Genomic DNA, 64,386 nt, shown 5'->3' with positions numbered 1-64,386 from the left:
TCTCTCAGATATTCGTTCCCACACTAGGAGCTCTCCTAATTAGGACCACAAAAGTGGTATTATGATACTTGCAGATCTCGGTGTTGTGGAAGGTTCAAACAATTTTTGCAAGGGAGCTCTGAAAATGGTGCCTCCGACACCATGGAGCTTGTCCCCCTGCCCACAAGCCCAAGGGCAGTACTGGAGGGCGTGTTCCAGAGGTGATTGGTGAGGCAGAAGGTGCTGTGACCCCATCTGCCTCAGGCCAGTTTGCCAGACAGGCTGCATACCGTGGCTCCAGCAGTTCCCAGTTGCTTTCCTGCTTCTGCAGAACAGAGTCCAAGCCAGGAAGAGATGGACAATGGGAAAACCACCTGCCTGGCCCAGGCTGCCATGTCTCCCACGCCAGAGCTGCACTGTGGCCGTCCAGAGCAGCAGCTGCCAGGGGGAGAGAGGCCTGGAGGATCTCTCTTGCCTCGGTAGCAGCACGAGGCATCACTGAAGAAGTGGGATGATGCTTAGATCGTTGCAGGGTAGGTGAGGGTCCTTCCTTAGGAAAGGCCAGGGCTTTAGCTGTCCCCGCTGTTCCTTCCTGCTTTTAGCCCGGCTGTGCAGGCAGCACTTTTCCAGCTGCGCTATGTGTACAGCTGAAAGGTGGAGATGCCTTGTGCCCAGGCAGGGAGTGCCTGCTGCAGACCTCTGGCCCTGCTCCCTTTGGGTGAAGGGAGGCAGCCAGGATACCCAGTGGGCCTTAACCAGAATCTTTCTGGTTCACAGAACACCACTCGGCATCTCATTTACTCTGGGACCTCAGCCCACGTTCCTCAGACTCACCCAAGCCCCTGTCTGGCCTCCAAGGTACTCGCCCTGCCACCTTGAGGCTAGTTCTTGTGTCTTCTAGGAACCCACTGCTCCATCCCCATTCCGTGCGGGACGCCAGCACTCCTCTGTGGGTGCTGCCCATAGCGTGAGTGTCTGTGCGAAGCCCTAGGGCACTTCTGGTCCCTGCAATTGGAAGCACATGTAGTTTCCATGCATGCGGCGCTGTGTGGTTTGTAGCAGCTGGAGCTGGTTGCCTGCCCGAAGCTGTGCAGTTGCGCCCTGCGGGGCCAGGGAGGCGAACAGGGGAGCTGTGTGTGGGGAGACTGTGGCCAGGGAACACAGAGGAAAGGGCTGGGTATGGTGGCTGCAGGGCAGCCATTAGGGGTTGGGGGCCAGGGGACACAGGACCCAGTGCAGCAGAGAAGGTTTAGAGGGATCAGCCCAGCATCCTCTCACACACAGCCAAGCCCTGTCACCCCCAGCCTCATTGATGGGAAGAGCTTTCCGCTGTGCCACAGGAAGGCTCCTGAACCATGCGGAGATAGCTGCCTGTCAGGGCTGGGAGTCACCTGTCCTACTTTCGAGGATGGTGCTGAAGCATGGGACTGCCCAGCTGGAGGTGGCCCTGGGTGCTGTCCCTTCCCAGGACCCTGTGAGGAAACAAAGACTCAGGATGTGCAGGGAGGCACGTGGGGCCCTGACAGCACCAGAATGAGCAGCTGCAGGGCAGAGCGCAGTCCCTCCACGCAAGCCACATCTGGCTGTTCCAAGTAGGCTGCACTGCGCTCCCAGCCACGCAGCCCCTTGCTGCTTCCTTGTCCTGCACCCAGGCATGCAGCCCTTCCCGTGTCCCAACACTCACCCTGTCCTACCACACCTTCCCATTCCTGGTTCCCTGCTACCCCAGAGCCGGCCAGCCACCCCAGCCTGTGTGGCACCGACCCAGCAGCTACAGCTGCAGCCTGGAGGGACTCACCGCTGCTCAGCCTTGACGCACATTGGCTGGGGGCCTGGGGTGCTTGGCAGTGTGTGCTGCCAGAGAGCTGCAGCCCACCCAGCTGTCCAGCTGGTTACAGCTTTGGGCAGGACTGTGAGTGGGATGAGATTTGCAGGAGATTATTTCCTGGATGTGTCTGGCCAGCAAAGATTAGGTTGCCCTGACAGAGCTAATTACTCTAACAAGCATCTGCTGCTAGTCTGACTAGCTGCTCTGCAGCAGGCAGGGGACAAGAGAGCCTGAGCATCCAGTGAAGCTGCCAAGGTGTCCTGGGTGGAGCTCTACTCACCCCGGGTATGCTTGTGTGCTGTTCCTGCAGATGGAGGCAAGTGTGCCCTCTCCTCTCTACAGTCAGGATTATCTGAGGTCAGACGATGCCAGGGGAGAACTGTAGCATTAAGGTCCTTCCTACTGGCCAAAGACCCCCTTAGTCTCAGCCGCAGAGGAGCGAGCATTCCCAGCATGTGCTGGCATTGCTGTTGCTACCAGTCAGGGAGCTGGAAGGCATTAGGTTATGTGATAAAGTAGCACAGAGAAACAGTGTCAGGCAGAGGAACCCCAATAACCCAGTCAGAGTAGGGGACACCCCTCCCCAGCTCTGCCCAGGCTCATGATCAATCCCATGGTCTGAGGGTGGCACCCATCAGAATGAGTGAATGGGAGCTGCTCTCCCAGTCATGCCACAGACTGAAGAGGCACTGCCTGGGAGTATTAGACACTTTATGAGAGGCAAAATGCAGATCATTTTAGGATTGTGCCAGACTTATGGGATGTTTAGCAGAGGAACAAAAAGGTGAGGAAAGAGAGGGATCAAGGTGGTTTGGGGAGGAATAAAAAATGGAAGAATAGGGAAAAAGGGATAAAAGTGGCTGGTCACATGTAAATGGATGGATGGTCAGTACATTTGTCTGGACATGTCCTGCATCTGATGACTGTACAGCCTGTCCTGTCGTCTTCTTAAACTCAATTTCTAACTGTTTTCCTGGGTCTGGGGGACTCTATTCTGTGTGCATGTGTGTGCGTCAGATGTGTGTGGAGTCAGATCACAGGTCACAGGGCCAGTGTGTCCATGGTGCCAGCAACTGGAGTGACTATAGGTGCGTGAGTGAGTGTGCCATTGCTAGCAAATAGCAATCCATACTAGGCAGTGAGTAGGTGAAGTGGCCTGGGAGGGAGGGGAATGAGAATGTGTGTATGTGTGTACATGACGGGACCACAGGGGAGAAGGCTCCCACAGGGATCTGAGGAGTCCTAGCCAACGGCCAGAGAGACCATAGGGTCTGGAGATCGACTTGAGAACCACTTGTGTGTCTCTGCGTGTCTGTGTGTTAAGCAACAGAAGGTGAGGAGATCCAAAGGCAAGTGACTGGGTAGACTCATTTTCTAAGCCCACTTACCTCAGGGAGCCACAGTGTGTGCATCTCTGCGTGTGTTGGTGTCTGTAATGGGGGGGTCTGTAGCAGCTGGAGTGGGGCTGTGGTCTCAGGGACTTGTACGTCTAGGTGTCAGCAACTGGGGAGACTGGGAATCCGGGGACACCTATTGGGCAGACTATGTGTCTAAGCCCAGCTACTGGAGAGCTCCACATTGTACATGTATATTCCCACTAACACACCTTCATCAGCCAGTGAGGGGAGCAGGATAAGGCTGTTGGTGCTGTTTGTGTCTGCCCGTGTTGCTCTATATGGCCAGCTGTGCGCACACATGTAGACATGTCTTGTACACCTGTGTTTGTGTGTGTGCCTGTTGGGAAGACCAGGAAGACATGCTCAACCTCACTACTGCTTAGACCTGGGGCCATGGCACTGCGGCAGCCTCACCTGCTGGATTCGGCAGCCTTTCGTAGAAGGAACTTGCATGATGTAGTCATGCACCTGAGTGCTGGTGGCCTAGCCAGGGCAACAGCCAAGCCAGGGCCGCGTGTGCAGCGATGCCGGGACATGCACAACCACACCATATACCACTGGAGAAGTCAGGGGCACCCAGGCCAGGCCCACAGTGCTGTGCTCAGGCTGAAATACCTGCACCTCATGTGCTGGCCTGACCTATTGCTAAGGAGGCAGGCAGCTGTGGCCAGGCAGCAGGGCTGCCTGGAGCTGGCGGTATCTGCCCCAGGGACCAAAAGTGGCCACAGACAGCCCACATGCCCCAGCTAGTCCCAGCTCTCCCCTCCAAGGAGCTGCCCAGAGCCAAGTACAGGGTACAGGTCCTACCCAAGTGCTTGTGGCCCACGGCATGGTGCCGGCAGCCAAACCACATGCTGAGCCCTGCCATGCCTCAGGTCTGTCTCCTGCCTGCCAGCCCTGCTGGTGCTTCTCCCCAGCACCCAGTGGGGCCATGGTGCCAGCACGATGCGAGCTCAGAGCAGCAGTGATGATGTCCATCTCTGTACAAACAAGTGTGGTTTATTAAGGCATTTCTTTGAGAAGTTGGCACTTGGGTCCAGGCTGTGCTGGAACGGCCCAGTGTGCAGGCCAATGAGCAGCGCCCAATACATGCAGCTCAGCGAGACACGATACAAAAGGTACAAACAAAGTAGAAAACAGGAATTGTAGTACAATGTGTAAAAATAAATAACTGGAGGCTTGGCTCCTAGCTGGGCTCAGCAGCCCATAGCTGTGTCCCTCCAGACCGAAGTGGGGCTGCTGTGTGTCTGACCCTTCTACGTGGCGTGCAGGGGGGTGACCTGTCTGTGTCCCATCCCAAACATGCAGGGGGGAGCAGGGCTGCTTGGCCACTCCAGCCTGCATGGGGCTCAGGGAGCATATAGCACCCTTGGCATGCTCCCCAGAGTGCCTGTGAGCAGGACAGCCTGGCCAGGAGAGAAGGGATGAGGGGTGCCCGCCCCAAGAGCCTCCATGGGCTGTCCCTGTGCTGAGTGAGGCAGAACCCATCCTACCTGCCCAGAGCTGCCTTGGGTCCTCTGTGGTTCCCAGGCAGTGCAGGCATGACCCTGCAGCCCCCTTGGTGCCACCATCGCTGCTGCAAATCCCTGCACTGTGCCGCTGCCCTGTGCCCAGGACAGCTCCTAGGGCTGCTGGCACCAGGGACCCACTCATATGTGCATCATGGGGACCAGGGTGCAACACTGTGCCCGCAGCGTGGGGACACCCACAGTGCAGGCTGGGCCGGGACCTCTGGCACAAAGGCGGAGGTTTACGGCTGAGACAATGATAGAGATGGGGCTGCAGACACAGATGGTTCTTAGTGGGAAATGGGGAGGGAGTGGGCAAAAGTGATGGGTTTTGGCTGCTGTGATAAAACATTTGGGGCTGGGGTTGCAGCCATGGTGCTGACATGCTTTGGGCTGAGGCTATAGAGTGGGTCTAGAAAAAGCGTGATAGGAAGGAAATTCCCCCAAACCCCTTTCTCAGATGGCTGGGTGTCCTCCCTGACACCACAAACACGCTCGCGCCCGGGCTGACCGTGTATTTGCGGCTGCTGTGGTGCTCCACATGCCCCGTTCCCGGCCCTCGCTCTGCACCCGTGTCTGGGTGTGGGTCACACCGACGGTGAGCATCCAGGGCCCAGTGCTGCAGCAGCAGGCCCTAGGACTGCACTCCCAGGGCACAGGGCCACACGACGCATGCCTGCTTCACTGTGACCAGCCATGGGCTGTGGGGCGAGCACTGGGTGGGGGCTGACCCCAGCGTGAGCATGACACCAGTTGTGAGGCCAGCTGTGTGAGTGGTGCTGGAGTGAGGGTGGGGACCAGCCCCATTGAAGTGTGGCTCTATCCCATGCTTACAGTGTGGCATGAACGAGTGGTGCAGAGCAGCCCCTGCACAGAGGGCGGAGGGCTGGGGGGGGGGTGGGGGGGCGGTTCTGGCACCTACCCACATTTTGGAGGTGCCCCTGGTAGCCCACACTGTCCTGGTGAGCACACCACACTGCAGGGCCCTGGGGGAGGCCAGCTGCCCGGTGTCCCACCCTGTGGCTGTAAGGTAACATGCTGGCTGCCACCATGCCAGCTTCAGGCCATGTGGCTTTTTGGGGTACCCCCTCCCACCGGCTCCCCTGCAGCTGCAGGATGGCCGCCAGGCCTGGGGCAGATGGAGCGGGAGGAGGTCCCTGGCTTCTGTCGCTGAGCGGCCACATCGCTGCCTTTCCTGGGGCCAGGCTGTCTCGGGGTCAGCTCTGCTGCAGCTCTCACGCTGCTGCTCCTGCCAGCCCCGCTGCACAGCCTGCTTGGTGCCTGGGCAGTGTCTGTGTCCGGTGCCCCAGCCAGCCCACAGCCCAGAGAGGTACCTGGCCCTGGGAGCAGCTTCTCCAGGAACGGGGCTCCCATGCTGAGCAGGGCACCTGCCTCCCAGCCCAGGCCCTGAGGAACAGGGCTCTCCAGCAGCTCTGGGAAGGAGATCCCTTAACAGGGTCACATGCAGTGGTGGGAGGTGGAAGGGCTCAAGACACCCCAAAGGATCTCCTTTCCCCCCCACCAGCCATGGATAGGCAATCAGAAAGCAGGCACTGCCTTCTCCTCCCACCCCATCTTGGCCTGGGTTGGGTGTCTCCTTGCTATCAGGAAGCAGGTTCAGCCATCCCAGTCCCTGCAGGCAGCATGGGCAGACTGGCAGGCTGCTGTGGCTGTGCCTGCTGAGCAGTGCATCCCTGCCCTCGGAGCATTCCTCCCCAGCCCTGCGAGCTCCTGCGGGGAAGCGGCCAGCGGGCATGGCTCAGTGTCCTGCTGTACCCCGGCTGCTGCGTGACTCGGGTTGAGTGGTCGGGGGGAAGGGCGGGGTCTGGGGTCTGCGGTCTGCAGTACCCCCGCCCAGCAGGGCAGGGAGCACCCATTTGCTCCCAGCCTCTCTCAGAGCACAGAGTACCGTGAAGCACCATCCTGCCACGTGCTGATCTGAGACACCATGAGCAGTACAAGGAACCATCGCCCTGGGGTGCTGGCACTAGGATCAGCAGTCCGCAGGGCATCAAAACTAGCACTGAATCTGCCAGACCACAGTGAGTGACAGGAGCCAGCAGCCCCAAAGGACACAGGAACTCACAGCCCATGGGGGCCCTGGGCCAGGCAAGGTGCTGGGAGAGCAGGATTAGCACCCATGCAGAGCAGCCCTGGGCTTGGCCCTGCTCCTGACCCCACGGCTGCGGGGTGGGGTGGAGGAGTCTACGGGCCCAGGTCTAAATCCTGAGCTCGGCCTCCTCGGGGGGCTCCAGCGAGTGCTCGGCACTGATGGTGGAGGCAGAAGGCCCCTGTGAGATGCCAAAGGGCGAGACCACGGGGGAGCGGGCGGCCAGCGGGGACAGCGAGGGGGAGAAGCTGGGCGACATGGCAGAGGATGAGATGGAGCCCTCGTGGCTGATGGGCGAGCGGCGCAGGGAGGACGGGTGCGGGAAGGTCCTGCCAGCCAGCGGCTTGGGAGGCACAGACTTGGCACCCGGGTGGGCCACTGAGGTGATGAGGGGTGGGGGGTCGATGCGAGGCTTGGGCTCTGCCTTGGGCTTGGTTGGGAAGGGCTTGCGCAGGGAGCTCTCATCCTTGAGGCGGGCAATTTCTGTGAAGACGCTGGCCAGTGGCTGGAACTGGGGGCACCAGTTCAGCAGGTAATCCCAGTTGTAGCTGCCGCGGAGCTCCTCGTCACTGGCCACAATGGCGGTGAGTGAGCCCTCCACGGAGGGCTTGCCATCCTCCGGGAAGGCATAGTCCTGGGGCTGGGAGGAGACGCTGAGGCCACAGCGCACGCCGAGGAAGGCGCTGCCTCCCCCATCCTCACGGTACAGCTGTGGGGGCGGCCCTGGCAGCAGCAGCCCGGAGCCCTTCTTGCTCTTGAACCACTGGGCACTCTCCAGGGCGGCTGGCTCACAGGAGATGTCGGAGAGCTGGTCGGCATCTTGCTGGATGCCGGAGTCAGGGCCGCGGGCGGAGATGTGCTCCTGCATAGAGGCCGTGATGCTGGCCACGCGCGGGTACTCATTGATCATCCGGATCTCATCGTCCTCAGCGGCTTCGGCGGAGCCTCGGCCGCTGGAGTGCGAGGGGTCCAGCGAGCCGCCCCTCGTGTAAGGCCCTGCCGACTCACCCCCATACCCCGGCAGGGCCTGGTGGTAAATGTGCTCACCGCCGGGAAGCGCTGGCTCCTCACGGCCGAGCTTCTGCAGGGAGCCACTCTGCACGTGGCCCAGCGGCCCATCCCCCTCTGGCTTATCACGGCCCCGGCGGTGACGAGAGCGGACCAGTGCCAGCACAATGGCCACGGCGGCCAGCACCACCACAACCCCCAGCGAGGCAGCCACAGCCACCAGCAGCAGGTTGAGGTCCGGAGCCAGGCCAAAGGAGGTGTGCGTGACGTCGATGGTGACCTGCGCAGAGGCTGCGCGGGAGGCAGGCAGCGGGCTGCGTGCCTGCACCTCCAGGTTCATCTCGCGTGGCTCCCTTTTGGCGCGCCCGGCCCCGGCCTGGGGCTGGCTGTCCACACGCAGGTAGATGGTGCCTGTGGTTTGGTTGATGGCAAAGTATGGTGAGGGCTTTGCTAGGGAGTACAGTACGACGCCGTCAGCCCCCTCATCCTCATCTGTTGCCAGCACCCGCCCGATGCTTTGCCCTTTGCGGGCACCTTCAGGGACCTCGAAGTTGAAGGAGGGGCTCAGGAAAATGGGATCATATTCGTCCTCCCCTGTCACCAGCACCCGCACGGTCACCGTGGCAGAGGCATTGCCAGCATCAGTGGCCCTGACTAGGAGCTGGAAGGCTTTGGTTCGTTCATAGTCAAAGGTAAGTCGGGAGCGCAGCTCCCCAGAGCTGCTGTTGATGGCAAAGGCATCCCGGCCCTCTGCCATGCCGGGCTCCCCCACTGGCTGCTCCAGCACTGTGTACCGCAGTTCTCCGAAAACACCAGTGTCTGCATCGACGGCACGCAGCGTGGTGACCAGTGTGCCAGGAGGCAGGTTCTCCCGCATGCTGGCACTCAGCACCTCAACTGGGAAGTATGGCTTGTTATCGTTGACATCCTTCACCTCTATGGCTACAGGTACCAGTGCAAAGTGCCCACCCGGCACGTCTGTGGCCTGTACCACAAGTGCGTGCAGTGCCTGGGCCTCCCGGTCCAGGGGCCGTGCCAGGCACAGGGCCCCTGTGCTCTCGTGAAGCTGGAAGAGCCCATGCTGGTCACCTGAGCTGATGCTGTAGTGAACGTGGCCGCGGGGCCCTGAGTCAGCATCATGGGCCACCACGCGCAGCAGCTCTGTGCCAGGGGGTGCGCTCTCGCTCACTGCTGTGCGGTACTCGGCTCGGGTGAACACAGGTGGGTTGTCATTGACATCCTGCACGGTGACGAGCACAGGCACTGTGGCACTGCGCTGCGGCAGGCCCCGGTCCGAGGCTGCTACAGTGAGGTTGTAGACCGGGATGGCCTCAAAGTCTAAGGGCTCCACAAGCACCAAGACACCCTGTGTGCGGAGGTGCCCCCCTGCCCAGGCCACCCGGCTCTCCACCTGAAAGGCATTACCACCATTGCCACTGACGATGGTGTAGTCGAAGCCAGCATTCTCCCGGGAGAGGTCGGCATCACCTGCCTCTAGTGTCAGCACAGTGGTTCCTGGGCGCAGGTCCTCAGGGACACTGGCATTGTAGCGTGGCACCTGGAAGCTGGGGCTGTGGTCATTCACATCCAGCACCTGGAGCTGCACTGTGGTCCAGGATGAGAGGCTGGGAGAGCCATGGTCACGGGCCTCTACCACCAGGTCCAGGGTGGGCTGGCTGGCATTGAATTCCACCCGCCGGATAGTGAAGAGAGTCCCTGTGAGGGCACAAAGCCACAGTCAGCACGGGGGCCAACAGGGAGACGGGAAGGGTGTTAGGGTTATTGGCTGGAGGAACAGGTGTCCAGTACATGGCAGTGGAAGTGCTCGATGGCCACACCACCATGTCTGCCTCACTGGCCACCCCAGACAGTGACCTGGTGAGGGGCTGAGCCTGGGCCAGCATGGGGGCACCTCCCTCTGCAAGCACTGTCAGAGCAACCCACAAGATGGGCCCCACACAGCAGCCAGCCCCACGCACCATTGCTGGGGTCAATAGCGATGTCAGGGCTGGGCACAGCCAGGTGAAAGGTGACATCCCCGTTGCTCCCCGAGTCTGGGTCGGTTGCGCTCACGGTGAGAATGATGCTGCCTGCAGGCGTGTGCTCCGGCAACGTCACCTGGAAGAAGAGGAAGCCCCAGTCAGCGCCAGGTCCCCCATGCGGGCGCCTGTTCCCCCTTGCCTGGAGCCAGCCAGAAGTGCTGGGAGAAGGTCTGGGGCTGGCCAGGGCAGCAATACCCAAGGTGACTGAGCTCATCACTAGCCAGGGCCTTCCCCACCTCTGCACCAGGGCCATGGCTGTCACACTGAGGGGGCCTGTCCCATGTGCACAGCGCCTATCCTTGTTAGTGTGACTCCCAACCAGCTTCAGCATCCAGTTCCTGATCCTTTTCTCTACTTTGCTCCACTATTCTGAAGAACTCTTTAATAGCTGACATTTGCTCCACCAAAGGTATTTTACACAAATCAAAACAGCTATCGTCTTTTTGGTGCGCCAAACAGCATGTGCAAACAGACAGTTCCATTGGTCTGTGCCCTTGCAACCTTCAAGCATTTCTGTGGATTCCCAGCTTCTTGCATCTCTGCTCCAGAGATGCAGTACGTTGCACGAGTCAGCTTTCATCCAGCTGTGATCTGCCTATGGGGCCCCAGGCCATGTCTCGCCAGAAACACCTGTCCATCTCCCACCACTTCTGGCCTTCCCACTGTTCCCACCTATTCCAGCAAGTACCGTCTGCATGCAGTTGTGCAGGCCCACAGCTCCTGATCCCAATGCTACGTGCCTGGTTTCAGCCTCCTGTCCACACCCCAGTGACAGCTCAAGGGGATCTCTGTGCCTTGCAAGGCCAGGTGAGCCAGGCAGGAGCAGCAGAGGGGCTCGTGCAGCATCCTGCCCACACTGCCTGGCACACCTGTGTGCACGGTACCTGATAGAAGCCCTGGCTGAAAGTCGGTGCGTTGTCATTCACATCCTCCACAATGACGGTGAGGTTGGCCTCAGTCTCATGGCGGGTGTCAGAGGCACGCAGGGTGAGGGTGTAGTGGCTGCGCTGTTCATAGTCCAGTGGCCCTGTCAGGGCAATGCGTCCCCCATACCGCAGCACACTGAACGTGCCCACGGCATCACCATCCAGCGTGAGCGTGTAGGAGAGCGTGGGTCCTGAGTCCACATCATTCCCGGTCAGCTGGGCTATCTGGGTGCCCAGCAGCGTGTCTGTGGAGAGGCGATGCATGAGCAAGCAGCCCCATCTCCTTGGAGAAGACCTGGCTCACATGGTAGGAAATCAGCTCAGTCCAGAGCCTGAGCACTGGGAACAAGGGGGAGATGCTAGGGGTGAAGGCGAAGGCCTTGGGAGCTAGGCAGGGCAGGTCAAGTCTGGCACAGGCACAGGGCACACAGGCCAAGGACAGAGAGCAGGCAGGGCAGGTGTGTGCAGCCAGAGCCCCCACCGTGCGGGCAGAGGCCAGGGTTGGGTTGGGAATTCAGCTGGTTCCCCCAGGACACAGCTGCAGCATAGGGGCTGTACAAGCCCCAGCCCCAGGCTGTCACAGATGGGGCAGTGCCAAAGAGCTCAGGGGGAGCTCAGCCAGTGGGTCAGCACAAGCCAGCCCTTGGCAAGGGAATGGACAGGCCTCTCTGGGGGCTTCTCCCTGACCCACAGGTGTCCATCGCGCCTCAACTCTTGCCATTGGTGACGCGTTACCTCATGGGGCTGAGCTGCACTTACTCTCTGGGACCCGCACCTCCCAAGGAAACGGGATGGTGGGGCTATTGTCATTGATGTCCATCACCACAACGGTCAGCGTGGCAGAGCCCACAAGAGGCGGCGTCCCTCTGTCCATTGCTGTTACCACCAAACTGTGGGCAAGCACAAGGGCACAGCACAAGGTTCACAGACATGTGGCCATATGTGGGAGGTAGCAATGCATGCATGCACAGCATCTGGAACATGTCGGGGGGGGGACCGCATGTGTGCACAGGGTTGGAGTGTGTACATGTGGTAGAGGAACTGTGCACAGCATCTGGAGTGTCTGGGGCAATGGATATGTACAGAGCATCTGGAGTGCATGTGTGGGGCAGTGGATGTGTGTACATCGAGAGTATGGTGGGGCAGGGCAGCAGATGGATGCACATCTGAGGTGTGTGTTTGGAGGGCAGTGGGTTTGTGTCCAGCACCTGGAACATATGAGCAGGCAGTGAATGTGGGCACAAGTGTGGAGCATGTGGTGGGCAGTGTATTCATGCACAGCCCCGGCATGGGCACATGGGACGAAAGATGCATGCATGGTTGGAGGCTTTTGCCAGGGGAGGTAGTGGATGCACCCATAGCATTTTCAGTATGTGCAAGGGGCAGGTCTCTGGAACGTGTGTGGGAGATGATGCCAGCAAAGCATGTTGTGGAGTGCAGGGACACAAGCATTTGGAGCATATCTGGGTGCTGGGGAATGCATGGAGCCTCTTTGTGGAATGGTGATGGGTATGTGAATGGAATGAATGCCCTAGGCCTCCCTATGCCTGGGAAGAGGGGAGAGAGACATGTAGCCATTGGAGCATGCATATGGGGGAGAGAACATAGCCTGGGTGGGGTGGCAGAAGTTGTTCCTTGCATCTGAACCATGCACGTGAAAAGGGTAGGGGAAGACTTGAATTCACCGTGTGTAGTGTTTGCCGTTATCATATATATGTGTGCCTAGACTGGATGGACAAAGTCTAGAGTGTGTGCACATGGTGAGGGGCCCAGAGGACCTGGGCTGAATGCAGGAGGACTTGCAAGAGGGTTCAGGGCAGTGCATAGCACTGGGAGCGTGTGTGGCAGGGCAGAAGGGTGCAATGAATGGGAGTGGGAAGGGACTGAGCATATGTGGTCTGGATTAAGCAGGCAGGAAAGGGAATGGATGCAGCCACTGAAGAGTCCACTGCTCCCCTCACAATCTTCTCAGATTTGCAGAGACTGGGCTGAACAGAGCATTGGCTCATCTCATGGCCATCTGTCATGCCTTTGATACCGCTTGCTCCCCATGTTAACACTAAGCCTAAGTTCCTGCTGTTTGGCAAAAACATTTTACAGACAGGGCTGAGACTGCTTTGGGTGGCACCAAGTAGCAGGCTTGGGGATACTGCTCCACAGCTATGCCCCCCTCATATCTGTGGCACAAGTTTGTCTGTCTCCACTCACCGGGTCTGGGACCAGATCTCCCTGTCCAGGATGGCAGCCGTAGTGATAGTGCCAGTCTGAGGATCGATGTGGTACAAGCCTGTCATTGGCAGGGACTGGTTGATGGCATAAGTCACCTGCCCATTCGCTCCCTGATCCAGATCATCTGCCAGGACCTGCAAAGCCACATGAGAGGTTCAGCAGTGCAGTTGTGGAGCCCTGCAAACCACAGCCATCCAAGGCTAGGCCTATCTGTAGGTGCCAGCCCCAGGCCCATGGCACAGCCCCCCACCCCTCACCCCAGCGGAGAGGCAGGCTGGCGGCCCAGATGTCTCTGTTTGTGTCCCCAGTGATACCTGGATGACTGGTGAGTCATAGCTTTGTGACTCCCAGATGAATGCCACGTAGTTCTGCAGCTGGAAGCGTGGCAAGTTGTCATTCACATCTTGCAGGTTAAGGTTTATGGCCATAAAGCCAAAGGAAGCTGCTGTCTCTGCCTGGACCACAAGGCGCAGACGGGGGCTGGCCTCGAAATCCAGGCTGCTGGAGTCCTGAACTGAGATGGCACCTGGGAGCAGGGAAACAGCAGGAGGGAGTGGGTGAAGAGGGGGTGAGGGACACACCAGTACATCCATCCCTAATCTTTTCTTTTGTTCCCTTGCACTCAGTCCATCCCGCTGCTCATCCATCCATTCTCAAACAGACAAAACAAACACACTGAGCACTTCGGAATCCTCTCCAAACTGACAGCCTTCTCATCAGTCCCTGTGAGCTGCCCTGGGTGATAAATCCTGCACCTTGCTCATGCATTCTCATCAAGCATGCAATAGTCCTCCCACTATGGAGACACCATCTGAGGTATGACCAGTTTAAAAAAACCCTGCTCCATGTCAAGCCCCATTCTGCTACAGAAGCTCATCAAGCTCCAAGCCAAAGTCACCTAACTGCAGCTATTAGTCTAGGTCAAATCCTCACAAAGACACTGTAGGAGCTGCCAGCAGTTCTCCTGCTAGGGGTCTGAGGACACACATCCATTCTTATCCTCCTGAGCCACTGTGTACCTGGACTTTCGTAATGACAAGGTATTGCTGTCCCGCCCAAGAAGGTGGAGGACATCTAAAAGGATATACTAAAATGACGGGCAGCATTCCTACACACATGCATTCAAATGTAATGAGGAGGAACTGTGCTCCTGTGGCTGAATTCTTGCCTTGGGGAGTCCTGCAGAGCCTCACTCTTTCTGCAGCCTGTTTGAGCATCTACATGCAACCACCAGGTGAACCGGTCAGGCGATAGGGATGCAGTATCAGGCATCTAGAACAGCTATGTGGCCTTGGACAAGCTTAGCTCCTGCATAAGAGCTCTGCTGCCAGCTTTGCATGATCACATGAGTTCCAATGCACACAGCTGAAACCAGGCCATACATCCAGGAATGGAAAGCACATATTACAGCTACCAGCATAGCAGCCTTGTTTGGAGAATGGCTGTGTCCTCACCTCCTGCAACCAAAAGGCTGGGAGCTGGCTGTGCTCCCTTGCCCCTCTGGCACAATTTGGCTGCCAGAGCAGGCCCTGCCTCCAGGGCTGGCTTGGCCCAGAGAAAATACAAGGAAAGCAGTCAGCAGCAGTCCGCTTTCTGAAGGGTTGTTCCTGCCTGGGACAGAAGCAGCAGAGCCTGAGGTGCCACAGTATGGGGCTGAGGATGCTCCTGTGACATTCCCCTGCTCTGACAGCAGGCATTTTAGTATGCTCTCCAATGCAAAACTCCCACACAGCTCCTGTGGACATCACCTCTGGTCCTCCCTGGAGAGGAGGTAAGCCTGGGGATGGCTGAAGACAGTCATGGACTGGTGCCCATGCACTGGCCCATTGTCACAGCAGAGCTGAAGGACAGGGGCCCAGTGTAACACTGCTTGGCAACTGGCACAGGACAGGAGAGCAGCACTATGCCAGCCCCCCTTGGCCTCCCTCACTGTGGTGCTCCAGCACCCTGTACCCAGATGCAGCATGCAGCCCCTTGCCCTGGGAGAAAGCAGGGCAGTGCCTCAGAGACAGACAAACGGGACTCAAGGATGGACATGTTTTAAGGGAAAAATCCTGTATTCTGGGCACTTTGCCCGAGGGAAATGTTTCTTCATTGAGATGAAGTGGTATTGCCACAGCAACCGAGGTGCAACCAGGACATGTCCAGCGTGTTCTGAGAACCACTGGCACACAAGGCTTGAGCAGAGACAACATGAAGGGCTGTGAACGGACAGGGATCACAGGGCTGGGGGGGGGGGGGAGGAGGATGTGATTCTGTGACCCCATCAGGCCTTGCAGCAGCACAGCATGGCAGCTTGCCATGCAGACCAGTGTCACAGCCACACATGGTGTAGCAGAGCCCTGCTTATACTACCCAGGGCAGCAGGGAGAGGGCACCTCTCTGCATGACTGTCCTCACGGGTCTCAGCACCCCACACTGGGGAGCACGGTCCCTGTGTGCAGGGTCTGGCTGCAGACCTGGGTGGAAAAGCAAGGGGGAGGAGAAGGGCTCTGTGAGGTCTGTTCCAGCTGTGCTGTCGGCACAGGGTTTCAACTGTGAGCTGCTGCAGTGGTGCAGTCCTGCACCAGGTCTGCTCAGGGGCGGACCAGTGAGCAGATCCGAGCAGTTGCTGTTCTTGCACCGCCTGGCTCTGAACTGGCCAGATGGGACAAAGCACAGCTCTGGCAGCCCCATGGACAGCCTGGGAGTCACTTGCGATTGCTTTCACCCCTAGGCTAGAATGCCAGCCATGTAAGCTTTGGCTGAGAGACCTGGGTACACATAGGCGCATGGTGACTGCTGGCTCAGAAACCTGGGTGCTGGCTTAGGGACCAGACAGAATTGGCCAGGGTGCCACCCTGTCAGCACCTCCTTGACAGACGTAGCAGCTTTGGCCTAGCTCCATAGATATGAAATGCTCACTTCGGAATGGCAGCTTCAGACAGACACGCTCCTATGGCAGTGTGCAAAGGCTGCCCCTTCACAGGCAGCAGTCCCTGGGACTGAAAGCATGCAGGGGAGCCCTGGGCACAGCGGCTCTCCACAGTCAAAGACCTCTGTGAGCCTGACTGGAGTTTTAGTACACCTGCCCGTTGACTCTGAGTTTCAGGAGCTGCAGAGTACCAACTCCTGAGCTCAGTTTGGGGTTGGGGGTTACTCTTATTGGGTGCTGGCATGCACCAGGTGACAGAGGAATTGCGGTCAGGCTGTGCACATGGCTTCATTGCAAGGTGGCATCAGACCCTCTGGGACAGCCAGGGTGCAGGCAGTCCTGCAGGGGCAGCTCAGCGTGGTGCTGGCTGGCTGCCATGATGCAAAGCTGCAGCAGGAAACCAGCAGCTGCAGCTCAGGTTCCTCAGGACTCAGTGGGGCCATGCCCCAGTGGTGGTTGGGACCCCCTTCATGAGATACAGCGTGCTGGTCTGGCCTCTCCACAGTGCTCTCAGTGCCCACGCTGTGGAAGCAGCAGCACAGTACAGTGAGTGGCTTGCAGTGACACCAGGGTGCTGAGGGGCCCGTATGGCAGCTGAGGGGATGTGTGGTGACAGTGGCTGCCATGGGCACTGTGATTTCAGGTGGGTACTTGTGCACGGCTGAGCATTTCCCGCCATGCCCATGGGCGACTTCCAGTGGCCAGTACCTGACATGGTGCTAACAGATTGCACGCTGTGCCATACCATGGGTGGCTCACAAGGACCTGCACAGTGGCCATGGGCTGCAGCGGGCACAAGCACAATGTCAGAAGGATCTCTGTCAGCCTGGAATCCTGTCCCAGATCTAACCATCTAGCAGGCACAAGAGAACAGGGTTTTAACAAGAAGCTCCAGCTTGATGTCTGGGCTCCAACGACTGACTTTCTCATATCATAGAATCATAGAATAGTTTGGGTTGGAAAGGACCTTTAAAGGTCATCTAGTCCAACCGCCCCCTGCAACGAGCAGGCACATCTTCAACTAGATCAGGTTGCTCAGAGCCCTGTCCAACCTGACCTTGAATGTTTCCAGGGATGGGGCACCTACAACCTCTCTGGACAATCTGTTCCAGTATTTCACCACCCTCATTGTAAAAAATTTCTTCCTTATATCTAGTCTAAATCTACCCTTTTTTAGTTTAAAACCATTATCCCTTGTTCTATCACCAGAGGGTCTGCTAAAAAGTTTGTCCCCATCTTTCTTATAAGGCCCCTTTAGGTACTGAAAGGCCACAATAAGGTCTTCTCTTCTCCAGGCTGAACAACCCCAACTCTCTCAGCCTTTCCTCATAGGAGAGGTGTTCCAAGCCTCTGATCATTTTTGTGGCCCTCCTCTGGACCCGCTCCAACAGATCCATGTCTTTCCTGTGCTGAGGACTCCAGAGCTGGATGCAGTGCTCCAGGTGGGGTCTCACCAGAAAGGAGTAGAGGGGCAGAATCACCTCCCTTGACCTGCTGGCCACGCTTCTTTTGATGAAGCCCAGGGTACGGTTGGCTTTCTGGGCTGTGAGCGCACATTGCCAGCTCATGTCCAGCTTTTCATCCACCAGTACCCCTAAGTCCTTCTCCGCAGGGCTGTTCTCAATCCCTTCATCCCCCAGCTTGTATTGATACTGGGGGTTGTGATATCCCAGTCTCTTCCAAACTACAGGGCAAGCACCACCCTCACAGCAAGGCACCCCTCACCCTACCCTCACCCAGGCTTTCCCTGATGCCAAGGGATGTGCGGCCCTTCAAAAGCTGCCCTTTGAAGCATGTGGTGAAAACAATGCCAGCTTGCCCAGTGTCACTGGGCAGCACCTTGCAACCTGCTTTGCTGCTCTGCATGGGTTATCAGCCACCCACAAGCACCACTGATGTGTTCAGCACCTGCTGACGGCTCAGGGAACAGTCTGGTGCAGAGGGAGGGCTCCCTTGGAATGCCCATTGGACAGTGAGTGGTTCCCCGTTTATTGTCACCTTTGGGACTGCACAGAGACAGCCATGAATCCGCAGCAGTGCTGCAGTCACAGCAGCTTCATGCACACCAGAGAATAAAGTGAGGCAGTCCAGGTGCTTGACTCTGAGGCCCCAACATAGGACGAGTCATTTGGCTGAACTTGCCATCTAAGGCAGGGGCTGCACCCAGATTGCATCTTAGTGATGGTCCTGGCCTCTGCTAACTCCTGAACTGGGCCTAGGAATTTTTGGGGAAAGGTCCAGTTAGGAGGGACTAAAATTGTGCTCGGAGCTGTGCTAACAACCTCTGGACAATGACAAGTTAGTGTCCATGTCCAAATACTAACACTATTTAATTTACTGGTATGGAGGTGTGGACTGTGTTCCTGTGCCTTTGGGGGGGCTCTGAGCCTTGTGATAGCTGAGCAGGTATTGACAGAGCACAGGTGGCCTGTACCTGAACTGGGCTGGATAAGGAAAGCGTTCTTCTCGTTGCCGCTGATGATGCTGTATGTGATGCGCCCAGAAGAGCCCCCTGTGTGCATAGCTTGGATGCTTGCCACGGCTGTGCCTGGAAGAGAGTGAAACAGTGTGAAGGGGCAGCAGAGTCTCGGGGCAGGTGGCAGAGAGGGTCAGGGTGCTGTGTGGGCAGCACATGCTGTACCACAGGAACACAGCTCTGCCTGAGGAGACTGCTGTCAGAGGAAGAGAGATCTAATGGTAACTTTGGCTGGGAGCCAGGATTCGTGGGGGCTGTCCATGACCCCTTTATGGTCTCACTGTGACCCCTGGAGACCTTCCAGGAGAAGCTGGGCATCTGTGATGCCTACAGTGATCTGAACACCCTGAGGCAAACCCACAGGGATTACCACCCTGAACAGTCTGGGCAGCAGTCAGACCCTGAAGTCCCTTGGGTCTACCCAAAGCATAATGGGGCTTCCCAAGACCCTGCAGTGCTCCCAGGTTTGAGTTACCCGCAGTTTTGCCAGCCCAGCACCCACCTCCCCTCCTGTCCTGTCCCATTTCATCCCAGCACTTGCTAGTCACTCTGCCCAGCTGATACCTGGGGCAGCATTTTCTGGCAGGGCCACATCACTGGTGCTCCGGGGAAAGCGCAGCCCCCGGTAGGGCTCTTCCTGCAAATGGATCACCACCACACCGGTAGAGGAGAGTGCCGGTTGCCCCAGGTCTGTGGCCAGGATGAAGAGTGTCCGCTGGCGCTGGCTGAGCGAGCCCAGGGACTGCAGCAGTTGGATATCCCCTGTGTAGGAGTTGATTGCGAAGGCAGAGTTGGGGGTGGCAAGGCGATACAGGATGGAAGCATTGGCACCTGCATCCCTGTCCTCTGCCCTCATGGTGGCCACAACCTGCTTGAGTGGTGTGTGGCGGGACAAGTTGACAGTGAGTGGGCTGTGCAAGAAGGCAGGGGCATGGTCATTGACATCTCTCACGGTGACCGTGACACGCACAGCTGCACTCTTGGGCTCCCATGGTGCTGAGTCCACAGCCTTGGCCAAGAAGCTGTAACTGGGGTGGCGTTCCCGGTCCAGCGCCTGGGCACTTCTGATGCGCCCACTCTGCGGCTCGACCTGGAACATGCCAAGTGACTCATTGCCCAGGTAGTAAGAGACCTGCCCATTGGTGCCCTCGTCAGGGTCTTCAGCCACCAGCTGCAGCACCAGGGCACCGACAGGCAAGTCCTCTGGCACCTCCACCACATAGGTGGCCTGAGCAAAACCAGGTGCGTTGTCATTTAGGTCCAACACCCGCACGTGGACTGACATGGTGGCACTGCGCGGGGGGGTACCATGGTCTTGCACCACCACTGTGAGGCTGTAGGAAGCAACTTGCTCCCGGTCAAGGGCACGTGCAGTGGAGAGGACACCGGAGACTGGGTCTAGGCTGAAATCCTGCCGAGGGTCTCCATCTGGAAAAGAAGAGAGGGAATAACAAGACGCATGACTATAACTGGTACAAGGAAGGACCTGCCCTATGCTGCCCAGAGAGGACAGCATGAAGTCCATCCCAGTGTGGCCTGGCAGGGAAGGTAGAGTGAACTGTTCTCTGTAAGGCCCTGGTAGGGTTGAACCTCCTTGGTTCAGCTCTGTGTGTGTGTGTGTGTGCGCGTAAGAACTGGCTCCAACAGCTTACAGGCCACTGCTGCTGCCACAGCAGCGTGCATGGCATGATAACAGCAAAGAGATCTCACTTAGCAACCTGTAAATTCAACAGGTCAGAGCAGCCAAGAGAGGTATGGAACTAGTCCAGGCCTGGGGAACCAGACAAGAGCCTGGGGAATGAGGAAGTGCAGCCTGCCCAGATCTCAGGGTGCTCTTTACTGGGGGCAGAGAAACTAGAGGGCTGAGAAGTGGCAGCAGCTACCTGTGGTTTGGAGCAGGAGAGCACTGGAGTGGAACAGGAACTGCCACAGGTGATGCTTCCCAGACCCACGGCAACTTGGGGTGAACAGCCCTTACCTACTGTCAAGAAAGAAGCTACAGAGCTCCCTATGTGTCTCACCTGTCACAAGGTATTCCAAGCGCCCATTCTCGCCTCCATCAGGATCGGTGGCCCGCAGGGTGTAGAGTGCCACGCGGCTTTGGTTCTCAGGGACCTCCACAGAGCAGGACTCACTCTCTAGGTGTGGTGTGTGGTCATTCTCATCCCCTACTGTTATCCGCACAGTTGCCTTGGAGAGATTGGGGGGCAGGCCACCATCCCGTGCATAGACTGCAGGAATACAGCAAGAGCACTGCAGGCTACCCTGCTGACTGGGAGCTACTATCAAGGCTGTCATATGCAAATGCCCAAACGATCGCAGGGGCAGCCAGGCATGGGATCACTAGCATTCCTGCATGCTCCAACCACCCAACAACCCTGCATGCCCCACAAACCCCCATCACTTTCCATGGCCTGCCCTCCCTGCAATACTGCCCTACCTCAGCAGTGGGGAGCACCCATCTGCCTCCCCTGTGCTCCCTACCCTCATGCCTGCTGCACCCCTCTCATGCACCAGCACAGTCCTACCCATCAGCACGTGTTGCTCCTGCTCCTCACGGTCCAGGCCATGTGTGGTGACAATAAGCCCCGTCTGTGGGTGGATGGAGAACGGCCCCCCAGAGAGACCCCCATAGGAGACCTGCCCATTGGCACCTGCAGGGAGGAACATGGTTTGAGGGCAGCCCAGCAGCAACCCCAGGAGCCTCTCATTTGGCTCACAGCCCTGTACGTCCCTCCTCCCAGGCTTCCCACCCAGGGGTCACACAGGCTGTGGGAGTGGATGATCTCACTCCCCGCAAGTAAAGCTGGGGCAGAGTTGTGTGGTGGAGGGAGGTCCCAACCCAGCCCAGCTTGTGGAAGGGAAGACGGTCCAAGGAATCTCCAAGGAACAAAGGCCATTGTCTTGGGGAGCACAGGGAATCACAGTCCCTGTTCTCATTCTCGGCTTCTCCCAGGATTCAACCCATCTCTCATCTCCAGGCCAGTGATGATCCTTCCCTCCACGATCAGCCAGGCTCTCCAAACCAGGTGGGAGGGAGCAGAATTCTGGGTGCTGCATCTCCAGAAGGGCCCCTGACCAAACTGTGCAGTTCACTCTTGCCCTGCATCCTCACCCAGGTCCCGGTCCGTGGCCAGCACCTGCAGCACAGGGCTGCCAGCTGGCAAGTTCTCCATGATGTGTGCTTCATACTCAGGTTTCTCAAAAGTGGGAGCCTCATCATTGACATCCAGCACCAGCACGGACAGTAGCTGTGTGGCGGAGCGGCGTGGGAAACCGTGATCCATAGCCACCACAGTCAGGTTGTGCTGCACCACCTCCTCCCGGTTCAGGGCCCGCACAATGGAGAGTGCGCCTGCAGACACAGGGAGAGGGGCAACCTGGGACCACATAGCACCAGGGCCGACTGTTCCCAGGACAGAGCTATTGCAAGGCTGCAGGCACTGGGGTGATCTAGGGACAGCCAGGTCTCAAGAGAGACAGCAGTATCATACCAAGCAGGTGCTATGCTCAGGGCTCTCCGCATCCCCCAAGTCTCCCTTCTCCGGGTTCCCCAGCCCACGCCCTCCTCCTGTGCACCATGCTACATCCCCATGTATCCCTGCACCCTCCTCAGCCCTCACATTCCCAGTGTCCCTGCCCCTCACCCTGCATCCTCCTGGGCCCTCACCAGTGCTGGGGTTAAGGTGGAAGCGGCCGTCACTGTTGCCTGCTCGCAACGAGTAGCTCACACGCCCGTTCTCTCCCAAATCGTTGTCCTGGGCCACCACATGCAACGCCACGAACCCCGTTGGCTGGTCCTCCATGACACTGACGGCAGCAGGTGAGAGGAACACAGGCGTATTGTCGTTCTCATCAGTCACAAACACACGGGCTGTGACAGCCGCCGAGCGGCGCTGGCTGACGTTGCGGGCCTGGTCCGTGGCCTCCACTACCAAGAGGAAGGAGGCAGCAGCCTCACGGTCAAGGCCCTGGCGAAGGGTCAGCAGCCCCGAGCGGCTGTCAAGCTGGAAGGGAGCCCCGGGGGGCTCCTGGTGCAGCAGGGCGTAGCGCACCTGGCTATTGGGACCCACACCATCCCCGTCCAGTGCCTGGAAGGTGAAGATGGACGAGCCAGCCTGGGCATTCTCAGGCACCACGATGGTGATGGGGTCTTCAGGGAAGGTGGGCGCCTGGTCATTGCAGTCCTGCACATGGATCTGTACCAGCACCAGTCGGCTGGAGGGATAGCCATGCTGCGTGTCCTCAGCACTCACCTGAAGCACGTGCCGTGCCCCAGCTTCATAGTCCAACTCCCGGGCAGCGTAAATCTCCCCTGTCACACTGTCAACCACAAAGGTGCCATCCCCACCACCTCCTACCACTGTGTAGGTCATCTGTCCTCGCGCAGGGGCATCTGGGGGTGCCACTGAGCCGATCACAGACCCCGGCTTGACCCCCTCGAGAGGGTGCAGGGTCAGCACAGTGGCATCAGGCCGTGGCAGCACCCGGGAAGATGGCAGTACCTGTGAGGAGAGGCAACAGTGAGGGGCATGCGCCAGAAGATTCTAGTGGGGAGCCAGTGGAGAGGGGGACGTGGGGCCTGCAGATAGCATGTGTCAGGAGGCAAGGTCTCAGCTCTTGTGGCCTAACAAATGAATAGCAACCTGAAAAACATACCAAGAATAAGCATGGGTTTGACAGGGTGAAAGACAAGCTTCACCTGGGGAGCTAGGGTAGGTCAGGACAGACAGAGCTGCTGAATGGGCAGAGAAGGCTCAGGGGGAACCTTAACAAAGTATAGCAATACCTGAAGGGAGGGTGCAAAGATGACGGAGCCAGGCTGTTCCCAGTGGTGCCCAGTGCCAGGACCAGAGGCAATGTGCACAAGCTGAAACACAGGAGGTTCCCTCCGAACATCAGGAAACACTTTTCACTGTGAGGGTGACTGAGCACTGGCACAGATTGCCCAGAGAGGTGGTGGAGTCTCCATCCTTGGAGATAGTCAAAAGCCACCTGGACATGGTCCTGGGCAACTGACTTTAGGTGGCCCTGCTTGAGCAGGGTGGTTGGATAAGTTGACCTCCAGAGGTGCCTTCCCGCCTCAACCATTCTGTGAGTCTGTGACTCTGTGATTGTGTTACATACTGCAAAGGCAACAGACACCAGCAGAAACAATTCTGCAAAACATACGAAGAGTGGGCAAGAAGAGAGGTACCACTCATCCAGATGAGAGGTACAGAGAAGAAAGATAACCCAGTATGACCCAAAGATAAATAAACACTATCACTACTTTTATGAAAGATACTGAAGTTAATTTGGGGATGAGGTGCACCTGTGGATGGGAGAGAGGATGCATAAAAAGCAATAGTGTTATCTGAAGGGACAACCTGTTGAAGAACTCAGTGCACTCATGTCAAGGAGCTGGGGAAAAAGAGAATACAGCAAAACTGTCAGCCCAGAGGGGTATCAAAACTAGTGACTCTCAAGCAAATAGCTACATTATGAAGCTGCAAACATGCACTTCAGGGACAACCAGCCTGGCCTCAACACTTTGAAGGCTGTAGAACAACTTTAATGGCAAGAACAGTTACAGACATGCCAGCATTGTGGAATGGCTAAAGGCAGATGTGCCAGGCTAACACAGTGCTTCTCTCCTCAAGGTCAAAGGAAACACAGAGTATCTACCTTGCCTGGGTTTTAGCTGGGCTCTGATGCAGTAGCACATGGGAGATCACTCATTAAACTGGGGAAAGGCACAGTATGAGTATGGCTGTGTGACAGAAAGGACTACAAGATTGACTGGCTCAAGGAGATTGATTAGCAGGCCTTTGCTTTGCAGAGATGGCTCTTGGTGCTGACATTTACTTTTGATAGGTGCAAGGGCAAAAGCAAGCTCAGTACGTTATGAACTTGCTGACAATGTTAGAGGGCACTGCCAGCACAGAGAAGCAGCAGAACATCAAACAAGGAGAGTCAAATGGCCTTGGAAACTGCAAGAACAGGGACAGGAAGATGTGAAATGGTGTACTGTGGAAGTGCCTTGACCGGGGGGAAACCGGAGTCTCTGCTGTAAAAGGAAGCTCATGACTAACAACAGAGAAAGGACTTGGCTGTCTAGGCCAATACACCAGGCAGTGAGTGCCAAAGTGAAGAGGTGAAGAAGACCCTGCGTATCAGGAACACTGTTTTCAGTAGATGCTGAGAAGAATTAATGCCTCTGTGCAGGGGACCTCTAAGGTCTTCTCTGCAACAGCATATCTAGGACAGGGTTAGCTGTCCAAGTCTGGAAAAGACAGAACAGCTTACTATTAATGCTGTTGACCACTTGACAAATGAGAACATGCACACTGGCAGATAGACCCATCCCTTCCCATCCCAGGTTCTCCACACAGATTTTGGGGCTGGATCAACAGCTGAGCAAGGGCAGAGAGTGCCCTCAGATGAAGGCAGTGGAGGGTGAGAAGGTGGGGACGAAGGCTGCCAAGAAGCTGGATGGTGTCCTCCAAGAGGCAAGTGAGGGGTAGATGGTGCAGGGACAAGAGGAGCTGGGGTGCTGGATACCTGTATGCGAATGATGGCTGACGTACTGCGAGGCACTGTGCCCCGGTCACTGGCTGTCACAGTGAAGATGTACTCAGCACGATCTGCTCGGCGTAGAACTGTGGCAGTCCGCAACTCTCCAGTAGCCATGTGCAGTGTGAAACGCTCTGCCCAGGCTCCTGCAGAAAGAAGGTGAAATGCTGCAGGGAGAGGCAGAGAGGAGGGAGGGCAGGGGGCAGGTTGGGATAGAGGAGGGAGCATGGTGTGGCAAGGCTTGGGCAGTGGGTGCCCATCTGCCCACAAGGGTGATGGCTGCAAGGCAGAGAGCAGCATCAATTAGTCAGTTCTGCAGCTCATACCTATCAGTGAGTAGATGATGGTCCCATTTTCACCCTCGTCGGGGTCCTTGGCCTGCAGGGAGGCGACTAGAAGTCCCGATGGCTTCTCTTCCAGCACCTGCAGCACAGCCCAGGGAGCAGCTGAATGGCAGAGGGCACCCTTCAGACTACCCCCACAAACCCCCAAGCATGGCACAGGATCTGCACCTTCCTACACCAGCCCTGCATCTCATCCAAGGCACAGACTCCCTGGCAAGACCCACAGGCTGTGCCTGAGGCTGGACAACATGAAGAAGTTCGCAGCAAAGCTGGTAAAGGGAGTTTCTGCCCTGCCAGTCCTCCTCCCACTCTGCCCTGTTTAACCAGCTTAGCAGCATTGGGGCATGCTGTAGCAGTGAGCTGCAAGGGTGATGGGAGGACACTATTTCACCCATGGTACATTCAAAGCCTCCACAGCTAGGAAAATCCAGGGCTCCATGGCAGTCCTGGTTCTCTCTGCCCCCAAACAACCCCTCCAGCTGCAAATGCAAAGGTGTGAGCACTGACAGGCTCAGAGGCCAGTCACCCTGCCAATGGAAGGTGATTTCCTCAGTTCCCACCAGCCAGACCAGGGATGTTTGCGATCTCTGGAAATGCAGCTGGCAGTTCTTCCTGGGCTCGGACACCTGGACTCTTAGGGCTTTTCCCTTCTCTCCTTTGTTCCTAGTTAGCACTGCTGACTACCTGTCTGTAGGCACTTAAGACCACCATTTTATGCCAGTGCATCACAGTACCATCAAGACATTAATTATGCATGTGCTCAGCTAACCCCACATTCTGAGGTGAGTTACCATCTTCCTGACAGAGACCACATGTAACAGCATTGCATGCAAGCACCTTTCCTGGGTAGTTATGGAAATGGACGCATCCCCATTACTGCCCCTCACCACCTGTCAGTTTTTGGGAGTATCCTCAGCAAACAACCCATGCCTGCTGACAGACCTGTCTCTCCTCCAGCACAGACTCCTTGCATCTACCCACACCTCACTAGAAGAGCAGGTTCCCACTTGGCACAGACTCTGTGGTCCCTTCCACACCAGAACACCTCAGATTCACATCCTGTCAGCACATCCCACAGCACAAATCATCCTCACAGATCCAGCTGTGCTAGCTGATCTCTGTGTTGTACCACTTTGATGCATTTATGAAAAAGACAAGTAGAATCTGAGCAAGAATCCAAGGAAAGAGGCTGCAAGCTCCTGAGAGGAGGCAAGTGTTAATGCTGTTGCACAAGCTTCTGGCACCACGCTGGTGGTGCTTGGAAGTGGAGACCAGAGGAGCTGGACTTGTTTAGCCAGGCCAAGCAGTGATGTGACTACACTCTGTAAACACTGGGGAGAGGGGAGGGAAATTCCAAGGAGAGAGAAGAGCTATTTAAGCAAAAACACAATATTGGCACAAGAACAAATGAGTATAAAGTGGTCAGAAATTAGTTTAGGCTGGAAATTAAGAGATGGTTTCTAACTACCAGATCAAGGAATCTGGAACAGCATGTCACAGCAGTGATGGAGGCAGAAGACCTTCTAAATATATCTTGGCTGTTTATGAAAAGGAGCGTCTGCGTGGACACCTCTGAGTGGGGCCATGCTTAGGAGGCCCCTTCCAACCCCTCCTCTGTAACAGGCTGGGGCAGGGCCTGCCCCCCATGTTGTCCCTAATTGCCCTCAACCAGGATACAAATGGCTCTGGCTTCGCATGCATGGTCACGCTCCTCTTCCACAGGGAATCAAACTCCATCTGAGGAAAAGCAGTGACTCAGCAGAGGAGTTAAATGAGCAGCATCCACACAGGCTGCACATACAAATGCCATTGATGCACAAACAGAGGAATAAACAGCAATACAAGTGGTCTTGCCTCTGAAAAAAACTCAGCCTTAGTAAAATTGCTACCAGGCAGGCTTGTCCTGGTCTGATGTCCACGCTCCAAGAAGGTTGTTGCAAATACCAGCTTGGTCCACAGATCAGAGAGCCATGTCAACCACTGGCATAGCTCTGACAGTGGCTGGCAGTGGAGATACAAAGAAGATGCAAGAAATAGGGTATGTATGGAATAATCCTCCTGTGAAACCTTCACAGCTTCCAGCAGTCTGTGGCTAAGTCACTTCCTGAGCCACAGATCGTATTTTTGTTCAACAGCCTTTGATGGATTTTTTTCTTTCCATGAATTCATCTAATTTTGAACCCATGCAACTTTTGGCAATGATTTCACAATTTAATTACGTTCTGCATGAAAAAGTACTGCCTTTGTTTATTTTAAACCTGCTGCCTGGTCATTTCTTATGAAGCTGCGTAGGGGTCTTGCATTGTGAAAAAAACAATTTCTGATTTCCCCATGACTTTCTCTGTGCCATTCACTGCACACCTTTGTTATATTCCTGCAGTTTCTTCCATGCCAAAGAATGTTCAAGTATTTTTCTTTCTGTATGGAAACCATTATCTACTGGAGATCATATTAACATCCTTTTCTGAATCTTTTCTAGCGCTACTGCTTATTTAGTGGAATGGAGGCAGGGCAGAGACCGTGTGCAGAATTTGAGATGCAGGGTAATGATGTTTTCTTTCATTCTCTGTTCCTTTTCTAATAAAACTCAGCATTTGATTTGCCTTTTTGACTGCAGCTGAGCTCTGAGCTGACATTTTCACAAAGCATTCATGGCGATGCCCCAATCTTCTCCCTAAACTTAAGTAGCCAATTCAGAGGCCACCACTGTGTAAGCGAAATTCATATTACTTTTTGCCATGTGTATCACTTTCCAGTTAGCAACAGTGAATGTCATCTGCTATCTTCTTTCCTAATTGAACAGTAAAACAAGATCCTTCTATAGTTCTTCATAGGGAGCCCTCACCTTTATTACTATGAATAGACCAGTAACATCAACAAACAATCACCTCTTGTAGAGGATATATGAAAATGCTAAATAGCAAGGATACCAGCACCAGTCCTAGGCACCCACCAGTGACATCCCCCCTCTGTGAAAACAGACCACTTCTTCCTTCCCTTTGCTCCCTCTCCCCTTTCCTAGTGATCATTCCCTGGGAGGATCCATTACTACTGCAGTTCCTGTGTGAGCACCACCTGGTCCTGCCAGTGTGTTACCAATGTGCTTGACAAGCTCATCTCGCAACCCTACAGTGGGAGATACCCCTCTAGCTGATGCTGAAAGCAAGGTGCTAATACAGAAACTTCCCTCTGCTTTGCCTAATGAACATTGATATGAATACTTCACTGAGCAAGACTGCAATAAATCACTGAGCTTTGCATTTATCATTCAGTTTTCACTTTTTCCTTCAAGCCTTTCTTCTACACCTAAATCATGATTAACACTGACCTCTTTCTGTGCTTCAACCTTCTCTACCAGTGTTTCTACCAGGAGAGCTTCAAACTAAAGTGCCCAAATATTTGTTTAGTTCAAAACTGTCATAGCATTTGCCTGCCTTCAGGACTTTAAATCTGTCCCAGCCTTGCTCTGTCCCAGCCTTGCTCTGTCTCCTGAAGGATGCGTATGCTTTTGTGGTACCTTTGTATGAGATGAGACCTCCCGATCTCTAGCAGGACACGCCCAACATTTCATGCCCCCAAACACTGGAATCAACTGCAGAGCCTGCTGTACAAGTGTGTCGCGTGTGGCTCCGCACAGGAGACAGGACACGCAGCACACTGCAGAAACAGAGTGTGAGCAATGCCATTTTGCAGAGCCTGTTCAGCCGCAGTCTCAGCAATGCCACAGCTGGCTGGTCCCTGGCCTGCAGGAGTGACTTAAAGGCCAGAGCCTTGCTCAGAGATGGGACAAGACTAACTTTGCCTTCCTCTGCCTCCACCAGGCCCTGGGAGATGCCTTCATCCAGGCCAAGCCTTGCCAGATAGTTTTGCAAGGAGAGAGTGCCAGCTGGACATGCAAGAAGGCTGGGCAAGGGATGGCTGCGACCTGGAACAGGAAGGGGAAAAGTAATGAACAGGGAAGGCTTGACTGGAGTGGCAGAGTGTCCCCAGGGTCCTGTGCTGATGGCCACCCAGGTGCGGCAGTGACCTGCCAATTCAGTCCTGCCTGCTCTGACCTGTCTCTGGTGTGCAGCTCAGGCAGGACCTGCGACAGAGAAAGGCTGCCATCATCATGATGTTTTAAACCAGCACAGTGCAAGTGGCTTTGAGCACACTGAAGTGCAGCAACATGCAGAGCAAGCACATCCTTTCAGTTGCAGGTTCTCCCCACTCTGTGTAGAAATGAGGACAGGGCCTCGATTGCCCGTCCTGCTCTGTTGCTGCCAGCACCACTTGGCTGGCCCCAGCAAGCTCTCACCACACGTGCCACTCCACAGGGGCCACAGAAGAGCAGATGCAGACAGCTGGGGGTGGGCGTGGAGGGTTGGTCCTCACCCACTTCTGTCTAGCAGCACAGACGTAACTCAGTCTGCAGCACACTCAGTGTCCAGGTGACCGCTGCCACCACACAGTGCTGAGAGGGAAAGCTGGGCTGGGACCCATAGCAGATTCTCAGAAAACCCTTGTGAGTGCAAAGTCTTGACCTCCCAGAAGGCTGAGTGGCTATATCAAAAGTCCTGAGACCTAGAAGTTAACAGCACCCCGTGCCTCCCTGTTCACAAGTGTTTTACCCCTGGCTCCGTGGGATCAGCTTTAGGGCTCCCTTTCATCTTCCCTCCTTACAGGCATGTGTGAGCCAAGAGCTTCTGCCTGCTGGTCAGTCCTATTGGTCTCGGAGCCCTCTGCAGTCCTCACCTGCTGTGTGCACAGGGATGTCTGTTCTTCTTAAGGACATGACCATCTTGCCACATCTCGATCAGATTTACCAGACTGCCCTGGCTGCTGCCTTGGTGCAACTTGTGCCTGCTTATCTCCCGCCCTGAAACTCTCCCGGGTGCCCCTGCCCACTCCCTATCCCCCTGCAGAATTGCCTGCCCCCAAACCCAGAGGCTATCACACCGCTGCCTCACCAGGGCTCCAGCCTGCTGCCCCTACCTGCACAGGCAGCTCCTGACCACTGGCCACGTGAAGGAAAGCAGGGGTGTTGTCATTCTCATCCAGCACAGTGACATAGATGGTTCCTGTGGCACTGCGGGGTGGTGCTCCCCCATCCTGCACGATCACCAAGAGCTGGTAGCTGGACTGCTGCTCCCGGTCCAGGCTATGCTTGGTGCTGAGCTCCCCTGTGAGGGAGAAGTGGGGACACAGCTCAGCCCAAAAACCTTTTTAGAGAAGAGCCTGCGCTCAGGTATGTTGCTGGGGAGCCCAGCACCACGGGGGTAGGAAGACGAATATTCTGTTGTGGCACTGGCCTGGCCCGCATCACTTTTGACCTGCCCTGGGCTTTCTCCCCAGCCAGCCCCAGCCTAGGAAGCCAGGAAGTCTCTCACCTGTCTGTGTGTGAATAAGAAAGTTGGGATCGTGCTGGAGCAGACGGTAGGTGAGCCGGCTGTTCTGCCCAGCATCCCGGTCACTTGCCATCACCCTCCCCACACTGCTACCAGGAGCCTGATTCTCAGGAACAGTGAAGAAGTAACGCTCCTCACTCAGCCGGGGGCTGTTGTCGTTCTCATCAGTGATGCTGATCCGTACAGTGCTGGTGCCTGTTTTCCGGGCTTCCCCCCCTGCACCACTGCCTCCTGCCGAGGCCAGCACTGTGAGTACATACAGGTCCCGTGTCTCCCGGTCCAGTGCGCTTTTGACATACAGCCAACCACTCTCAGGCATGATGCCAAAGCTGGCAGCATCCCCATCTGCACGCAAGTGGTAGGTAAGGGTCATGGATTCTGCATCGCGTGCCAGGGCCCGCACCTGCAAGAAGCGCGTGGAGACAGGCACACCTTCCCGCACCTCCACGCGATAGGTGAGTGTGTCAAAGATGGGCCCATTGTCGTGTTCAGCTTGCACATGCACCAGCAGTGTGAACGTGGAGCTGAGCTGGGGAACGCCACTGTCTCGGGCCACAATGGCCAGCCTGTAGGCTGCGCTGGCTTCGTATTGCAGGGCCCCAATCAGTCGCACCGCCCCCGATGAGCGCTCCACACTGAAGGTGCCATCACCTCCTGACACCAGCTCAAAATTCACCTGGCCGTTGGCACCGCTGTCACGGTCCTCGGCCTGCAGAGTGTACACTGTAGTCCCAGGTTCTGTGGCCTCTGGCAGCAGAATGGAGTCAGAGGGGGCTGGGAACAATGGCATATTGTCATTCACATCTGACACAGAGATTTTCACACGTGTGTTGCTATAGGCAGGAGGTGAACCACTTCGGGCCTGGACATCCAGAATGAGGACTGCCTGGGACTCATGATCAAGAGGCAGGCTGGTGTGGAGCTGCCCAGAGGCAGAGTCGATGGAAAAGTAGCCATGAGGATCTCCCGAGGAGATGGAATAAAAGATGTCATCAGCATGACCTGTGGACAAGGAAACGAAGACAGGAAGAATCATCTGCGTACCCAGCTCACCTCCTCAGCCCCCTACAGACAGCAGCAGGGTTGGGCAGTGCTGTCTGTGGCAGACTCTGGTCAGGAGATGCACAGTAGCGCTGCGTACATGTGTATGTATGCATAGATGCATGTGCACAAGTGTGTGTGTGTAAGCACATGTGTGAGAGCATGCATTGAGTTAAGTGACAATCGCACGGGTGCATGTTCAGAGGTGCGTGCCTCTGTGCGTGTCTCTGTGCGTGCGTGGAGCTCCCAAAACAGGGTTGCTCTGTGAGGAAGTGTGGTACCAGACCTTCAGGATGATGCGGGGACAGGGAAAGTGACTGCTTACAAAAGCGACAAGCCCATACCTGGAGGGTTCTGGGCGCGGACAGCCCCCACAGTGGCACCCTGCAGCATGTCCTCAGGCACTGTGAAGAAGTACTGAGCTTGCTCAAAGACAGGGGGTGAGACTGTACCCTCCACGATGCTGATGTTCACCCGGGCATTTGGCTGTGCCTGTAGGCCCCCACCATCTTGTGCAGAGATCACCAGCTGCACCAAGGTGTTGGCTTTACCACTCAGGGACCATGAGAGCGAGATGACACCTAGGGAAGAAAGCAGTTCAGAGGGCACTATGCCTGCACCCCTGCCTGTCATCTGGCACCAGGGGAACAGGCCAAACCATAAGCTTGAAACAGAAGACCTAAGGGGGCAGCAAACAATGTGCATTGCAGGGGGGGAGCTTGTCATGGAAGAACTGGAGTAAAGAAGAGGAACCCTCCTAGGAAAGCCTCCCCAAATCCTCCTTTCTCAACCTTAAGCCCAGCCCTGAGCTAAGCAGTGATAAGGGCTGGGGGAAACAAGCCAGTGGGCAGGTCTTGGGAGAGGGAAAGGAGGGAACAGGGCTTCCAATGTAGAGCGCAGGGTGAGGGTCATGACACAGCAGGTGGGATCTGAGCTGTGGGGAGGCTCTTGGAAGAAATGTAGAACTGAAGGACCGTTCTTGACAGGCCCTACAAAGGAGGTGGCAGTGCATTAGGATGGCTGGTAGGCCTGTCTCATCCCAGTCACATTCTGGGAACTTGGGGACCAGTGTGCAGAGACCCCAATGACTGTGCTGAGCATAAGACTCTTTCCTGTCCTGCTGAGAGCCTGTTGCACCACACGCCCATGCACTCACCTCCCCAGCAGAGACTGCTCTGGCTTTGGTGGCCAAAGCAAGGAAGAGCAGATGCAGCCAACAAGAAAGGTGGCACTAAGTGCGACAGAGAGTTATAGGGAAGGAGAGTAAACTGAGCAGGGGAGAGAAGGGAACTGGGCAGGGGCAAGAAACTGAGCAGGATACAGCCTGATGGGGCAAAGCAAGCAGCATGCCGGAGGAGAGGTGCAGCGAGTCAGGGATGGGGAATGAGAGAGAGGAGGGAAGACAGGACAAATGAGGAGCCAGAGCAGGGAGCAGAAACAAAGAGGTCAGCGACTGGGTCTGGGAAGGGGCTGCCAGAGGCTCAAGAAGCCGAGGCAGGGAAGATGTGGCAGGGAGAGGAACAGACATATTCTGGTGGCGGACTGGACTGCTGAGATGGCCAAGCAGTGACCCTCAGGCTGGCTTTTACACCTGCCCGCATCCCGCTGCCTACTCTGGCTGTCCCCTGAGCTCTCTCTCACCTGTGTCCTTGTTGAGCGAGAAGAGAGGGGGTGAGTTTCCCAGGACAATGCGGTAGGTCACTTTCCCGTGCAGCCCCTCATCCTTGTCGTGGGCAGTAACACGCAGCACAGCTGTACCTGGCATGCTCTGGGTGCTGATGCTGGCAGCATACTCCAGCGGGTAAAACACTGGCCGGTTGTCATTTATGTCCTCCAGGAAAACTTTCACATACACCATGGAGTTCAGGCCACCCTGTGGAAGGACCAGATCAGAGATGGTGCAAAGAGCAGGGGCAAGGGCAACAGTACCCGCTGCACAGTGCTGAGTCAGCAGCATTGCATCCCCGCGGCCTCCCCAGCACTCACCCCATCAACAGCAGTGATGGTGAAATCATAGGCAGACATGCCCTCATCACGATCCAGAGGCTGAACAGTGCACAGCTGCCCTGTGTGCTTGTCAATGCTGAACTGCGTGGGGACAACACTGCCGATGCCAGAACCAATGGAGTAGGAAAGGGAGCCAAACGTGCCACTGTCTGCATCTGTGGCTGTCACCTGGGTGAGGAAAGGCACTACATGAGCAGGGCCAGCATCACAAAGATCACCAGCCAGACCCAGCCCATCACCACCACCACCTCCAGAACCCAGTGCTGCCCTCTGCTCCATGGCCCACAACCACTGCACATTCCTCAAAGCTCGCCATAGTAAAGCAGATTGACAGTTACCACCTCAACCCTGTGATTCTTGTCCCAGACAAGCCACCACTTTCTCTAAAGCCCTCCGTGCAAGAGGACAGGGCCTCCCAGGAGCTCACTGTCTGCAGACTGTGCCCTCGACAGTGCTGCAGGCAGCTGCGGGGCACCCCAGGATCAGCCTATGCTAGCCCGGTCCCCATGAGGGGACACAGAGGTGGGGGAGCACAGCGCTGCAAACTCACAAGAACTGCATCTTGCTTTCTATCTACAGTGCTGCCATGGGTCCCTGCACCACTAGAGGTGCCTTGTTTCAGGTGATACCTCCCTTCTTGCACCCCTGGGGCAACATCCATGACTCAGGCCAACAGACTTGCCTTAGCAAAGGAAAAGGCCATGCAGAGAGGGGGTGCAGAAAGGCCAAGCCTCACACAGATGCCGAGGATCTAGCAGCCAAGCATCCCCATTGCACCCAGCATGATTGGCCAGCCAGGGACAACCCGTATTTTTGAGGCAGCTGCCCCCGGCCCTCTGCCCCTTCTTTTCTGCAAAGACGCTTAAGACAAGATGGGAAGAAAAACAGCCCCCTCTTCACCATGACCCTGGCTCTGTCCTGCTCTCAGAGCTCTGTGCCCAGCAGCCCTGGGCTCTGAGGATGATGACTGAGGATGGCATTGCCTGTGACAGCCAGGGCCCACTGGAGCCTGGGGCACATGAATTCCATTAGCAGTTACAGATACAGCAGGAGGATTAAAACTGCTCCCTGCCTGCAAGGCGCCAGTTCCTCCTTGGGCTTCTTGCAGAGCTCAGGTCAGCAGAAAACAGCTCCTTCCCCCTGACCCCAGCATCACTGCCCATGGCTCATCCACCAGCTGGGAGCTCTGCACAGAGAACAAAGCTAGAGGACGGAGCCAGGAGGGAGGCAGCTGGGCCAGGCCCGGGTGAAGTGGAGTTCAGGCCTCGTCAGCCACAGCTCCTCCCAGCAGCAGCGCTGGGGCCTCGGCTCCCGTGAGCGAGAAGCACAGGAACGTTGCACACGCGCCAAGGAAAGGGCCCAGCTGGGGGCTGCAAACAGCTCTTTCCTTCGGGCAGGGCCCCTAACCTGAACCACTCACCCGATCATCAGAGATGAAGGAACAACAACAGAGAGTATAGAGACTGGCTGGGCCAGGGAAGAAAAAATAAATCAGGTAGAGGTGGGACCTCCCTCCCCCCAGACCATATGCTCTGCACCCCAGGGATGGGAGGCAGCACCTCCAACACACCCTCACCAGCTCTCCTGCCCTGCTGCCCTCAGTGTAAGGGGATACCTGAGGGGAGAAGCTGAGAGCGCATCTACAATGAGCACCCTGCTCCCTGTACAGAGTATTTGCCCCCAACCCTGCAGCAGCTGCCAGAAGAAGTGCCATGAAACAGGATCCCCTTCCCCTGCTCCAGCTGCAGAGCACCACAGGTGCCATGACAGCAGCCCGGCCAGAAAGTGCTTTGGGAAATTGGACCCACCTGCCTCCCCCCCAGTTCAACATCCTCCCTCCCTCCCTCCTGCCCCAGCTCCCTTTGCTGCGGAGCTGCTCATTTGAGAGTATAAATCTGACCTCACTGACATTGCTGAAACCTGTATGCAGGTTACCTGTATTCTGGCTCCATGTTGGATATTATTACTGGGGTAATAACCCTGTACCAATACACTTGAGTTGTGTGCCATGCTTGGGTTTTAGCTGGTAGCATTCTCTACCACTGCAGATGGAAATGCACCTGAAACTGATAAGCTGCCACAGTGACTGAAATAGGCACTATGTGGCAAATTAATAACTTCTTTCCTTCAAAACGAACAGCTATCACTCTGGAAGTGCTCTAAAATGCATGTCAGCTGCTTTAATACACTGTACAGCAACCAGCTCTGCAACAGAGTAAGGTATTTTCCTTAGGATCCTCAGGCCAAGGGCTCTGGTGCTTCCAGAACAGCCTCACTTCCTCACCTTAACCATCCCTGACAGTCGCCATACTAAGAAAGATACCCACAGGGGAAGCTATGTGGAAATCCAGCTTTCTGCCACAGGAGCTGGGTAAGATTTTGGGAACGGGAGAAACAGACGAGCTCTCACTATTATGCAGTACAGCACCATCTCCCTGGCTGCTCCCTGGTACCCAGAGCCACCTCCCTGCAAGACTGCCTCATGGAGCTGGCAGTCTGGCATCAGAGGCAAATCTAGCTGTAGAGCCAGGGCAAGGCATCCTCAGACAAGTTTCCCGTTCATGTGTGTCCAGCACTCCATCTCCGCCTCCTGCTGTGGGACTGTCTGTGGACCAACGGTCTAACACAAACCCTGCCTGTACAAGCCCGCACAGGGTCCAAGAGAGGTCATGTCACTGCCACACCAGCACTGGTGCAACCACTACTGGAGACTTGTGTCTGGTCCTAGTCCCATTTTGGGGGGGTGGTGCTAAGCTAGTGCCCAGAGAAAAGCCACAGGAACAATAAAACACCTGAAGGAGCAGCTAATCGTGTTAGCTCAGTGTGGGGCAGCTGGGCAGTTTGCTTAGCATCTCTGCCACTGTGTGGAGAGGGAGGGAGGCTGTGGCTGGCGCATCCCGCAGGTCGAGCTCTCCTGCCGGCAGGCAGGCAGTGCCTGCAGACCGCTGATGCCCTGTGTGTGTTCCGTGGGATGGGGCTGGCTGCCTGCCCGTGGCCAGCCCACACTCAGCAGGGCCTGACGCAAGCCCCAAAGTCAGCACAGATCCCCGCTGCAGCAGGGGTGGTGCCTCCTGGGGACTTCTCTGACAGGCAGCACGGGGTTTGATCAGCCACTAGGTATGGCAGACACCTCAGTCTAGCTGGCAATAGCTGGGACCCACGGCTGCAGACTGCAGAGCACATGCAGTCTGGGATGTGGTGCACATTTTTAGCTGTGAGGATAATTAACCAACAAAAGGGCTCATCAAGGCCTGTGGTGAATTCACCACTCCTGGAAGTTTTTAAACCAAGTCTGGATATTTTTCTAGGAACTTTGCTAGAAGCTAATGCAGGGCAGCTCCAGGCTCTGTATTTAGCACCCACCTCAAATCTTGGATCAACAGCTGCTTTTACTGTAGCTTACTTATGAGGCTCCTGATGTTTGCCTGAGAAGTAAGAGGGAAATGGGGTCAAGCTGTCTATGAGACAGCCCAGGAAACCCTCCATTCGGTTGTGCAAGGCCTGCTGCTTGAATATGTGGGAGCAGGAGTCAGAGCTCTGAGCCTGAATGGAGCCCCTACAGCACCATCAACTCTGACTTCTTTGCACATCCTGCAGGACCAAGACTGGCTGTTGTCAGGAGGAGCTATGTGAGAGGAGAAAGGAGAGAAGGAGAAGGCTGCAGCTGGGAACAAGACACCTGCATGAGCTTGCAGGGTCAGCATGCAGATATGAGATGTGGACAAAGCTGTGGGGTCACTTCATCTGCACAGGCCACCTGCACAAGCTCGCAGGATCACCACGGATACACCAGGCACAACATGCAGAGGAGAAGTGCGTGCTGTGTTTCTGCCCAAGACTACAGTATGTGCAGCTGCAACTTCATGTGCCAAGAACCGAAGTGTTCGTAAAGTGCAAGTGCAGGGAGACTCCCCACATTAGGTGAAAATGCTCTGTGCCGTGTTGTTGGACAGCAGTGATGCCAAAGCCCAGCACTCGCTCCCCATGTTGGGACTCCAGAGGATGCTCCGTGAGGCAGGGAATGTGGTGACCCTGGAGCTCTGACATCAAGAGTCCAGATGTTCCCATTCACAGACCCAGCCAGATCAGCAGTGAGAAGGAAGCCATGGTGAATTGTTTCTGGGTTAGTTATGTTCTCTGTTGAAGACCTATTTCTAATCACTGCTACTACCCCTGAGTCTGATTCTGCCCTTATAAGACTAAGGGACACTTGTTCTTGGAAACCCTCTCTGTGTTGGTATTGGTGGGTGGACCAGGCAACCCATCCCCTTCCTGGATAAGCCAGCTGCATGGTCAGAGTGTTTTCTGGCCTGTAGCTTTCCTGTTCTATCCTGTACAACCTCATTCTCCAAAGGGAAATCCTTTGCCATCAGGAGATAATGGCTGTATGAATGCATCCTGCTATTGCATATGGGATGTGTTTCTGACAGCAATCAGCTCCTTGCTCTTGAAGAGAGAGGGAGACGAAGACTCAGGGTCCTGCAGAGCATCCTGCTTGAGTCCAGAATGAGGCCAGGGTTTCTGAGCAACACAGGGCCAGTGCTCCCGCCTATCTTTCGGCCTTGTTAAGATGTGCTTGGCTGCAAGCATGGTATTTCTCTGGAACCTGCTGCAGCTGTGCACAGCACATGGAGCATTACTCTCCCTCCATGCCTTGTCCTCTCATTCAGCCTACAGCATGCTCCTGGGATAGCCCAGCCTTCACACAGCCTCACACAGAGCCCACTCAGCCCGGGGCAGCACTGCTGTCCCCCAGCACTGCACACTGTGCTAGCCATGGCCAGGTCTGGCCTGCAACAGGCTACTACACCTCTCCCATGTCCCACAGCACACCCCATCCCTACCTGCCTCTTGTGTCCCACACAGCTCCATCATGCTCCCATGGGCACTAGGACTGGTGCCTTTCTCTTGTCACCCCCAGTGACATCTCCATCACCTCCTTGTATTGCCAGCTTCCTCCACCGCCCCCTATCCAGGATATCCCCCGGCCATACAGTGGTGCCCCACAGTTCTGCTGCGGCTGTGCAGAGCCGACACCTGACCGTGGGCTGGAGAGCATAGCCTGGGCTTGAGGCACTTGACCTCTCTTCATGTCTGCCTTTCCCCTTGCAGGGCAGCAAGCAAGGCAGTGCAGCATGGCCTCAACCTGTGAGGGTGTGCTGGCAGTGCCCTGGTCCAGGGCCAGCCGGAGCTGGTTGCAGTGCAGGGTTCAACAAAAATGCAAAAATGCGGAATTCCTCACTTCAGGGCACAGTGATATCTAATTGTATAGATTCAGAAAGCAACTACTCACATTCACAGAGAAAAATCCACTAAAGGCTTTAAACACAAGGACATCAATGCTGGGCCAGGAAATCCCTGAGCTGAAGCTGGGGCAGTGTGCCAAGGAGGCAGCAGGACCTGAGGGAAGCCTCTGGATCATAGACCCTGGGTCTCACAAAGAATTTCAATTTCCCAGGCCAAACAGGGGTGACACACAGCTGGATCTGCTGTTCACTCGCAAGGGAGAACTGACTGAGGATGTGGTAATCAGTGGTAGCCTTGGCTGTAGTGACCATGAAGTAGTAGTGTTCAGGATCCTAAAGGGAGTGAGGAAGGAGAGTAGCAGAGTACAGATCTTGGACTTCAAGCAAGACACCAGCTTATACAGGGAACTGGTAGGTGGGAGGGATCCCGTGGGAGGCAGCTCTGAAGGCCAAGGGAGTTCAGGAAAGCTGGCAAGCCTTCAGGACAGCATACTCCAGGCACAAGAACAGTCCATCCCAGTACTCAGGAAAACAAGGAAACATATCAGCAGATGGCCTTGGCTAAGCAGAGACCTTAGGGCTAAGCTGCAATGCAAAGAGGCAGCATATGGGAGGTGGATGCAGAGGCAATCTACAAAGGAGGAATTTATAAACATTGCCCAGGCATGTAGGGATGGTGTCAGGAAAGTCAAAGTTCAAGTGGGGTGGAGACTTGCAAGGAAAATTGAGGGTGCTAAGAAGAGCCTCTACCACTATAGTGGTAGTAAAAGGCTGAATAAGGGCCCATTTCTGAATGTGGTGGGTGATTTAGGGACAGCAGACACGGGTAAGACTGAGACACTCAGTGCCTCCTTTACCTCCGTCTTCACCAACAAGGTCTCCCAAGCCTCCATGCTTTCTGAAAGGTTTCAGAGAGCTACCAGACAGGGATGAAGATTGAGTCGGGATTTCTTCAGTGAACTCGATCCATACGAATCCATAGGATCCAACAGCCTGCATCAATGGATGCTGACAGAAATGGACTTGCAAGGCTGCTCTTTCAAACGTGGTGGAGATCAGGGGAGATCCCTGACAACTGGAGGAAAGAAAATATTGCATCCCACCTTCAAAAAAGGCCAAAAGGATGATCTGAGGATGTACACTCTTGTTAGCCACACTTTGGACCCTGGGAGAATCATGGAGCGAGTCCTCTTGGAGCATGTTTTTGGCCACATGGAGGTGCTTGGGAGGGGAACAGCCAGCACGGATTGACCATCCTGTTTGCTTTCTGCGATGCAATGATGGGATCTGTGGTTGAAGGGATGACAGCTGTGGATGACAATTGCCTTGACTTTAAGAAGGATTTTGATACCTTCTCCCATAATCCTCATATCCAAGGCAGGATGTTACGGTGTGGAGGGCTGGACAACCCGGTGGGTCAAAAACAGGTTGGAAGGTTGGGCTCAGAGGGTGGTGGTTCATGAGCTGTGCTGTGCCTGGAGGCGGGTGACAAGTGGACCACCACAGGGACCAGCCTGGGGACCTCTCCCGCTTAACTTCTTCAGCAATGACCCAGTGCAGGCACAGAGTGCACGCTCGTCAAGCTTACAAAGGACACCAAGGTGGGGAGGGGGAAGCGGTTGACACGCTGGAGGGCAGGACTGCACCCCGAGGGCCTCGGGCAGGCGCGAGGAATGGGCCGACGGGAACCACATGAAACTCAGCGTGACAAATGCCAAGTCCTGCTCTGGGAAGCAGAGCGCCCCTGCAACAGCACAGGCCGGGACTGCCAGGCTGGGGAAGCGGCTCCGGGGAAAATGTCCTGGGGGTCTGGGTGGGCAGCGAGCAGGACATGAGCCACAGTGCACCCCGGCAGCAAGGAGAGCCCAGTAGCACCCTGGCCTGTGTGAACAGGGGCACAGCCAGGAGGTCGAGGGCAGGGATTGTCGTCCCCTCTACTCAGCCCTTGCTAAACCACATCCAGGCACCGCATCTAGTTTTGGGCCCCCAGTACAGGAAAGACCTTGACAAGCTGTGGCGGGTTCAGGGGTGGCCACTGAGCTGGTCAGGGGCTGGAGCACCTGCCCTGTGAGGAGCTGCTGAGGGACCGGGGCTTGCTCAGCCTTCAGGAGAGAAAGCTGCCGACCTAACAGCAAGCTGCCAGCACCGATGGTGAGCTTACCAAGGAAACGGAGCCAGGCTCTTCACGGTGGTGCATGGCAGGAAAACAAGAGACCACAGGCATCGGCTGAAATGAGAACTTCAGGCTGGATATAGGGGAAAGTTTTTTCCCTGTGAGGAGGGTCCAGTATTGCAGCAGGCTGCCCAGAGAAGTTGTGCGGCCTCCATCCTTGGAGGTTTTCAAGATGTTACTGGATGAGGCTGTGAGCAGCCTGCTCTGACCCTACAGCTGCCCCTACTTCAAGCAGGAGGTTGGACCAGAGACCTCCCAAGGTCTCTCCAATACGAATTACTCTATGACTCAGTGATCCAGCTGTTGCACCCTTTCCCCAACACAGGCTACTGGACACTAGTAAAGCATCTTACTCTGCTATACAGAACTTTGTTCCGCTGTACTAGAGCTGATCTTTGGTTTCTTGTCCAGCACTCAATGTAGCCCTGTGCTATACTGCCCCTTATCTTGAACACTGTAGGATCCCTATCTCAGGACTCACAACTGTTGCACACTCAGCAGCAGCCCCGGATTTGCTGCAGCAAATCCCACCAGTCTCAGCAATAGATGTTCCCCCTCCTCTTCTCCCAGTTACACGCAGGCTAGTTCACAATTCCTCCTCTGAACCCATGCACTCCTTTCCTGTGCCCATGGGGCTGGGCAAATGAAAGGCATTTGGGAAGGCTCCAGCAACACAGTCCCCAAATCCCTGTTAATCTTATAGGCAGAGGGCTGCAGGACTAGTTGGGTTTTCCTCAGACATCTGTGTCCCTACAAGAGGGCAGGAGCCTTGCACCAAGCCAAAGGCATATAGCACCCTGGCATCCCTCCACGTGAATATACCACCATGTGGCTCTGCAGCTGCCTCCACTTCTGTTCATAACCCACAGCAGGGGGCACAGCATGCTGAGGTCCAGTGAGGAACAAAACCGGGTACAGTTTCCCAGGAGGTCTTTCCAACAGAATCTACATCTCCCAGTCACATAAATGTGCAGTGACACTCCCGGACACTGCAGACAACAGTGATTCAATATATTACATCCTACTAAGCCTCCACTCACCAGTGTCACACAGCAGAACGTACAAACGTTCATGTGCTCATTCTCTGTTCCCTTAACCTCGCCTGCAGGCTGCTTCTCTCCTCCAGCACTGCCTTGGCTTCACTGACCCCCTGCACTAAGCCTGGGCTCATCTCTAGCACCTCCTGAACTTCTGCCTTGTGTGTTTTCACAGTTCCAGCACGTCCAGGGTCCATCTTTCATACAACTCTTTCCACTCCTGGGTCCTAGCAAGGGTAAAGCCTCCTTGTGCTGGCACAGGCTGAGAGTTCCCAGGTGGTATGTAAGCAGAGAGAAAATACTCACTGGGGAAGGGAGAAAGAAGCATGAACCTATGCTTAGCATAGGCAGTTGTTAATCAGTGCTGCAGCCATGCCCCAGAGCAGGATCGGGGAGAGGGGACCAAGGCACTCGAATGCTGACAGCTGCTGAGTGGGCAGCGAGCCCTTACAGACAACCCCAGCAGGATGTTTTGTACATTGGGCAGCCTCTCCATGTCTACAGAAGTTGTTTGCGACCACTATAAAAAGGCTGAGGATGTTCTCAAGTCTATATGCATGACAAACAGTGAATATTTAGAGACGTGATTAGCCAGAGACTGTAAACTCAGACTTAGGAATAAGATGACAGTCATGTGAATGCTAGTATGTAAAAGGCACACCAGCAGGAGAAATGTTTTAACTGAAAAACACACAAAAATACAAAATGTTAAAATAAAATAGCTACAGTTTGGCACAATCACCATCTGTGTGCCAGGGAGGAGAACTGGGTAAGGACTAAAGGATGAGAGGCAGGGGGGAAAAGGGATAGGACAGTAAATGCAAAAGGAACTGCACAGCGTATTGGTAGCGTAAGTCTGGGATATGCTACTGTTGTTTTTGCATTAAAAATCATAAAATCATAGAATAGTTTGGGTTGTAGGGGACCTTTAAAGGTCATCTAGTCCAACCCCTCTGCAATGAGCAGGGACATCAACTAGATCAGGTTGCTGATGTCAAGTCAGGAAAAGAAACTGGTTTAAAGTTTCTCCTGTGCAATCTGCTCCAGGTGAACCTGCACTGGCGGCGGGGGTTGGACTAGATGATCTCCTGAGGTCCCTTCCAATCCCTATCATTCTGTGATTCTGTGAAAGTGACAGACAAAATCTATTATTCCTTTCTTATAATGGATGCAAATGAAATGTCATGTGTCCCTTGGGACCCAAGAATGTGTTAAGGAACCGAGGGGATGAACCTGATGCTGTGTTTTGAAGACTTTTCTTTGATAGGTATAGAAGAGGCCGCTACCATGGAGGGGCTTAGGGAATACATCTGGGGCATTTTCTGCTGAAATCACTAACTGATCATTGCAATTACATGAAAATGTAGCTGTTTGCATTCAATTCCCAACTGGATTTGAATTTGGCAAGGGATGTCAAAGTCAAGAAGAAGGGCTTCTACAAGTGCACAGGTGACAAAAGGAAGGCTAGGGAAAATGTAGGCCCACAGCTGAAGGAGATGGGGGACCTGGTGAGACAGGACATGTAAAAGCCTGGGGTACTTAATGCCTTCTTTCCTTCGGTCTTTACTAGTAAGACCCGTCTTCAGGAATCCCAGGTCCTAGAGACTGGGGTGAAGGTTGGAGCAAGGAAGATGTACCGTTGGTTGAAGAGGATCAGGTCAGTGAATTCTTAAGCAAACTGGACTTACATAAGTCCATGGGCTCTGATGGGATGCACCCACACGTGCTAAGGGAGCTGGCAGATGTCATTGTGAGGCTAATTTCAATAATCTTTGCTTAATCATAATGTTTGGGAGAAGTGCCTGAAGACTGCAGGAAAGAAAATGTCACTCCTATCTTCAGGAAGGGTAAGGAGGAGGACCCAGATAACTACAGACCAGTCAGCCTCACCTTGATCCCTGGGAAGGTGATGGAGCACCTAATCCTGGAAACCATTTCCATGCACATGAAGGAGAAGAAAAATCATCAGGCATAGTAAGCATGGCTTCACCCAAGGGGAAGTCATGCTTGACCAACTTGATAAATAACTGGCCTGGTAGATGTAGGAAAAACAGTGGATATTGTCTACCTGGACTTCAGTAAGGCCTTTGACACTGTCTCCCATAAGATCCTCATAGACAAGCTGTTGATGAATGGGCTGGATGAGCAGACAGTGAGGTGGATTGAAAACTGGCTGAATGGCTCGGCCCAGAGAGCAGTGATCAGTGGCACAAAGTCTACTTGGAAGCCAGTAGATAGCAGTGTACCCCAGGGGTCAATAATGGGTCCAGTCCTGTTTAATCTCTTCATTAATGATCTAGATGATGGGGCAGAGTGTATCCTCAACATGTTTGCTGATGACACCAAATTGGAAGGAGTGGCTGCCAGAAGGCTGTGCTGCCATCTGGAGGGACCTTGACAGGGTGGCAAAATGGACTGACAGGAACTTCATGAAGTTCAACAAGGTGAAATGCAAAGTCCTGGACCTAAGGAGGAACAAACCCGTGCAAGAATATATGCTGGGGGCCACCCAGTTGGAAAGCAGCTTGGCAGAAAAGGACCTAGGGGTCCTGGTGGACACCAAGTTGAAGATGAGATAACAATGTGCCCTTGCTGCAAAGAAGGCGAATGGTATCCTGTGCTGCATCAGGATTGTTGCCAGCAGGTCGAGGGAGGTGATCCTTCCCCTCTACTCAGCACTGGTGAGGCCACAGCTGGAGTGCTGTGTCCAGTGCTGGGCTCCCAGGTACAGGAGGGAGATGGACATACTGGAGAGATGCTGGTGAAGGGCCACGCAGATGATGAAGGGACTGGAGCATCCCTCCTATGAGGAAAGGCTGAGAGAGCTGGGACTGTTCAGTCTGGAGAAGAGAAGCTTCAGCAGGGATATCACCCATACATGAAAGAGGACACTGAGAGGATGGAGCCAGGCTCTTCCCAGTGTTGCCCAGTGCCAGGACCAGAGGCAATAGGCATGAACTGAAACACAGGAGGTTCCCTCTGAACATCTGGAAGCACTTTTTCACTGTGAGGGTGACCCAGCTCTGGCACAGGTTGCCCAGCGAGGTGGTGGAGTTTCCATGCTTGGAGGTATTGAAAAGCCATCTGATCATGGTCCCAGGCAAGCAACTCTGTATGGCCCTGCTTGAGCGGGGCGGGGGGGGGGTTGTACTAGATTATCTCAAGAGGTTCCTTCCAAACTCAACCATCCATGATCTCCAGCCAAAGGCCCTCCTGAACCTCCCAGTTCCCCATTCAGCTCCAGTCCTTCTGACAGAGCTGATCTGCTCCACCAGCCCTCCACCACAGTCCTGACAGCACTGTGCAGCAGTATCTGCTACCTGCCCCTTCTTCCCTGCATGTTTGGTGAGACGCTTGGGTACCCTGAAGCTACTGCAGCTGGGCAGAAGAGCACCTCATGGGAGTGCTGTGGCCAAAGTAGAGCAGAAGTGGATGATAAAGAAAAGCAGGAAGATGGCTCAGGGCTAGACAGAAAGAAACCAGAGCCCCAGTCTTAGGGAGCTATGACTACTGTGAGGGAAGGCAGGTAGGTCCTGGGCAGGTGTGCCTCTTCCCACTGCATGGAGAACTGGGAGGACAAAGATGGGCATTGAGGCCTTGTTATTTCATGTCCCCCAGCAAGACAGGAGGGAAGAGTGGAGCCAAGGCACCATAAAGCTCTTACATTCCCCAGAGTTGAGGATGGACGGTGAAGCACAGCCCCACACTGGGGTTCTCAGCTGCATCACCTGTAGGAGTCAAGGCTTCTCCTTCCCACAGACCCACCTAGAGGGTAACACCAGAGCCCCTCAAACACAGCCATCCCTTGCCCTTCCAGCCTTGCTGCTGACCCATGTAGCCCCCTACACAGTCCACAGTGCTGGAAAGGGATGGAGTGCTTCTCAGCAGCTTGGGCCTCCATTCTCTGGCTGTCCTCCCCATCTCCAGTGAGCGCAGTCAGCAGGCAGGGAGCTCATCTGGAGCCCTGCCCTGGCTGGATCTCTGCTACGCACATGTTACGCTGTGGCTTTGGCAAACATCTGGCTCTGGGCTCCCGCCCCTCAGAGTGACGGCTCTTGGTGGGAGAGGAGGGGAGGCTGGCGCCAGTGTGGTCAACGATCCCACGCACGGCTCCCTTTGCCTGAGTGTGTGCCAGGCGTTCTGCCCTCCCCAGCCCTGGCACAGCTGCTGACCAGCTAAAAGCAGCCAGGGAGCGGCCACGGCTGCTATTTCAGGAGCTGTCTCTGGCTCCCGAGCTGTGTCTCAGCCTCCAGCATGCTCAGGCCTCGGGGGAGTAAGCGGGGTCAGGGTTTGGCCCCAGCAATTGTCCAGCACACGTGGCCGAGGCGAGGGTCAGACCCTGAGGCTGCAGGGAGCGCCACGTCCGGGGGGAGCCCTCTGCACAGCTGCAGGCACTGCCTGCTTGCACCACTGGCTCGCTGCAGCCCAGCAGCTACAGGGCATGGGCAAGGGCTCTGGCTGGCGGCCCCACAGCCACAGCCACGGCATGGGCAGGCGCAGGACTGCCACAGCCATACACAGCAAGACATGGAGAACAGGGGCAGCCTATGGCCTCCAGCACTGCTCTGGGATGCGGTGAAGTCCTCAGTTTTGAGGAGGGGGGGAAGCAGTTTAGTCATACACATCGGCAAGGCGATAGGACCGTGGCGGGTGAGGCTGGGCAGAGGCCTGGAGGTGAACTCTGCCTTTCTGGGAGTCCTGGTGCCTCTGAGCGCAGGGGCAGAGTAAGGCACAGAAAGACGAGGAGCAAGGCTCACACACAGGCACCCAGGTGTCCTCTCTGGTGGAGCGGCAGGGAGGTGAAATGGGAGCAGCAGCAGGGAGCTACAAGGCACTGGGAGCCCCAGCAGAGCATGCTGGGAGGAGGGAGGAGTTTGGGAGCTGAGCAGGGCTGGGAAGCTGGGCCCCTGCAGAGGAAGAGTGCTCAATGTGGGGGCTCAAGTGGGGCAGCAGCAGTGCAGGGTGGGAAGTGGCAGGGTCTGGCCACGGCCTCCTGGGGGGCACTGATGCCAAGGACTCCAAAGCATGGTGTTGGGCTGGGTGTTGGCTGTGCAGATCTCAGGCAGGCAGTGCTCACAGTGAGCATGGGACATGGCTGGGCAAGACATGCAGGTGGGACTGGGGCTCAGGGCAGCACAAGATGGAGCAGGCCAAGCAGGGTGACCCTGGGGAACGAGGCAGGGATGGGGAGCAGGAAGAGGCTGGAGTGTCCCAAGGGCCATGCAGGTGAGGGAGAGCACTGCAAGTGAGAGCTGCCCTGGGGGCAAAACAGCCAGGGCCCCTGGGGGGAGCAGGCAACAGCAGCAGGCAGCAACTAAGGGGTGTGGAGAGAACAAGAGGGAGCGGGGCGAGGGGGGGGTGTGTGTGCACGTTGGGGCTCTGGGAGGGGAGGCACAGGGACTGGCACTTTGGAGGGCAGCGTGCACAGGTGTGGGGCTGTTGGGGGACGTGGAGGAAGGAGGGTGTGAGCAAGGGCTGTGGGAGGAAGGGGAGTTACAAGGGGCTGAAGCAGAGGTGAAGGAAAAGGGGCAGCTGTGAAGGGGATGGGGATCGGTGTAGAGGAAGGAGGGAGCTGTGCGAGGGGGCTGGGGGGAGGAGCAGAGCATGGGGGGAGAGGAGCGCGAGGGGCTGGGGCCTCTCGGCTGCAGTGGAAAAGCTGCTGCAGCTCCAGGGGAAATGCTACTTGAATTAATCATGGCGCTGGCTGCTGTGCCAAGCCCAGGAGGAGGCTGCTGGCAGCGCAAGGAAATAACTTTCACAGGAATTTGGAACAAATGCAGCTCTTCTGGCGGTAACAACAGCACTCACCTCCCCCACAACCTCCCCATGTACCAGCATCTCCCCCATGTCCCTACTCCTTGTGTACCCCCAGACTCTCCCACGTTACAGCCTGCTTTCCCAGAAGCATGATGCACTTCCTCGCCTCACACCACTCCCCAGCAAGCTCACAGGCATCTCCCCATCTTGCCTCGGAAAGCTTGCCTTCTTGTTTCTGAGGAGGGGGAGGCCTGTTTTATGTCGTGCAAAGGTCTTAAAATAGGTTAATGCTAAATCCCTTGTCCCAAGAAAATGAATGCATGTAGTAATGTCCTCCGCACCTCCCGCCACTCTCTTTGGCAGCAAAGTCGGTGTGTGTTAGTCCTCTTTCTGTTCCAGTCCCCATGCACGGCTACTCCCTGTGTCCTCTCACAGCTGCCCCCTTCAGTAGCATAACCGATGCATCAGGATTATCCGTCAAGACCCTTTTTCAGTAATACAGTATATGTAGCCTGATCTAGCCTACAGCACTTCATTCAGGTCTTCCTATCGGGCACAGCCCAAGAGGCTGTCCCGGTACTGTGCATGCAGCACAGCCAGACCCACAGAATCACAAATCAGAGCTCAAACTCCAAAACTCATCAGGCTTGTCCTGAAAACTGCAAGATAAGACTATTCATTAGGTGTGTTGCTGGTCAGCTTTTGATTTCTGATGTTATTGTTCCTCAACAATTGTGTGTATGAATGCAAAGGAAATACTCAAACCCTGGTTCCAAAATCCTTAATATTGGATCTATGCAAGAATCAATAATCCATCATCTCATCTCATCTCATCTCATCTCATCTCATCTCATCTCATCTCATCTCATCTCATCTCATCTCATCTCATCTCATTCACACTTCTGTGAAATCAGCCTGTGCTCACGACATGGGGTTTACACAGCTCTCTGTGCTTTATGCTGGCTGCCAGAGGACAGACAATACTTGATTTAGCATGAAAAGTTAGAAAGGCCCAGAAAGACAATATCTGACCATGCATGCAGCTTACTGGGACAAAGTCAAATGTTTAAAACAAATTTAAGCCAGCAGGGTGAATTTATACCAGAACAGTGCTTCACATCATGTAACCATAGCATTTGAACGATGAGCCCTAAAGCTTCTATATTACCAACTCATGGCCACAGAGAGAAACAGAGACAACCAGTCAGTAACTATCCCTTGCTCTATTTTCTGCTGGTGTCGTGTTCACCAATTTCCTGGGCTCCTTCTCCACTGGTGTTTCTCTCTTATCTCAGACTTGAACTGTGAGTTTGCTATTTCCTTTGCTTAGTGCTTATGCAGAGTCTGCTACTGTGGGACCTGGCCCATGATAAACATGAGTAATAAACAACGAAGATGTTATGAGATCCTTCTTGGGAGCGCAGGCCAGCAACCTGCTCTGCTCATCTCTGTTCATACACCAAACACAAAGACCAACCTGGCAGAGAGGATGGGGTGTGGAAGGGAGCAGGAGACCTAGAGCTGTTCTTCAAGTCTCTTCTGGTCACTCACATGGACTCCCCAATTCCCCATCATTCTGTCCTGCCCACAGAGAGCAGATGTCACCATCTGAAAATAGACCTGGTCCTCCCAGGGTTTTTTGCTTAGAAACATGGCAGTCCAATGGAGAATTGAACCCATTCAGTTCTGTGCTGACCTTGGAGGCTGTCCTGTGTCCTGCATATCACGCTGGCAGGGCCTGCCCATGGCCTAAGCTCTCATGACCATTATGCAGGTCTGGACCAAATCCAGACCTTGGCAGAGACCAGCCTCCCAAGGCAGGATGAGCCCTGATGTCCAGAAGCCATGGACAGATGGAGTCAAGCAGGAACAATTGCACACAGGGGCTGTCAGGCAGCACACCTGACATGGGCTGCCCTGTGGGACACGGTGCTGGCTGCTGGCCACCATGGACCCTAACAGCACCTCTGAAGCCCTCTTGTTCGGGGCAACAGGGGTGCCGTGGCTGAGGGGTGGCCACACCAGGCAGCTGTGCTCTGAGACGTGGGCTCCCTGCCCCGGCTCTACCCAGCTCCCTGACCTGGCTCGCTCCTGCTGCGGCCCAGTGCCGAACCGGCAGCCTGGCCAGCCTCCTTTCCCATCCTCTCACGTTTCCCGGCTCAGAGGAAGCAGCAGCAGATGTGTGAGCTGTTTGCTTTGTGCCGAGGCCACGCGGGAGTTACCTGCGCTCAGCCCAGACGCGCTGTTTCCAAATGAAACATGAGGGCTGAGCCAAGACCATCGAAATCTAGCCAAACCCTCAGTCACTGCCGGCCGCCAGGCCAGCACCTTCCCCTGTACAGTGTGGAGCTGGGCTGGCCCTTGTGCTACACCAGCCTTACCATGGCAGGGCAGCCATGCACTGGACCAGCTTCTCTGTGCCATCCCCACGGCCCTGCACTGCTCCAGCTCCTCCACAGGTCCCGCTCTCCCTCCTGCCTGTCCCTGCACTCACAGTCAGGCGCCCAGCCGCCATCTCCGATTGCATTTCCAGAACGCCTTCCCACACGGCAAGCGGCACTGAGCAGGAAGGCACGGAGAAGGAGAGAGAGGGGGGCCTCCCTTCAGGGGCTGCCGCAGCCGAGACATCCCTGCACAAGCCTGGGGCCTCCATGCTCCCCCAGGGACACATGGCTCCTCCACTCTGACCCCGTCCCTGAACCCACCCCCACCCCTGTCTCTGTCCCCAGCCCTGGTCCTATCCCTGTCCCCATCCCCACCCACCTGGGACAATGTGGAGTGTTGCCCTGCACAGACCAAACCCAAATCTTCCCCCACCCAAATCTTCCTCCTCACCTCCCAACCAGTCTACCCAGACTTCCCCCGCAATCCCACCCTGACCCATCCCCTCCCCCCCAGGTCTGCCCCATCCTAAACTTACCCCTGCCCCATGTCCCTTCTCTATTTTATGCCTGGCCCTTGCTCCCACACCAGTCCTCCTTCCCCCCACACTCGTACCCCCCACAAGCCCCTCTCCAGCACTCCCATCCCGTACTGTCAGTCCCCTGCAATCTCACACTCTACATGGCCCACACGCTCATACCCGCCATGCCCCAGCAGTGCACCCACAGCACAACCATAGACCAGTTTTTCTTGCCAGCTCCACTTGCTCCTCCAGGCCCATTTGGAGGCCCTTTTCCCTAGCCAGGTTGCAGGACCTCCTCCTGCCTTGTCTCATGGGCCCCAGAATTCCTGCTCCCCCCTTGCCGCCATCTCCTGGTCCCATGGGCACTGCTCACCACCTGGCCCCAGAGCCCCTCACGGCCCCAGCCAGGCATCCCAGCGCCAGACTCCAGCGAAGAAGAGCCCCAAACTTCACAGGTGCTTGTCCTGACGGACAGTCTTGGTGCTGCCTTGGCTAGCAGTGCCTCGCCACATTACCGCACTAGTTCCCCAGTGTCAGCCCCAAGCCCCACACCTCCCCATCCTGGCTCAGATGGGCTGTATTGCCTTTCTCCAGCAACCAGGGCTCCAACGCCTGAGCTGTGATTGAAACAGCAAATGCAGGGAACACAAAATATACAAAATACAAATGGCATCACTGGCACATCTCAGGGTCCGCAGAACCTGTCAGAGGGGCAGCACCTCTCCAGGCCTCACCTGTGACCTCTCACTACACGAAGGCTGACGCAGCACGTGTCTGTCAGCTCAAATCCCACAGGTGTCATTTCCAAGGTAATATAACAACACCAATTGTGCATAATTAATGCTAGTGTTCACAACCAGCCTTACAAACACTGATGAACTTAGGCTAATGACCTCACAGGGAGAGAGAGAAGTTAGCAGCTTGGCTACAATGAGCTTCCTAGAGGTCTTACCCATGTTCCTGAGCACCAATTTGAGTGTCCTGGCCTGCAAGGTAGCTCCTCACTTGTGCAAGCAAGGCCTGGCACAGTGGGCCCCAATCTTAGCTGAGGTCACCACCATGCTTTGCACAAAGAACATCCTCGAGGTGTGCCCATAGTATCAGAGATACCACCCAGTACTCTTATGCAGAAAGGGTGTAACAGTGCTCTGCCCCATTTCCGACTCACACAGAATCACAGAATCACTAAGGTTGGAAAAGACCTGTAAGATCATCAAGTCCAACCATAAAAAAAAAAAAAAACAAAAACAAACCACCCAACACAAAAACCAAAAAAACCCAACCAACCACAAAACACACCACAACCCACACCAAAACAACCCACCCACACCACACAGCACCATGCCCATCAAGCCACATCCCACAATGCCATATCCACACTGACCATGGGGATCTCTGTTCTAGCATTCCTGCTGCAACCGTTGTCCATCTAAGCCATGACAACCGCAGCCAGCAGCCTTCAGTAGCAGGTCTCGCATCTCAAGCCTCGCACAGCCCTGGCCATGCCCCCCTCAAGCTCAGCTCCTGACAGTTGCACCTACCTGTAAGAAGCAGGTCCCAACAGGGGTGTTCTCCTTCAGGGACACATTGTAGAAATTACTCCTGAACACTGGCTCATTGTCATTGACATCCTGCAAGGCCACATGCACCACAGCTGAAGAAGAGAGGGCAGGGGTTCCCCTGTCTGTGGCCAGCACAGTCAGCTGAGGCTGAGGATCCTTCTCATAATCCAGTGGGGCAGCGGTGGTGATGATACCTGTGGCAGGGTCTATGGCAAACCAGCTGGAGTGGTGTCACGGCCATGCACGATACTGTACCGCACCTCCCCGTTGGGACCCTGGTCCTTGTCACGAGCTGTCACCTGCAGGACAAAGCTGCCCGGGTACACAACCTCGGGGATGCTTTGTTTATACTCCTGCTGGTCGAAGAGTGGAGGGTTGTCATTGATATCCATCACCTGCAGCACAAAGGCTGATTCTGCCCGGAGTGGGGGTGTTCCTGAGTCAGTAGCTGTCACCCGCAAATCATAGGAGTCTCTTTCTTCCCGATCCAGAAGCTGGTCCACACAGATCAGGTAGATGATGTTGTCCTTGGTAGTGAGGGCAAACTTGCCATCCCCTCCCTCCAGTGTGACGTTGACATTGGAGTACTCGCCATAGTCTGGGTCAGAAACAGAGATGCGTGCCACATACTGGCCAGGCTGGGCTCCCTCAGAGATCTGAGGGGAGCCATCTTCGCTCAGGAAGATGATAGTCATGGTGGGCTGGTTGTCATTGTAGTCACGCACATGAATAGTGACAAAGGCTGTGGTGACCTCAGGATGGACAGCCTTATCCCTTGCCTGCACCACCAGCTCATGCACCTTCCTTACTTCATAGTCCAGACCCTTGTTGAGCTTGATAACTCCAGTCCGGGAATCAATGGTAAAGTACTGGTCAGGATCACTCTGCCGCCGGTTGATCTCATAAATCACATCCCCATTGTCACCTTCATCCGCGTCAGAGGCAAAGACCTGCAGGATGCTGCTGCCAGGTTTCAAATTCTCCGAGATGAGAGTATGATAGCGGCTCTGGTTGAAGCTAGGAGCATTGTCATTGATGTCCTGGATGGACACATCCAGTGTCATCTGGGTACTCCGAGGAGGAGAGCCACCATCATAGGCTTCCAACAGCAGCGAGTATGATGAACGGTTCTCCCGATCCAAGACATTGCTGACCACCAGGTCCAAATACAGGACCCCATTGGGTCCTCGACGTGTTTCCAGGCGGAAGGCCTGCCCCACATTCTCTCCCTTAATCACATAGCCTTGCGTATTGAGTAGGCCACTGTCAGCATCGAAGGCTGGGTCCAAGGGAAATCTGCTGCCAATGGGTGTGTGCTCTGGGATCTGGAAGGTGCTGTGTTGTTTGGGAAAGGCTGGAGCATGGTCATTGATGTCATTCACTTGGATGTTCACTTCTACTGTGATGCCCTCTGGGGTAACAGCAATGAAGCTGTAGTGGTCCCGAGTCTCTCGGTCCAGGACACGAGCTGTTTTGATGATACCAGTGTTCTCATCTATCCCCAAGTCAGTGGTAACACCACTGCCCTCCTGTGCTGAGATGAAATACATGTAGGCACTAGTTCCAGGGGGCAGGCCAGCACTGATGTCCCCAATGATGGTGCCAGCTGGCTGCTCCTCATCAATTTGTAGATCCAGGGTGCCCAGGACGGCAGAGCCCTTCCCGGCTCTCAGGCCCCCAAGAATTAGCAGCTCCAGCAGAAACATGGCTGACCCCTTCATCTGCTCCATTGCCAGTGACTTGCAGAGCAGGCGGTGGCTCGATCTCCTTTGCAGTGTGCGCTTTAATCCTGCATGGAATGCAGACCAGAGGATGCTGGTTAAGAGGGAGCAGCAAAGGAAGGACAGAAAAAAAAACATGGAGAGGGAACGCCTACCATGTACCTGCTGCCCAATTGCTCTGTATCACTTATCCCTCACCAGGAGTGAAGGTGAAAATGTGTCAGAGCAGAGGGTGCCCAGAATGAAGGCCTGGGACATCACCTAAGTGGTCACAGCCAAGCGGGTCACACCTGACAGTGCACAGGGGTTAGCAGCTAGTACCTTATCACATAGGCTACTTCCTACACAGTCAAGCATTCTTCCCAACCACCCCACTTCCTGGCAACACTGCAGCCAGCTGCCCTAGAGCAGAGTGTTCCTGTGCCTTTAACAGCTGAATGCTTCCTGTGAGGCTGAGAGAGGCTGTCTGCAAGAGGACAGAGATTTTTGGACAAACAGCAGCCTAGCACCTCTCCACCCTGAAAAAAAAGCTGGTCTCAAATTGGGAGAGAGCTCAACAACTGACCATGTTGAGACCACCCCCGCCCCGCTCCACCCCACCCCCCACCCCCCCCCCCCCCCCCCCCCCCGCCAGTAGCATGCCTTTCAGGACCACAGGGATATAGGTGCCAAAAACCCCATGAAGTGCAAATCTGGTGTCCCTGGGAGGGAGCAGCAGAACTGGAGCGGGCTTACATCCAGTGAACAATAAATCAGAATGGCTGTATTGCAAAGGATGTACCCACAGCTGGGAATGCCCAGGATAAAATCAGACAGGGCCCATTGTTTGGCCTGGCAAAGAGATCTGTGGATGCCCAAGCTGGTACCATGGAGGGTGGTGGCAGTACAGTAGGAACGCAGCAACTCCCTCTGAACTGCCAGCTGCTCTGGCTCCCTCCCGGTCCCACACCCTCCACTGCTCACTCTCCTCCTTTGTCTCCTTCTCACTGCTCCTTGCTCATTCTGGCTCCTTCACTCCATTTCCCCCTGCCGTAGCTTCATTTCACTGCAGCAGTGGGGGAGGGACGAGCAGGGAGGAGCAGCTCCCTGCAGCAACACCACTACTGGACAGGCTGGACACGCTCCCAGTGCCCAAAGGCTGTCAGCCCCCCAGAGCTCTGCCCACCCTCCCTGTGAATAGGCAGAGAAACTCAGCAGTCAAGGAGCTTGTGAAGAACACCAGCCCCAGTGCTGCCTTCAGCCCCCGGTAAACGAGGCTTAGTGGTCTGCAGGGATGGCGGCAGCATGAGCTCACACTTGGACTCTCTTGAAAGCATTTGCTGCTGGTCCCATAACCACACTCAGGAGCTGCTCATGTCAGATGCAGGACGGCAGGAACCTCCCTGTCTTGGGGGATGGAGGTGGCTGACATTGCCTAGTTTGGGGACTAAGAATGTCAGCCCTTGATCTAAAGAACCCTACAGCAGTGTTAACCCTTTCCAGGGGACGTAGGATGATTATTCCTGGGTCCTCTTTCCCACCTCGGGTCAGCTGTTTAGATTGGTCTTCCCTGTGGAAATCCTGGGTTAGTGACAGAAAGAAAAATATTAAAAAGTGTTTTCTACATATAAAGAAATGTTTGTTTACTTCAGTGGGCATCCAGTGTCTGAGGTCTATGGCAAGTAAAGCCACACACTCTCCTTGCACCTAGCAAGTATGAATCCTCATTATCTCTCGGGACCAGAAGTCAAAAGAAGTTACTTTTATCCCTGTGGGCTGCTAGCTGGGGATCTGCACTAACTCAGTGGTCCCAGACAGGTCTATCTCTCTCTCTGTTGGAGCTAGTTAAATTTCCCCAGCTGGAGGCGTAACTGCATACATCCGGTACATGCAGTGCTGGGGGAATGGGGTCCAAGTTTGCTTCTGTGATGAAACTGCACCATCCTAACTGTGACCCAGCTGCTCAGGTCATGGGGAGGTACAGGGCAGAGAGTTTAAAGCCTTGGCAGGAGGTTAGACAAAAACTAAATAAATAGGAGAGTAGAAAAATGGGTAGACAGACAAGGGTCCCTGGGGCAATCTCAGTGGCTGAGGACAGGATGAAGCTGAAAGGTCTTGGGTAGTGCCTGGAACAGATCAGGGTGCAGATATGGGGAAAAAAACCACCTGGTTTGATTAGTGATGTGGCTCTTGAGAAGCAGAAGGGAGTGCAGCAAGGCTTTGTGGGCTGCTGGCAGGGAGGAAAGGAACTTGAAAAGTGAATCTGGGGAGTGCGAAGAGCAGCTGAGAGCACTGGAGCAACCAGGGAACAGAAATTAGGGTCCTTGGGGTGGGGAACTGGTGATGAAAGTCTGTAAAATTCTCCCTTTCCATCCTCCCTGGATACAAGTGGGTAGTTTCAGAGCCTAGCTACCTTTTGGGTAAGAGATGCAACTGCCAGGTTGCCAGATTGCATCAGTCCAGGATCGGCAGAAGGCCATCCATGGTACTAGCAGCCCTCTGTTCCTATGAAGTTTGCAGGCTTGGGTCATAGAGGAAGACAGCAGTGACCTCAGTGGATGCAGAGTCACCAAATCTGAACAGCTGCTTCCAATTAGCAGACAGCTCAGCACTAGGGGCTGGCCTGACTGGTCCAGGCCCAGCCTGTGTAATGTGAGCCAGACTGCCCTGCTCCCTCTCTGTCCCTCCCACCATCGAGCACTGAGTTCCCTAGTAAAAAATGGCAGCAGAAGCCTCTGAAGAAAACTGTTAACATGAGAATCTGTCCAGAGAGGCATTTGGGGTCCAGAGCCATAGTAAGGAGGTTGACAGGAAGGGCAGTGAAAATGGAGTGAGCTGCAACATACATTAAGTATCTCCAAGCCTAGGGCTGATGATAGGCCAGGGCACCAGGAGAGCCCAGCCTACACTTAGCAGGTAAGTCACATTTAGAAAGACCACTGCATGCATCCCTGTCTGCCTGCCAGTGGCACCTTGCATCTCATGTCAGCCATGAGGAAGGAGAAGCGGGCCCACACTGGTCCCAGCAGAGAAGCTGGAAAGACGGCACCCACTGTGCATGCCACAAACAGATGTCAAAGTGCTTGCTGTGCAAAAGCTCCATCAAAGCTGCAGATGCTGCTGATGCCATACCCAAGTCTCACAGGAGAGGCCATGACTCATGTAATGATGTTTTTGAGACTCCAGTCCAGATGAGGAAGGATTCAGGAGCCTGTTTAATCTTTGCTGAGCACCAGTCACTGACCTGGAATATGCTTTTCTCTTCTACATTCACACAGATATCTTTCTCAAGAGTTTCAGATTATCTGCCCTCGGATCCAGACACAGCCCAGGCTTACCTGCAGTGCAGCCTTAGGCTAACAACTCACTTTCAACCTCTACTTAGACTGCCACTATCTATAGTCATCTCCATGCCTCCTGGATCTTCCTACCACCTCCCACCTGGCCCTTCAGGACCAGCAACCTATTGCTGCTCACTCCCAGCCCAGCCACACAGCTTCGTTTCCCTCTAATACCAGCTCTGAGCAGTGACCAGTGGTGGTGACCATCCTCTCATGAGGATGCACTCAAGCTCTACTGCATCCCTGTGCATCCCATTTCTGTGCCACACCAGGGCTTCCTGCAGGCTGTCCTGTCTCTGAAAACACTTCCCCCACAAAGGAAGCTCTAATAAAATTTCCTCACGCGTTAGCCAGTTCCCACAATTCCAGCCCACATGCATCTCAGCGCTGCCCTGGCCCCTGCCATGCTGTATGCCCATCATAGAGGTGCTGCAGGGCCTTGTCGGCTCCCTGTCCGCTGGTGCCCCCAGGCTGTCAGGGTTCTCTCTCCCTCACAGCTCCTGGGCAGCCCGGGCCCCCTGACTCTTGGGGTTCCCCGCCCCGCTTGGGGCTTCCCAGCCGTCGGGCCCACCGCCTGCTGGTGCTCCCTGTCCCGTGCACAGCCCCGTCCCCGGGCCCTCCCGGGCGTCCCGCACGGTGCAGTCTTCGTGACAGAGCTCTGCCACCCCCGGTCCCCGCGCCGCTGAGACCAGCAGCCCCCGCCCGGCGCCTCCGCGGCTCCTCTGCCGCGACCGCCGAGCGCCCGCCCCGCGGCGGGTCTGCCCCTGCGGCGGCACCCGCGGCGGCGGTCCCGCGCCCGCACCGTCCCGCTCGTCCGCTGCCAGCGCCGGCCCCACTGCCGTCGCGCCGCGGGCGAGGCCGGTCCGGCCGCGGATCCGTCGTGCTGCGCCGCCGCGGGCGCGCCCCCCCCCCGCGCCCCCCGCCCCCCCCGCCCCATTGTCTGCGCAGCGGAGGCAGAACAAAGCGCCCGGTCCTGGTCCTGGTCCTGGTCCCGGTCCTGGTCCCGGTCCCGGTCCCGCCCCCGGTCCCGATCCCGATCCCGGTCCCGCCCGGCCCGCCGTGCGGCGACGCCGACGTGCGGGGCACCGGGCGAGGGCGGCAAGACAAGCCGGAGCGGGTCGGTCCCCGGCGCTGGCACTTACACCGTGCGTCCCGCGCTGGCGGCGCTCACATGCCGCAGGATCCGGCCTCGCCAAGACGTCCCGCAGCCGCTCCGGTACCCCGATGCTCCGGTGCCGCGGTCGCTTCGGTACCGCTGGCCGCTCCGGTACCCCCAGCGCTCCGGTGCCCTCCTGTGCCGCGGCCGCCCCGGTGTCTCAGCGTGCCGGCCTCCCAGTGCCGCGGCCGCCCCGGTGCCGCGGTCGCCCCGCGGAGAGCTCGGCGGCAGGCGGCGGGTCGGCGCTGGCTCGGCGCGGAGGCTCCTACTGAAACCCGACCCAGCGCCGCCCTCAGCCCCCCGCTCCCTCCACCGCCCCCATCCCCGCCCCGCCACCGGAGCGCGCCGGCAGAGCGCGGCCCCGGAGCGGTCCCGGGCAGAGGTCCGGAGCGATGGGACGGCGTGGCGGGGCACGGGGCACGAAGGGGCCAGGGAGCAGCGTCGGGAAGGCATGCACTGGGGGGGGGGAGGATGGGCTGGAGCGGGGGTAAAGAGGGATGGGGAGGAAGCAATGGGCGCCGGGAGCACGGGGAAATGGGAAGGGGTAGGCAGGAGCAAGAGGCAGGACAGTGGCGGGACGGGACAGGGCGAGGAGAGGGCTGGGCAGGCGACGGAGGGAGGCTGTGGGTGACATTGGGGCCGTGTGGGAACAGGGTCGCAGAGGCACAGCCCATTCTCTGCTCTCTGCCACAGTTCCTTCCTAAGCACAGAGCCCAGAGTCCAAGCACCTTTAACCTGCCAACACCTTGACTCACATCAGGGCTTCTAATGTCCAGGCTGGAAGGTACTCATCTGTAGTGCCTGCACTGCAAGTCATTGGGGCCCCACCAGTCTATACTAAGAGGCAAACCAAGACTCTGGTGAGTGACTGTCTAGGTTTCTCCACCAGCGGCTGGCTCCCTGGCTCTGCTTGGTCACTCAGACTGGTTTTTGCTGCTCCAGACAGGCCAGGTCACAGCATTGGTGTGTCTGTTGGGGGCCACTCAGCCTTCAGGCCAATAATCGCTACTGGGCCTTCTTTTATTTATTTCTTAGTAGAGCAACTGCCATTGACTACTGGCTGTGACGGTCCATTGCTAGGATCATGCGCTATAAAGGCCATAGCTCAGTCTGCTTCATCACGAAAATGGCTAGGTTCTTCCATCAGTGACAATCAACTCAAATAGAGAATATGGACCATCAGACTAATTTCATAGAGAAAGAACCCTTCAAGATTTGTGTGTCTGCATCCCTTCCAGAATACCAGATAGGTTGAGCTGGATTTAGAAATAAAAAGTAACTCTGGATTACTTTTACTGATCTAAAGGTACCCTGGAGGTGTACTTAGGTGAAATATTGTGTATGCTTCTCCTGTTCTTCCACACCTTCCTGTGCATCCACTTGTACCCACTGTTGGAGCATGGGCCTGGGCTAGAGGTCTTTATGATCTTGTGTTTGTTCCAGTTTTAACAACGACATTTCAGCCTTGATTTAGCTATCGTGTCTTTATTTCTCTTTATTTTTGTCTACAATTGTTTTTTCTTGCATGACCTTATTCCCTCCCAGATATTTTCAGAAACAGCAGTAAGCTTATCATTCCACATCTCTTCTTCTAAATGAAACAAACTGCATGCTCTTACTCTTATCTTATGATCAGCTATCCATTGCTGTTATCCTAGTTGCTCTTCCATATGTATGTCTTCTAGTTTAAATTAATGTCTCTTTAATATAGCAATTAGAATGCCCATTGTGTTCTGAAGATATGTCATCTGCACCTTATAGAAAAGCATTTAAGGGAAGGCTTCCTTTCTCTACTGGAAATGTCTTGCTTGCTGTACTAAGGGATGACATACGCTTTTTCATAATTGCATCATCTTACTGTCTTACATGTGACTCACACACAGGTATTTCTCCTCTTCTGTGGTTTCTAATTTCCAGCTTCTGGCCCAATATTTTCTAAAACATTGCTGAGACCAAGATCCACAATGTGATTTAGGCATATACTCTCCATGTTTTCTAATACCTTGGTATTTGTGGCAATGACTTTATTGATACAGGTTCAAATGCATTAACTTTTACTTTTTGATAGATTAATCAAGTACATGGGGCTGATGGTACTGAAAGATGTTGTTGATGTGACCACAAGGTTGCTGTCTATTACATACAAAAAAATTGTGCCTTTGGAGAGGTCCTTGATGACTGAAAATAAGCTAATAGAGCTAGCAGATCTTTAATGACACAGAATCATAGAATCACTAAGGTTGGAAAAGACCTGCAAGATCATCAAGTCCAACCATCAACCCGACACCACCATGCCCATTAAACCATGTCCCACAATGCCTCGTCCACACGTTCCTTGAACACCTCCAGTGATGGTGACTTCACCACTTCCCTGGGCAGCTTGTTCCAGTGTTTCACCACTCTCTCAGTAAAGAAATTTTTCCTAATATCCAGCCTGAACCTCCCCTGGTGCAACTTGAGGCCATTTCCTCTTGTCCTGACACTTTCCATACAGCGCAAGAGTTCTCAGTCCCTATGTGTAAGAAATCAGGAAAGGAAGGCAAGAGACAGGCATGGCTGAATAAAGAGACCTGCTGGTCAAACTAAAGGGCAAGAAGAAAATGCACAGGCAGTGGAAGCAGGGACAGGTATCCTGGGAAGAGTATAGGGACCTTGCCCGGTTGTGTAGGGATGGGGTCAGGAAGGCCAAGGTGCAGCTGGAGCTGAACTTGGCGAGGGACACAAAGAATACTAAGGGCTTCTATAGGTATGTCAGCCACAAAAGGAAGGTCAAAGAAAGTGTTCCCCCCCCATGAACACAACTGGAAAACTGGTAACAACAGATGAGGAGAAGGCTGAGGTACTCAGCCTGTTGCAGACAACACCAAGTTGGGCAGGAGCGTTGATCTGCTGGAGGGTAGAAAGGCTCTACAGAGGGATCTGGACAGGCTGGATCGATGGGCCAAGGCCAATTGTATGAGATTCAACAAGGCCAAGTGCCGGGTCCTGCACTCGGGTCACAACAACCCCATGCAACGCTACAGGCTTGGGGACGTGTGGCTGGAAAGCTGACCAGTGGAAAAGGACCTGGGGGTATTGGTAAACAGCCAGCTGACAATGAGCTGGCAGTGTGCCCAGGTGGCCAAGAAGGCCAATGGCATCCTGGCCTGTATCAGAAATAGTGTGGCCAGCAGCACTACGGAAGTGATCATCCTCCTGTACTCGGCACTGGAGAGGCCGCACCTCAAATACTGTGTTCAGTTTTGGGCCCCTCGCTACAAGAAGGACATTGAGGTGCTGGAGTGTGTCCAGAGAAGGGCGATGAAGCTGGTGAGGGGTCTGGAGCACAAGTCTGATGAGGAGCGTCTGAGGGAACTGGGGTTGTTTAGTCCGGAGAAAAGGAGGCTGAGGGGAGACCTTATCGCTCTCTACAGCTACCTGAAAGGAGGTTGTGGTGAGATGGGTGTCAGGCTCTTTTCCCAAGTAACAAGTGATAGGATGGGAGGAAATGGCCTCAAGTTGCACCATGGGAGGTTTAAATTGGATACTAGGAAAAATTTCTTCACTGAAAGCATTGTCAAGTATTGGAACAGGCTGCCTAGGGAAGTGGTTGAGTCACCTTCCCTGGAGATATTTAAAAGACATCTAGATGTGGCACTTAGGGACATGGTTTAGTGGCGGACTTGGCAGTGTTAGGGTTACGGTTGGACTCAATGATCTTAAAGGTCTTTTCCATCCTAAACGCTTCTATGATTCTATGATTCCTTGATTCTACTCAACAACTTTTCTGCCTCAATCTTCACTGTCAATCTCTCTTCCCCCACCTCTCGAGTGGATGGACCTCAAGGCAGGGACTGGGGGAGCAAAGTCCCTCCCACTGTAAGAGAAGATCAAGTTCGAGACCACCTGAGGAACCTGACCATACATAAGTCTATGGGACCTGAGAAGATGCACCCCAGAGTCCTGAGGGAATTGACTGATGTAGTTGCCAAGCCGCTCTCCATGATATCTGAAAAGTCATGACAGTCAGGTGAAGTCTCAGGTGACTGGAAAAAGGGAAACATTGCAGTCATGTTTAAAAAGGGTAGAAAGGAGGACCCTGGGAACTACCAACCTGTCAGCCTCACCCCTGTGCCTGGGAAGATCATGGAACTGAACCTCTTAGAAGCTATGTTAAGGCACATGGAGGACAGGGAGGTGATTTGAGACAGCCAGCATGGCTTCACCAAAGCCAAGTCTTGCCTGACCAACCTAGTGGCCTTCTATGATGGAGTGACTACATCACTGGACAAGGAAGGGAAGAGCTACTGATGTCATCTATCTGGACTTCTGTAAGGCCTTTGACACGGTACCCCACAGCATCCTTCTCTCTAAATTGGAGAGCTATGGATTCGATGGATGGACTATTCAGTGAATAAAGAACTGGCTGGATGGCTGCATCCAAAGAGTAGCAGTCAATGGTTCAATGTCTGGAGGGAAATCAGTGACGAGCGGTGTCCCTCAGGGGTCCATACTTGGACCAGTACAGTTTAATATCTTCATCAACAACATAGACAGTGGGATTGAGTGCACCCTCAGCAAATTTGCAGATGACACCAAGCTGAGTGGTGCAGTTGACACGCCTGAGGGACAGGATGCCATTCAGAGGGACCTGGACAAGCTCGAGAAGTGGGCTCATGTGAACCTCATGAGATTCAACAAGGCCAAGTGCAAGGTCCTGCACCTGGGTTGGGCCAAGCCCCAGTATCAATACAGGCTGGGGGATGAAGGGATTGAGAACAACCCTATGGAGAAGGACTTGGGGGTACTGGTGGATGAAAAGCTGGACATGAGCTGGCAATGTGCACTTGCAGCCCAGAAAGCCAATCGTATCCTGGGTTGCATAAAAAGAAGCATGGCCAGCAGGTCAAGGGAGGTAATTCTGTCCCTCTACTCTGCTCTGGTGAGACTCCACCTGGAGCACTGTATCCAGCTCTGGAGTCCTCAGCACAGGAAAAACAGGGACCTGTTGGAGTGGGTTCAGAGGGCCACAAAAATGATCAGAGGCTTGGAACACCTCTCCTATGAGGAAAGGCTGAGAGAGTTGGGGTTGTTCAGCCTGGAGAAGAGAAGGCTCTGGGGAGATCTTATTGTGGCCTTTCAATACTTAAAGGGGGCTTACAAGAAAGATGAGACAGACTTTTTAGTATGGCCTGTAGTGATAGGACAAGGGGAAATGGTTTTAAACTAAAGGGGAGTAGATTTAGACTAGATATAAGGAAGAAATTTTTTACAATGAGGGTGGTGAAATGCTGGAACAGGTTGTCCAGAGAGGTTGTAGATGCCCCATCCCTGAACACATTCAAGGTCTGGCTGGACAGGGCTCTGAGCAACCTGATCTAGTTGAAGATGTCCCTGCTCGTTGCAGGGGGTGGTTGGACTAGATGACCTTTAAAGGTCCCTTCCAACTCAAACCATTGTATGATTCTATGAGTCTAACATTACACTTACCTTTAATAAAGGCAAGGAGGAACTCTGAGAACCATCAGTTTGTCAGGGTCATCTCCATACCCAGAAAACGCATGGACCACATTCTCTCAAAATCTATTTCCAAATATATGGAGAACAAGGAGGCAATCAGGAACAGTCAGCATAGATTTAGCAAGCACAAATCGTCCTTGACCAGCCTGATTAACTTCTCTGACAAAATGACCGGGGTATGTGGATGAAGGGAAAGCAGTGGATGCAAAGTGCCTTAGCCTTAACTGTGGCTCCCACAGAGTTTTCACTTATAACCTGA

General features: G+C 55.1%; 1 protein-coding gene across 1 annotated transcript; it reads right to left on the bottom strand.

The window, feature by feature from the left end:
- Positions 1-6,364: 6,364 nt before the first annotated feature.
- Positions 6,365-54,161, bottom strand: DCHS1 (dachsous cadherin-related 1). Its single transcript, XM_059815516.1, is given in 21 exon segments — positions 6,365-9,546; positions 9,810-9,948; positions 10,757-11,043; positions 11,558-11,688; positions 13,007-13,161; positions 13,342-13,553; positions 18,376-18,489; positions 18,982-19,845; positions 20,439-20,648; positions 20,946-21,071; positions 21,533-21,772; positions 22,088-22,922; positions 24,961-25,118; positions 25,299-25,395; positions 30,291-30,478; positions 30,686-31,705; positions 32,089-32,325; positions 33,386-33,617; positions 33,731-33,919; positions 52,411-52,661; positions 52,664-54,161. Coding segments are annotated over 21 exon segments (9,798 nt in total). The 3' UTR covers positions 6,365-6,931.
- Positions 54,162-64,386: the final 10,225 nt, after the last annotated feature.

The sequence above is a fragment of the Gavia stellata genome, chromosome 1 (assembly GCF_030936135.1).
Source record: "Gavia stellata isolate bGavSte3 chromosome 1, bGavSte3.hap2, whole genome shotgun sequence".
NCBI lineage: Eukaryota > Metazoa > Chordata > Aves > Gaviiformes > Gaviidae > Gavia > Gavia stellata.
Note: the sequence above shows the minus strand (reverse complement) of the source record. Positions and strands in the feature narration are given on the sequence as shown.